General features: G+C 42.8%; 1 protein-coding gene across 1 annotated transcript; it reads left to right on the top strand.

Moving 5' to 3' along the window:
* The first annotated feature begins 27755 nt into the window (after positions 1 to 27755).
* Positions 27756 to 58321, top strand: LOC136947298 (steroid hormone receptor ERR2-like). The gene is made up of 7 exons (XM_067241283.1): positions 27756 to 27805; positions 36859 to 37274; positions 40570 to 40686; positions 47944 to 48054; positions 48335 to 48496; positions 54026 to 54295; positions 57247 to 58321. Exons 1-7 carry the CDS (start codon positions 27756 to 27758, stop codon positions 57489 to 57491), a joined length of 1371 nt encoding a protein of 456 aa, XP_067097384.1. The 3' UTR covers positions 57492 to 58321.
* The last annotated feature ends 13768 nt before the right edge of the window (positions 58322 to 72089 follow it).

The raw sequence follows: 72089 nt of genomic DNA, 5'->3' as shown, positions 1-72089 counted from the left end.
TGTCTGTTTACTGTTCAGCGAATGTAAGAGATGGATTTGGGTGGTTCAAGCTTGCTTTGAGAATGGCGGGGAGATGTTTTTGAGCCCCCCCCCTCTCTCTCTCTGTCATTTCCTTGTATCCTTCACATGCTTCATCATAGCTCATCAGAGTCTTTGATCACTGAGGAGGAGAGCTATTTCACTTGACACTACCTTTTAGGAGGGTAATGGTATACAGTGTGTTGAAAGGGCTAGGGAGCTAAAGTACCATGTTGGGTGAACATGAGTATTATATATCAAATGGAAAATCTTTGTAAGATATTTTCAGTGCCAAAAGGAGACAATTGAAATGATGACCCATAGGTTGTAATCAAGAGAACTCGAATGCGTAACAGTTAAAGTGGGGCTTTGGGCAAAATGTGTTTTGGCTCTCCTGTAAAATATGATACAACACACTAACACCCCTCTGGCTTGAGCCCTCCACTTGTTTTTATCTTGAACTCTCTTTCTTCTTGTCATGGTTTCTGTTCTTGCGTTTTTCTTACCTTTCTTTGTCTGTCTCTTTCTCCGTCTCCTTTTGATGCCTGGCTGGACTGAGGCCCCATGACCTTTCTGCCCCATGTCCAGCAGAACGGCCTGTACCTCTCACTCTCCACGTATATGAATATTTATGGCCTCCTGGCTACCGCAACATGGCAACTTAGAGAGGGATGACGAGGAGAGAAAGGGAGGGGGCAAGGGCAGTAGAGGGAAAGAAAAACCATAAGAGAATATAATTTTTTTACATGGGTTGCTGTAGTATCACTTTGATAGATGAGGAAACGTATTCGGTCTGTGGCCTTTTGTTTTGTGTGTGGACTGTAAATCTGTCGTTCTGTTACTGACCCACCAATTGGATTCAACTTTTGACAGTATAGAAATATATGAGTGTATTTACACCTTGTCCCAAAGAATGCATGACATATGTGCATTAGCCATTCTTGAATTAACAATATATTTCACCCTCTGTTCTATCCGTCTGGGAAAATGGTTCCTTTCATTTCTCACATGAGTGGTTTTCTTATCACAGAGGCCCTCTCTCGCCTGCCCCCGAGACTTGAGTTAAGGCGATAAAACACCCAAATATTCAGTTAAACATGGGCGCCCTCTGCCATGTTGGCCTTCCTGCAATGCCTCCTGGGTAATTATGGTAATAACTCAGCCGTCAGCAGCGAGGCCAGAGGCCCCCGGGATGGCGAGGTCAGGGCGGGGGGGGGGGGGGGGGGGGGGATTGGCGGAGGGGGGGGGGATTGGCGGAGGGGGGGGGGGGGGTCAAGGTGGGCCTGGCAGGGAGGGTGCCGTGGTTCACTACCCCATCAACCCCCTCTGTCACGTCTGAGGCCCGGGGAGATGTATGGTGGACGCAGGCGATCCATTCGTCCTCAGTGATCAAGATGCTGATGAGCAATGATGACATGTGCAAAGCAGGAAGACGGGTCAGTTGTGTGGCCTTGATGGGCAGAATAGGAAGGTCAGAGTGTAAGATTCTGTTGCTTGGTTTGGGCTAGTTTGGCTATTATAATATTGATGTTTTTCACGAACACTTTTCTTTCGTAGGATAATGCTTTACAGTGTATTGTAACGTGGCACACATTTTGTATTTGAAATTAATAATACATATTTATCTAGTTTTCAACTTGGTAGCCTTCATTGACAATGTTGCCATTAAAAAAGGCTAGATGTTGTTGCATGATTTAGAATGCTACAGTGTTTGCATCGTTCATAACGTCGGTATTTCCTTATTATTTATGATACAAAGGCTGAAAATTCTATAGACAAATATTTCACAGTATGTGAATAATATCAGCAAAAAAAAACTCATTTATTCATGTTCACTACTATAAATACCCCTCAAATCTGGGAAATGTTCAAAAAGGTCAAGGAAAGGCATCTCTGAATAGGATGAAACTCGAATCTGCAATCCATAAGAGCATGAAGTGATGCATTTGTTTTCAGCAATACCATTAGTGAAACCTTCCAAAACCCTTGTTTGTGCAGGCCCGTAGATAGGGGAAGAAAACTGCAAAAAGGGCCACTTTTGGGAAGAAATCGCCCCCCCCTTCCACTAGGCTACGGGCCTGTATTGTCTTGTCATGCTTCTCTAGGGCCTATCTTTCCCCTCTGCTATATTTAGATTCAATGTTGTAATAGGAATGGAAGAACAAAGACAAATATTTGATTGGCCTGGAATGCTGTCCAAATACCACAGATATTTAAGTAAACGGTGCTACTCAATCAGTTTTTTGGCTATCTTAAGTATTAGTGACCTTACTTGAAAAGTTTCCGATGGCAGTTATACAATCACCGACTGTATAACCATACAAAACTTTAATCATGAATCTCAATCAGCATTTTAGGGCAAAAAACAACAGCATATTCTACTTTAAATCGTCTCCTTCTAGAATATCAATTTGTCGCTATGCTATCGGAATCCCTAGCTTCGTAATTGTAAAACAATTGACCCATCCCTGCAGGTCCCACAAGTTAGCTCAGGTGACACTGCCATTGTGTCATAGCTCAAAAGGTCTGATCAATGAATACACTGAATTTGCAGTATCAGATATGACCAAGAGGTCATCTTAATTGTAGCTACATCAACGGCCACAGTTCTATATTTAGCTAGCTTCGCTAAGCTATATTATGCACCTATGCTCTATATCTATCTCATTTATGCTAATCCATTCTGAAGCCCTTAGCATGAACAACACAGAGGTCAAACCCTACAAGCCCAGAGAATGAACGCACGGTCTATTCCCGCACCAGATCCTGTGTAAAGCCTCTATTCATGCTTACGTTGTTTTATTCAGAGCCATCCACCGAGTGCTTCATTGAGACCCCTGACCTGCAAACAACTATAAATATTTATTTGTGTGCACAGCGTGGCTAAAAATATACTTGTATTACAATACAGAGTGTCTTGGGGTTGAGAGAGAGATGTGCACTAAGCAGGAGTCAGCAATCCGAGTCAGGGTTCAGTGTCCACGAGAGAAGGAGGGTGTCAGTGTCAGGAGGTAGACATATTGATAGCCCTGTGGTCAACGGAAAAAGGACACTTAGTGTCCACAGAGTCTCAGGTGGTATTTGTGGTACAGTGTCGAAAAGCAATTGTTTTGGCGTCCGTTCCCATGTGACGTCATTGTATCTGTGACACCGAGAATTCCCTGTGCTCGTGTTTTCTGTGTCTTTCTTTGGAAAGTTGGGAATACATACTTTGGGGTTAGCATTGTGTGTGTGTGTGTGTGTGGGGGGGGGGGGGGTGGTACTTGTCATGAGGGATTGTCACTATTTACGGACAAGCCATGCTGTCGTCTGTTTTAGTGGGAAACATGCATCACCGGTGCTTTTTTTGAGGGCAGCTTTGCAGACTCAGAACTGGATCCAAACTAAGGATTCCTTTCCATGGTCACACTGTAGATACTGAGTGTAGCCTTACACTAGAAAGTATGTGTCTGCAAATCTGGCTTTGTGAACGATGGTCAAACTAGCATCTTTGCTGAAACCTGTAGACTTGAATTAGGTCCTAGAGGAAAGACTTAGTTACTCAGTAGCCAATTTAGTCATACAATCCATCTGGATTTTGATCCCAGTCAGTTGCACATCCATATAATTCCCTTGGCAAGCCGAATGGTTTGCCTAGTGTTTGCCAACGTTCTGTTGCCAGCGGGCATCCTCTCCTCACCCGGGCCCAACTCAACCCTGGTGTGCCAGTCACCATCCACAACTTCTCGATCCTCCTCCTCTCCAATCCCTCCTTCACCCCCAGAATGCAATAAATGTCTGGCCATCATTTATTTTAATTCACTCCTCTCCTGCACAGATGAAATGGATTCGTAACCTTGTAGGACAAGGACGTGCATGCCGGCTGCCGTCAGTTGCTGAGTTATTCTCTATTCTTCCGGCATAGGGCGAGAGAGAGAGCGAGAGAGACAGAGAGAGAGTGAGAGAGAGAGAGAAAGAGAGAGAGAGAGAATGAGAGGGCCAATGATAAAGAGAAATAGTCTGGCATGCAAATTGCCGGCTGCCACGTCCAATGAAGAGGCCTGGCAGAGAGTGTGAAACTCAGGACGGGGGTTAACGAGGCTGAGGGAAAGAGAGAGGGAGCACACTGGAGGATAAAGAGGAAGGGAGAGAGAAAGAAAAAAAAAAAACGAGTATGAGGAAAAAGTGTGATTTATTTGCCAAATCAGGACACGATGAGTGGATTATGGGGAGTCTAATGAGAAAGAGTGTTTAGGGGATAGCTAATTGGACGTGACTGAGTTGAATACGGAACGTGGGGGAGAGACAGATGGGAGTTGGGTGGCGTCCGTCATTCAGTTGACAGTTACTCTGAAGCCAGGAAATACACCAGGATAGGATGGTTAGTACAGTGGCGTCCGAGTATGGAACAAAGACAGGAAGTGAAGACCCGGTGCTCTATAAGAGTGTGTCATCCCGCTTGTAATGTAACAGTGCCCAGGGTTAGGTCCTGGATGTAATCTATTACAGATTCCCCTGAAATCCAAGTGATGAAGACATAAAGCAGGCCACCTGTTTTCCTGTTCATCAAATTGTAAACAAGGACAGTATGCTCTTGTATAGTATCTGAATGATAAAATTTTTTTCACTTGACTGTTCAATTGTTGTTTGGTCAGTCCACAAAACTGGTGTCATTGATCTCCCTTCTGGTAAAAGGGCGAGGGATAAAAATGAACAATAAATGCCAGTAATGTAACTGGATATTTAAAAAAATAACTTTTTACATGAACACTAAGACAATCCCTCAGTTCTTAATCCCCACTGATGAAAAAATGATACAATTGCTGCACACTGGCTCTAGAATAGTCTTCCCACTCAGTCACCGTTAACCTGTGACCTGAGGCTTGATGTTTATTGGATTGACCTCACAGCTTCCACTAGAGGGTAGTATTTGTCCATAATCTGTGAAAATAGATTATCCTTTTGCTCCAGCCAGTCCATACTTTCTTCTGTTTATGTATGTTTTTGTTTGCAGTTTTGTTACTTTTTTCTTCAAAACATAATTTCTGTTTTTTAGAATTTTTCTTTTTTGATCTCTATGTAGTAGTATGATGTAGTGGGATGTTGTAGGTTTTTTAATTAGTGGCTTGGAACAGTTAAATTTACCTCAATCATTTTAAAATACAATTTTGTTTATTATAACATATAATAATGTTTCAGATATGGTCACCAAATGGTCTTCATAAGGAGTCCCCAAATCAAAATGTATACTAAGTTACATTTATCAAATAAATCCCCAAATTACATTTAAACAGCACAAACATCTAACATCTAGGCTATGTATCTGTCAAATCTTTTCATTGTGTTCTGTCAGTGGTTTCTTCAATATCTCATAAAGCCACTGCCTTTACCGCAACACTGATCCTCCAGTGATGACATTGCCTTTGTTTGAACATGGAAGTCCTTGGGAATGTTCGCGTTGCATCCACCCAGAGCTTCCCTCCTTTTAATTCATTGCCCAATGCTTCTTTTTCATTTCATGAGTGCTGGGGAATGCACATTTGAAATGGGTCTGGACACAAATGGGATTAATGCCCTCAAGACATCCCGTAAAGCAGCTCCACCTGTAATGTTGTTTGCAGATTCTCCAAACAAGAGTCTCAAGGTAGACGGCGAAGCCGAGCTCGGAACCGGAGGCCGAGCGAGCCTCCATCCCGACCTCCCATCCCGACCCCCAAGACACAACTTCTACATTCTGCTGTCGAGTTTCAGCAGAGCAGGCCATGGCAGCAGGAGGAGAGCAGTGGGAAATACAATTACATTCTCTCCTAATGTAGGGGAATCTTGTTTACCTCGTAGGCCATTTCATTGAACTTTGCTGCTGTGGCGCAATTCAAATTTGCTTAGAAGTTTCTGTGTGGAGCGGTCCCCCCAAAAAAACCTGACTTGTAATAATGGTATAACTATTTATCCATGTCATTTGCCATGCAAGCAAACATGCCCACACATTTCATTCTGAAATGTAACTATTCTTTAGATTCTCACAGTACCCTAAACCATTTTGTGATGTCATCCATCACACATTAGTTTGGCTATGCTTGACTAAATACAGCCTGTTATTAAAGCGGTATTATGTCCTGAGATGACATTTTAAGGGAATTCTTGCATTACACTAATAAATTAGCAATATTGAGCTTCGGTGAGACAAACCACGGCTGTGGTGTTGTCAAGTGTTTTATGACGGTCGATTGTGTCCCCAATAACCCTTGACCTCATGACCTCTCTATCTACAAAGGTGATGACAATGGGCTGTTTTACTGTCGTCATAATAAACGCGTCTGATGACACCAGAAATTGGACCGCTTATGCATCAAGGTCTTCTAAATTTACACCGTAAGAAAGATAGATGTTTTGTTGACTTATTTTCAGCACAATATGTAAATTAAGAAGGACATTTAAACAGAATCATTTTCACTGTGCCTTGCTGTTCCATATTTTTCACGCTAACTGAAAATGTATTAAGTAACCTGACAACTAAATACTTTTAGCATGTCTTTTTGAAAATGTACAAATTAGCTGTTGACTCTGAGGAACATGTTTATCTCTTTGCAGTGAAGGTTCAACTAGCAGAAAATTTACTATTTAAAATATTCCAAAGATAGATTCCACTGAACCTTTGTCTTTTTTTTTTTTTTTCTTTTTTTTTACAAATACACAAGCTTCCAAAATGTCGAAAGCTGTAGATAAAATTTCACAGGCATTTTTTTTGTCCACTGGGAAAGTTGGTGCTGAAAAACACAAGGTCTCATGCTGTTTTGGCAGGTCGGTAGTGTGTGATGAGCAGTGTTCTCCATCACAGCTCATCTGCTACACCTGTCATGTTCCTCGGTGTGACACTTGACTGTGTGAGACGAGAATTTCTCACTCAGGTCTGACACTGGCTCACAACGACACCGACCTTTAACCCCCCAGGGCTCGTTGCACAATTCATCAACAGTGCGCTCATCAGAGCCCTGAGCTGTGGGGAACTCTCCTTTAAACACAATGCAAGTGTGGCGTGTCAGGGTGCGTGTGTGTGTGTTTTCACAATTCACCAGAAGGATGCAGTGGGAGTTCCTCAGCACATGCATGTTGGAGGGGCGTCTGTGTGTGTGACTGCTCATGTCGGTGAAACCACTACTGATGTCCACGGGTTTACCGTAACGCCGCGGTTTGAGATTAGTGCAGGGTCCCCGGGGTCCCGCTCGTCACTCCATTTCCTAAATTGACAGCTGGAAAAACTCTATTTCCCCAGACGTGATTAACGATGCGGGGCGGCAGAGGAGTGCATCGGACGAGAAATCGGAGTGATATATGGAGGAGGTTGGGAGGAATCAGGGCAGATGAAAGTTGTTGGGGGCTGAAAAATGACTGACAGCTCATCCCGCAGGCCAGGGAGGGAGTCTGCTTCTGGTTGTGCACGCTTCTCTTTTCCCGTTTCATTTTGAAACGCGCCCCAAAATGGACGCCTTCTAGTCTGCGGATGATCTTCTGGCCCTCTCTGTCGGCCATAATCTGTAGGTGACTCAACAAAATGTGGATGGGCCAGAGGCAATCTCTCTCCTTGTCACATTGTGCTTTTTTTTTCATTTCAATGAATGGTCTGCAGACAAGGTGATGATACTCTGTGACTCATGCTCACATCTATAGAGTAATTGGACCATGTGACCTCTAAAAAAACACTAACATGGGATAGGTGTGCAACCTGTTTTGGATTAACTGGTTGATTGTGACTTTGATGCTTGTCAGGATTTTTTGGAGTACCATTTATTTGGCATGCCATGTCAGTGCATTTTAGTTCCATACTAAATTGGCTCTGGGCTTTGAAATTCAAAATGGATATAGGATACAATAGAATAAACTGAATGTAAATACGTCATGTTTCTTTCTATGATACATATGACAGACAGCACACCATGGACCACTGTAGCTTTATAGTTTTTTGGGGGGGTTGATCAGTTCTTACTTAGAGCTGGCCTTCCATCTGATCCTTTCACTGTAGCTAATGACACACAGAATCCTGTTAACCACAAGAATCCTCCATTTCTCAATGCATTGGATCACACCCCATTTGCCTTCCTTGTCCAGAGTAAGGTTTAGCGCTGGCTTTCAGTCAACACCCGCAGTAATGACCCTTCAGACAGTCGTTTGGATAGGAGCAAGCATCTGTCTGTGCAGTAATTGTCACCAGGATTGTAGGGAAGGAGCCCAGTCTTGTTTTCAGTCTTCGGTATCTCTTGTCTAATGCTGCGAGTGACAGGGAGACAATTTGAGCGGAAATAGTTTCCCATCAGAGCCAATTATTTGCTCTGGAGTGCTTCAGCACCACTTGATGACTGGACAGTTCCCTGAGAAGGAAAGGCGTTCTGTGGGTCTCTACTTGTTTCTATGGAAGCTTTGGGGGATCATTTACGTGCTGTATGTACGCTTTATATGTAAATTCCAGTGGTAAATGGTGTATATAGATGCCTGATGCACACTATACAGTATTACTGCTATATTATTACTAAACAACTAACCAGTACCCTGAGAAGTTGTTTATCTTTTTCATTCAGCAATATCTCTATAGTTTCCTAAATATTTGAACATAAGAGAGGCTGCATGGGACTTTCCAATTCATCCTTTTGTTCCTGATTGTCTCACCGTGCATGCAGAGTTGTAATTGTGCGACTGACAAGAGGCAGGGCTCGTAAGACGGTGAAAGCATGGTAGGGCGAAACAATGACATTATTAACAGGCAGGCCGGTCTTGCTGTCCTGGCCTCTGCAGGGCTGTGTGAACATGCATCGTAGGTGGTGACAACTTGTCACAAGGACTGCGTTTTCCCTCTGCATCATGTCAACAGCTGCCACACCCGATCTCTCCGTGCCTCCTCCTCCCTGGGTCGCTTTCCTCTCGGATCCTCTGGATGTTCGAAAGCGGACGTTTTTTGAATGTTAATAGACTAAGTATGTGTTTAAGGGTGTAACTGTACCTGATATGGCTTATGCGTCATGAAAGGATGTTTGTGTGTACAGAACTTTTCCAGCTTTTTGACCTCCCACGTTTTGTAATTAGTAGCGTTTATGCAGTCTTGCTCAACTGAGTTGTTTCAGCCTCGTGGCTGTTGCTGATTTTGAATAAGTGCTCAGGACACTTGGGGTCAGTTGCAATTTCAGCCCAGTTAACTGCTCTATTCTAATGTGAGATCTGAGGTGACTTTGACTTTTGATTAATGACAGCTCTCAAAAGTCCTCTGGGCCACCATACACAAGAGCGTGCCAAGAGAGAACTTTCCACTAAAATAAAATCAGTGCCCGTCAAATGCTGTCAAATCTTTGTCCGTCCAGTATTCAGTGACAACTTAACTTTTGGTGGAAGGTGCATAGGTTACGAGAGGCCAACACCAGAAGTGTTTGTTATTAAGCTATTTGTTCCATGAAGTCCTTAAAGGCTGACTGCCTTTTTCACTTATGCATATTTATATTCCAGTGACATCAAGCATACATGGAACAGCAGCTGCCTTCCTCCTCGACCTCCTCTCTTCTCCTGAGTGGTTCCACCGTGGCAGCCCATGAGAGTATCAGTTTCCCATGAGCCCCTGGGGCAGGCGGCCTGGGGACATGCTACAGGCATATTCGGGTGGGGCTGAGAGGAAAAACGAAGACTAGGGCCTGTGCATCTTGATGACACACAATATGAATAAGAGAGATAGGAGTAGGAAAGATAAGGGATGGGTAGAAGGAAGGCATCTGGTCAAGAGAGGAAACTGGATGTTGATTAATAGAGGAAGGTCATTATATGGTCGCTGCAAAAGCTTGGTATATTCCCTTCAGGCTGTGGAAGACAGTCAATGTTTTGGTCTTGCTTGCCTTGTCTTATGTAACCGTATTTACCCAAATTGACCTGTGATAAGTGTGCTCTGAAAATGTCCCCCAGATTAATTTGTATCCTTAACATCTAAAATACGCAAGTGAATTCAAGTGTGTTAATCAGAAAAAAATAAGAAAAAAATTCCTGACTCAATCATTTCTGTTGTTTGGAACCATAAATAGATCATTTGGACTTAACGCACCTCAGCAGGGTTTAATCTGGCACCTTCCACTAAATCATCTGTGGAGCTGGCCCTGTGTCTGATGAACAAAAGGCATATGAAATATACTGTATTATAAAAGCCCATTGAGTGGATCAAATTTGACAGCAAACAATGACAGTAATTTCTATACATAAATGAACATAAATAGAAGCCTATGGCCCAGTTGGTAATTTTAAATGCAGCAGTGCACGTAAACATGCATTTCTCTTGTGCACTGATCTTTCTAGAAGTTCATCACCTTTAAGAAAAATCTTAGCAGTAATACTTTGTCACAGACAGTCACAAAATCTACTTTCGGGATGTTCAAAGTCTTACAGTACAAATTGAAAATGTCTAACAAGAGGTCATTATCTAAGAATGTGGCACAAATTTCATTATAAAAAAGGTTGGAACTGTATATCCTTACTCAACCTTGTTTTTATCCTCAATTGTCATAGTATGATTTATTTACAGTATAGCAAATGCACGTTGTGATATTGTGTGCCACACAAGGGCAAGTGGGGTAGTCAGGACATATGAGAAGGTATAATAGTACAATATCTGCTGCCTGTAAATCAACGGCTCACACGATAGGCAAAGATTTTCAAGAAGTACCATAGGTGGACAGTTCCTCTCTTTCAATTCATCCAGTGGTATTTGCTACTACTCTTATCACAGCAAATAAAAAGCACAGTTAGTTTTTCTGAAGCTTAATCTGGATCCCTAGATATGTTGAGGCTGTTTCAGTAAATTGTAACACACTGATAATGGCAATGCAGTTGACCAAAGACCCGGACCCTCAGGTACAGTTGCATTGTGTGACAGAGGCTAAGACTCTCGGTCTGTACTCTCCGGTATGATCTTATTATCTGTCAGCCAATTTAACAGAGAGGTCTTTGGGGAGTAACAGTGGGGGAGGTGGAGGGGGCCTGTATGCACACACACACACACACACACTTACACACACCTCTGCTCTAATTCACACTGACCTCTGTGGCCTCTCTACGACGGCTGTTTTTGTATTTGATAGAAAAATCAATAGCCACACTGCCAGAAAACAGCCTCCGTGAAGAATTAAAACAAGGAAAGTGTTGCTAGCGGTCAATCATTTTTTTCTGTCGGGGAACACTAAGATTTCGATGCTTGGACATGTCTGGTTCTCAGCCACTGTTCACTGGCCACTGCATGTACTCTACTCAGTGTACTTGGAGCTATTTAGTCACATGGCCCAGCATAATTTACAATAGAACATGGAGGTAAATGGAGTTAGATGCTCATCTGCAATGTGAAACACTGTCATGCATTTCACAATGACACGATACCAACAAGGAGTTAGGTACGAATCGAAAATGACGTACACGGACGGGGATTGGAAAATGTGGAACCTGATTAGCACGCGCGACGCTGACCTTTCTAAATTGTGTGTAGATGGCCAAGGTCGATTGAAGCGAACGCGTCTCCCTCCTGCCAATCTTGGGGCCGTTTTGAGCAGATGTTGGCACTGCCAGCTGGACATGGCGACCTTGAGTAAAGCCTCACAGGGGTCCTCGCTGGCAGAGTGGGCGCCCGGCTCCCCCTCTGGCTATCGAGAAGTCGTCAACCACGGCAGGAACATACTGAGCCGATTGTCCGTGTGTGTGTGCTTGCATGTGGTGCATGTGTATCTACTAACCAGTTTTGTGTGTCATTCAAGCTTCAGTGAAAAGGCACCGGTGAATCAATCACTTGCCCTGTGTAACACCACACTAAATGAAATTCAATGGACTGATTGAGTGAGTGATGGATGATTCACATACATAGAGCCAGAATTAAGTGATGGGGGAACTCTGAGGAGGAGAGTGAGACAGGGGAGGGGAGTGTGGATCTCTTGGAGAGAAGAGAATGTGAGTGTGTGTGTGTGTGTGTACAGTGTGTGATGTAGACAGGGTGGGTGTAGGCTGAATGGTTAAATGCCCAGGGGAACTTCTGAGCTCATAGACCCACATCTGCCCAGCCAAGAAGCAGGAGGTATGTGTGTGTGTGTGTGTATTGGTGTGTCTGAGTACAGTATGGTACGGTGTGTGGACGCTGCTACCATCTGGGCAGCACATCAGGGGCACGCCTGGACTGCACGGTGAGCCAGTCCACTTTTAATCTGCCCGGCGCCCGCTCCCCACCAAGGAAGGTCGACGCCTCAGCAAGGACATCACTGTCACCCCTAGAAACCCGACGGGGGCGGGGTGGGGAGAGAGAGGGGCTGGGGAGGAGGTCAGCACGGACTATCCATAATGGATGGCAGCTGGTATTTAGTGTACTTCTTCACTTTGCCTCGGGGCACCAGTGGAGCCCATCTTTCATTCGCTTTGCTCGAGTTAATGTGGTGCGCTAATGCAGGTGCACTCGATCGAGTGTTTGCGTGGCAAGTGCACGCGTGAAACGGTCTCACCGAAACAAGTCGTCTCTGACAAGACGCCTAACTCCTGATGGTTCTGGTTGTGGTTGTTAGCCAACTGTGTTATCGTTCTGAAAGGGCCCTTACACATTTAAATCAAGGAGGTTTTCATAAGATATTGTTTAATATCTTCTTAGAGTGGAACAAGTATGGTTATGATGGTTATTAGGTTGAGTAGACGACTCAAGACACTTGTTCGGTAGCTGATGAGACAAGTTTCATGCAGGCAAGTGCAGTTTCAACAATCTGAAGGGAGATAGCCTACTGGAGGTGTTGCTACGTCTGAGCAGTGGATACTGTAGGCTACGCATGTTGTCTCTAAGATATGAATTGACTACTATGAAATCTACTCTTGTCCAAACGATCCAAGCCTACATATATTTTAAATCAAAAGGAGAATTATCCACAATGATGAGGTTATGGCCACACAACTTAACCATGACTCAAGTATAACGCATGATTTGTAAGGTTTTCAATTTGCCAAAGAGCAAAACCGTTTTAAATGCAAATGACCTAAATAAGATTAGCGAGGTAGGTAGTCCGCTCCCTGTTAATTATCACACGCTGTAGTCAATTAAGAATGCTAACGATGGGACACTTAGCGAACGCTAACCCAATTTACTACAGCTAGGGGAAAGGCAGACTCGGTAGCGAAGGGAATATGGAGGGCTGTGTCCTTATTGGACCCCCCGTCACAGAGGCAAAATACAACTCGGGGGTGGGCACCTCCCGGGTGCTATCGATTCTGAAGTTGGGTTAGCAATTTGCTACGGCGGCTACAAAACTAGAGGGACCCATCCGGTTGTAATGAGAGGTATTTAACTTGCGTTAGTGGCCGCTAATTCTACGGCTAACAGGATTAGCTGTGGCAGGGATGAAGGCATGCTCTGATTTAACAGTTGTCACTACACCTTGGCAGTGAGAGGCATGGGTGACTGACAGGTCGAAAAGGGGGCCTCATCTGCAAGGAAGGACCTCAGGGGTGTGTGTATGTGTGTATTGGGTGACGGAAGTGTGTGTATTGTAAGCGTTGAATATAAGTGTGCTGTGCATGTGTGCTGTATGGACAGTGATTGTAAAATTAAACAATTTACAGATTGGATCAGATCATATTTTCCTTTTTTATGATCTAAACTAATAGGAATAATAATAATTAGCAGCACTGTCATTGTTTGGTGTCTATGGAAAGTACATTTTAGTGTATTTCCGTTTCTTCATGGGAGATGCTGTACGACGTGAAACTACTTCCTCTAAGAAAAGCACCCTGAATGTCACATATCTTGGCCACAAGCTGTGGCCAAGATATATCTATATCAATAATGATAATATATCATCCATGATACTGCAGAAAAATGATCTATTGCCCTGTTCTTTGTTGGTTGTCCAGCCTATCTGATATTGATTTTGATATCTTTTGCCATCATCCTCTTTTAGATAGAGGGTGCCATTGTCATTAACTGGATAGGGTACCAATGGCACATCGTTTTTTTGGTTTTGGTTATTCTTTCATAGATAGCCCATCACCCCAGATATTAGATTTGATTCAATATATCAAGACTTCTGATACCTGACTACTCATTGGAACACCCTCATAAATACTGTCCGAGTTTTCTTAACCCTCCCACAGTACCAGTTATTTGCACTTTGACCAACTGTACTCTTAAAAAGGATTAATCAAAGTGACCACTGTATCACCTGCATCGCTCCATCAATGTGGTGTGCACCAGGGCTGCATACTGGTCCCAGTGACATTCAGATGCCTCGATCACTTCACTCTCTCCAAAATGGAGTCAGGTGGCTGAGCGGTGAGGGAATCGGGCTAGTAATCCGAAGGTTGCCAGTTCGATTCCCGGTCAAGCAAACTGACGTTGTGTCCTTGGGCAAGGCACTTCACCCTACTTGCCTCGGGGGAATGTCCCTGTACTTACTGTAAGTCGCTCTGGATAAGAGCGTCTGCTAAATGACTAAATGTAAATGTAAAATGTAAAATGACATCTACTCCTCCACACATAAATCATCATCATGCATAAGCCCCGCCCTCCCCCCCGTTTTCATCTGTGTAACCGGAGCCTCAAGCGTCAGCAGGAAGTATATCGGTGTGAGCGGCCTATTGATCATCGATCCGGCACCATTGATCCATACCCTCCTCCCAGGCAGGAGTGTAATCCTTTTGAATTCATATGGACACTCCTGTTCATCTTTTGGCTCCGATCCCACAAGCAATACACCTTAGGTCATAATGAGAATAGATGGCAGTTTGGACACCCATAGTACCTTTCTTCTCTCGTTGATTTACTGCCCCTAATCAATATTTCTGACTTTGGGTGTAGGTGCCGGAATTATCCGCAACCCTGCGTGGGTCTCCTTTGTTGTGTCCCCACAGGATGTCCAGTACGTCAAACTTGGGAAAGCTGTACGGGATCAAATCTATTTCCAGGCCAAGCTATTCCATGGCAGGGCATCATATAAACTTGTGTCTGTTAACAGTAAACTGTTTACATGTATCTACTTTCATGGATAATATAGCCTTAAAACTACAATTGTATAATGCAAGTTAATATAGACTAACTAATGATAAGTTTGTTGTTAAAATTGATTCAGTTGGGATATTGCACTCTGGTTTGGTTATAGGTGAAGAGTGGCTATCTGTTTTACTGTAAACTACTAAACAAGTTTGGTCTTGGATTTATAGTGCATAGTTTAACACTGATCTCTTTATCAGTGGCACAAATGGCAGAGTAGAGTCGTTTTACAGAAGTATGATCAGCAGATCAATACTCATGATTTACCAACTACATCACATGTAATCAATGAGTATAAAAGTGTATGAAATATGCATTACTGGGGGTTTTCTTATAGCGATAGCGAGCCGACACTGATAAATGGTCAACCCATTTATTTTCGTCAGTATTGATTATACAATCCGTAGAGTTCACTAAGATCGTCTGTCTTGTCCTCTCCTTTCGCTGCCTCCGTTCCTGATATCTGATTTATGGTCTCAAAGGTCAGGCTGAAAGCCACCGGTTAAAGCACTAACAGGCCATAAACCTTGTTTTTTCAAAACCTTCATTTTGTGACATTACATTGTGAATGTTACCACATATTTCAGCAGTACAAAATTAATTTAAAAAAACATGTCGGTTCTCTCAGGGTTTCAAAATGTGACACTTTTTGTTTGTGAACAACTGGTCGAAGCCTGGCGGCAGCTACCTTTCCTACGCTCTTATATCTGTCCTGTTTAATCACATCATCCCTTCTTAAAAAAACAAACAAACACAAAATCATTTTTACACATGAATTAAAATCCCCCAGATTTGCTTTTGACACACTGTCCTACGCCATTAACCTGTGCTGCTTCAACAGAGCATAGAGATTTGTGTTTTAATCACACTTTGACACCCAAGTTATGGGCCCCATTTTCTTTGTACTCCTGGACCTCTCCTCCAAATTCCTGGACCTCATGACGGAAAATCTCCCTCGCCTGTATGGCCACTGTGGCCGTTGCTTGTCATTAGAATAACAAATGCTCTGGGGCTCTTGATTTAGTGTGGTGCTCTGCCCCCTGATGTATATTAATACCGCAGCACAGTGCCTCTTACCCAGGGTTCATCATTCATCCGGGTAAAAGAGGTGGAATTGAAAAGCAGCCCTTGTTTTTGCTGGAACTCGGATCACAGTCATTTATTGTGCTGTGAGACAGGGCGGCCCCTCACTATGTCCTTCACCTCTAAATGCAATGCCAGTTCCTGTTAAACTGGAGGGGATATTTGTATGTTGGCGTATTCTTGACATTAGGCAGCAGAGGATAGGACACTTTTTCAATGGGGTCGAAAATGCATATTGTTATTCGGGAGTTGTTTAGGATTCTGTGAATACAGTGTTGAATAATCAATGATTTCAGTGCATGATGGATAGTGGAGTATGGACCACACGGGTAGTAGGGCTGACTAAGGATGTCTTGTTTACTTTGAATAAGCTGTGACGTTGCAGCTGGTTTCGCTTGTGATGTTGTGGTTTCGTCACGGCGGTTGTTTTATTCGGAAGTCGTCAGTGCCTCATTGTCCCTGAAATACCAACATCTGACTAGACATGAAATAAATCTACATTTGACAAGAACTGTAAGGGGGAAGGCTTTAATCAAGTTCATCTCCGACTCGGCACGGCAATCCCATTTGTGTCCGGAGCTTCTAGCTGAGTGAGTGTGGGTTCTGAGCTTGGTTAAGTGATGATTGCCGGTGACATATCATCCTCCGGCGAGACAGCTAGCATTTCTCTCAGAGGGCCTTTTCCATCTCCCTCTCCGATGACATGGGGGCTCACCCTGCAGTGTGCCTGTCCATCCCTCTTACCAGAAACCAGGCACCTTACCACAACGCACTGTGGCTCTGCCACACTCTGTCGTTGCCTTCATGCACTTCCTCACTCCTTTGTTCTCTCTATCGAAAATCTCCTCTTTCAAACGCGGCTGTGAAGTTCCGGCTTCGAAGCAGGAATGCACACGACACGCGCACAGATATGTCTTTCTAGACGTCAGCTGTTTGAACATCTCACGAAAATGGCATTTGATTTGACTCGAGAAGTAAATTGAAGTTCTCTTTTATCGTTTTTCATTGGATGTTGTGATCCAGACAGAATGAGAATGGGTTGTGATAACTGTTGCCAGGGGTGGAGGCCACAAATGTTATATACTGAGGGAGCAATTGTACTTTTCCTAATTTTCTTTGTCTGTCTCCCTCTGTTGCTGTGCAGCACTCAGGAGAATGTCAATGTGCTTGCGCGGAAAAGGAGTTGAGTCTAGACTCATGATTTGTAACTTCATAGACACTCTCAGGGAATCCTTAGGCCACATTCTCCCTAGCCACCGCCCAGGGCAATTACCCACTTTTGAAATGCAAAACGTTAGATTTTGCGTGGATTATGGGTGTGTATGGGTGTGCGTATGTGTGTAGCTTAACTTGAAAGCCCTGTGCATCTAAACCCACTGGCATCCCAGTGTGGCAGCAGTCAAATTCAATAACATCAGAAAGCTTTGCTACCTTGCGTCGCTAGGTCCATGGAAGGGACCCTCTAAAACGAATTGCAGACAAAGAACACACCTTCAATTAGCTTCTGATTAGCATTTTGGAGGGAGAGCGCGTCTGGGTCCCTTGGGCTCCCACACTCTCGTCAACTCTCCTTTCATATTCAAATCTGCCCCATTAAAGTTACCACGCCTTATATTTAAAAGAGGACTTCAATTATTTTGAAAGAAATGTTGTCTCACATCCTGTATAGGCTATATATAATTTCTAGATTTTAAAGATATTAGACACACAGTCAATATACTCTCAGCATGTTTGTGCTCTAAAGAGCCAGGAGTTCATCAAGATTCTGGCTGCATCCATTGGGAGTTTTTGGGTGGGACAGAAAAAAAACTGAACAGACCGTAAGCAAGTCGAACTAATCTCAACCCAAAGCTCTCCAGAGCTCTCCACTCTGCGCAAAAACATTATGTCCTATTAGAGCACTTGCTCTCACAAAAAAACACACACAGTGGATCCTCAGTAACTGCCTGCTCCAATTGACTGGGTGATTAGTCAATCATGCAGCTATACTCAGTCAAACCACGTACCCTTGGGGCCTGGCACAGCGGTTGAGTGGATTTGTGGTCATGGTGGAATTATCATGTAGTGTTGCGGTTCGCTGTTCTCGGTAGGAGACGCCACTATTGATTTGTGCTGTTTTTGTCTGGCTGCCGTCACCTGACTGTGGCATCAAGGTGGCAGGGAGGCAAGGGTGGCACAGTGTCTGTTTGTCACACAGTAGGCAGCGGGTCAGGGCACAAAATGGCGTCACAGTGTAGATGTAAACTTTGTGTGAACTTCGATCACACATTGACTGCTTTTGAAGTCAGGGTTACAGTATGTGAATTCTCACCTAAACAGTTAACCTCAAAGTTAGAGAAAGTGAATGCCCCTAAAACACTGTCATGTGTCAGTTGTAGATTTGTAATCCTTCCATCTTGTGAATGTTCATGGCAATGGGATCACTGCAATTAGGCTCATGGATAATATTAATCTCAAACTTTACATGTAAACCAAACCACATGAATTTTACATGGGCACACATGGTCATATTCAATTCACGTGATCACTGGATTAAGCTAAATGGGATTCAGGTGGCTGAGCGGTTAGCGAATCGGGCTAGTAATCAGAAGGTCGCTGGTTCGATTCCCGGCCGTGTCAAATGACGTTGTGTCCTTGGGCAAGGCACTTCACCCTACTTGCCTCGGGGGAATGTACTTACTGTAAGTCGCTCTGGATAAGAGCGTCTGCTAAATGACTGAATGTGAACACGTGTTCACTAACCTTACTTTATATATATTCTAAAATAGTTCAGAACGTGTGGTGTGTACTGTATCTCAACAAATAAGAAATATGTTGTTTCCAAGATGCAGTAGGATGTGAAAAATGGTACATTCACTTCTATTAAGGTATTCTAAATATACATACCTTTTTTTCTTGGTGAATTTTGCATTGTTAACAGATGGATACAAATGGACGTGTGGTTGATTGTGCATGGACAGACATATCAATATTAAATGGCGGTAAGCCAAAAAAAATTCTTTTCAGAAAAACATGCTTTGATGGGGTGCTTAAGATGCAATATTACTGAAATAGATGATAAGGAAGAAAAACTCACACAAATAAATTGAGACATTCCCTCAATTGAAGGAAATACCCTCTGAAATGGTGAAATTATTTATTGATTTTCCTCCTGTCTTTCGGTCCAATGCCTTTGGGTAATTGCCTTGCTGCTGATGCTGTTGCATCCACCTCACAGTGTCCCAGTGCAGACCACGGGTACTGGTCCAGTACCAAGACCTCCTTGGTCCAGTTCTAACATCAGCAGAACCTAGTCAAAGCAAACCAGTCCCTATGCTCATGATGTTCACCTAAGGCTGTTCCCACCAGTGAAATCCTATTAGTATTCAAAAAATAAAAAACGTGCTGCTTTTAAAAGGCAGTCCTAATTAGATTTTGGCTTTTAAAAAGCTGTCCTATCTAGATTTGGGCTTTTAAAAAGGAGTCCCATCTAGATTTGGGCTTTTAAAAAGGAGTCATATCTAGATTTATTTAGTTCTCGGTAAGAATGCTGTCTAACAGTCTATACGGTATAAGAATAAAGCTTACATTTACCAGGTGGCCCTTGTTTTTTTTTAAATAACCTTTTTATTTTTTTTACATCCTTCAGCACCTGAATTCTTTTTTCATGACTCTGGTCTCTCGTTTCCACAACGATGACCTCAAATTATAGGGTGAGGGGCAGAATGAGTGTATTGGAAAGCAGGAAGGTTAGCCCCACTGCTACTGTTGGACAACTGTCAACCTTCCATTCTCCATGGTATATTTAAACTAACACAACCTTTGACCACAAGGTCTCATTCCAAAGTGCTAAGTGGGTCACTAAATACCTCCATTGCTGGGCCGTTGAAATAGTTGACAGTTGTTTACAAATGGTCATAGAATACTGTATGTAGTACCTAATGTAGCACACATATCTTTTTAGGACAATGATCCTTTGGGCTTTTGGAGAAAGAGAGAGACAAACGGTGGTTGGCAGTCTTTTATTCCCAAGCCCTCATTAATGTTATTTTCTTTATTTAGTCCAGAAAAAGAATCCTATATCCATCACAAAGTGTACCTTCAACACAGTCAGTAATTGTTTCTGGGTCTACTGGTGGGCTACATATCTGAGGATTTTAAGATAGTAAACATGCTTGTTGAAATAAGCCTAGAATTACTTCCTAATCATATTCATTCCGAAGAACTCTAAAAGCTCAAATTTCCACAGACAACACAATTACCCAGCATCTCTGACACGAAACTGCAAGGGTTGAAATCGATTTACATTTTCAGCACCCTAGTGTTGTCTCACTCGCATGCATCATTGAAAAAACGAAATCATAAAAAACGAAGGTAAATTGCTCTGTGATTGTGGCCAGTGAAACCAATACTGTTTTCTTTGCTTTGCTAATTATTAATTACCCATCCTCCTGCATATGTGTTTATTCTCGGTGAGTCCTAATTGTATTTGATGGATGACTGGCAGCTTTGACACCTCATTAGGCCAGATTAATTGAACAACACAATATTTATGTCTCAGCAATGACCAGTTATCCTACCATCTATCATTGAGATGATCTCTCTGATTGAAAATCACTGAACCGTGTAATCCTAATTATTTGGTATCCCAAAAAAACGTATAGCTTCTTGTGGCTTTTTTTCTGTCATGATGGTAAATTGGAAACGTTAAATGCATAACGAGGGGGAAAATGAGCAGAAGACACAATCAGTAAATTAATGTGGGTGAATGTTGGGCTGGGCGGGGCAGGAGAGGGGGGGGGGGGGGGGGCGGGAGGTGGGTGCTGGGTGCTGGGGTATAGAAGGACATATTGAACAACTGTGGTGCCAAACATGTACACATTTCTGCCACTGAAGGTTGTTATGGTCTAAGACCAACAGAATGGTGGCTGGAAGACCATATTGTACCATGTTCATGCACCCAGAAAATGTTGAAAGGACGAAGATGGTAGGTAGTAAGAAATGCTTTATCTTTGTAAATAGGAAGCCTTCAAGAAGCATCCAGTTGTAGTGTGACAGGATCCAAAATAATGTTTCCGCTTTTGCTCTGCTTCTCTATGCTTCAGCCCCTCCCCTACACTTCTCTGCTACATTCCACCATCTACAATCATTCTTTTCACTCAAAGAAAGTTAGTTTAGTGCTCCTGAATGTTACTGAACCCGATATAACCCTCCACTAACTTCTGCAAAGCTTCACCCCTCATGGGAAGAGCACAAACTGAAACTAACAGTACACCTACCTTACAAAAGCAGCAAGAGCAAAGCTTTCGCTACTGTACCATATGGAAAGCCTCCAGGAAGATACCTTTTTTTCCAGGGAATGAAACTTTAAGTTACAGTACCCTAACACCAACACTATGCCTGACTCCCTTGTGGTCTTAGTGGTGCATATAGTAAAAACGAAAGAGAAAGTTTTTCTACCCTGAATAGATTTGGTAAAAAATGTAACTCATTTTCAAATATATACTGTTTTTTCCATTTACACACACAGAGATCACATACAAAGCGTTTGAACAACACACACACAGACACACACAAAGCATTTGGAAACAACCTCTTTGAAACTGCTGACCATATTAAAACAATGGGAGGTGGACCATTCTTAGAAGCCATTCTATTATGCTATTTACACCACAGAATTTAATCAGTTTAACTGGCTTTTTTGGATTGTCTTGACACTTGTTTTAAAAATAGTCTTTTGGAATCCAACCCGGAGAAGTTTAATCCCATTGAACGTGGCCGAGCCTGACGTACAGTAGAATACAAGATTATGCCATCCTAATATAGTCCTTCCACCACCCGGTTATTTTTATCTTCTATTAAGGCAGTGATATCCTTAAAGGCTGCCAAAATTATCCCGTAAAAATGCTGACTGGGAAATATGAAAGGTTCCAGGCGGTTCTAGTAAGCAATCTGCGCGCATGGTGGAGCAATGTGACTGCTGTGCTTGCTATACCAACAGGGGTGACCCCCGTTGGATGGGAGGTGAGACTAAATGAAAGTCATCCGGTGGATCTTAGGAGCCAAGTCTGGACTACCGGGCACCATAAATGAGATTTAGCCACCTTCCCATTAATGATTCATAGAAGAATGCCGTTTTGAACGTTAACCACACATTTGAATCATAATACACTCTTCAAGACATTTAAAAACGACATTTTTGTGAGACGGTTTTATTTTGCCTATAGATATGCACCGTAGATGCAAATGTACTTCAATCTTATTTAAAAAAATCCATGGTCAAACTTTGCCCAATTCTGTGTAAATTATGTTCACCCCCCCCCCTGCTGTCATTTTACTTTAGCAGTTGTGTGGTGATTAGGTGCTTTCTGGCAGATGAGCATCGCCCATATGGGTGAGGTGGCTACCTCACCCCCTTTCTATTATCTGCTTTCCTGGACACAGAATGTTGTGTTATCAACAGTATATCAACTTATAAACACAGAATATATACATATATTTGGTTTCAATGAAAGCTGCTATTTGTTATCTTAGAAAACAATTTAGCATATTGTTAAATGCTTTTGGAGAAAACATTGCTTTTAAAGGAAAAACAAGCTAAATGGATTCTAATCGAAAATGCATATTATTGAGACTAATTGTGAATCTGCTAATAGTTGAATATTATACCTACTTCATCATAGAAGTTTGTTGATCCTATTGAAGCATTTAACCTTTCAAGAGAACTGCAGTGCTGGGAAAAGTTGCATCCAATAAAATTATACAATCATTGACTGTTAAGAAACTATTTTTCCACAAACAATTTCAGTGTGACTACTGGATGTGCAGTAGGAGTATTTTTCTGGCCCTGCCTAGAGATTATAAAGATATTATCCTTTACAGCCTGGGGAATAGCACAAGCTAAAAGGCTAATTTCCTTATCAAACACGCAGTGAATCATTTGAAATATTTATGAGGCTGCAAATTCAAGTTAAACATTTCTCAAAGAGAAGGTGATAATTGAAGTTTATATTGCCCAGTGGGCTTTATGAAGAAAATGTTCGCGAAGGACCCCTTATTCCACAATGAATGCAGTAAAAAAAGGTTTGAGTTTAAAATATTAAGTTATTAGTAAGTTCAGTTCCTAGCCGTTTTTGTAGTAAATAATTTAACCTGACTTACAATATAAATGTGTAGTCTCTGTAGACAGGTAATGAATATGAAACTCTTGACATTATAGCTGTATAAGAATTAGCTCACACATACTGTAGTTTAGCATGTTTAGTTTTCAATGGCCACATTACATTCTTTTTTTCTGATTCTCTTTTCAGCGTTCTCTTTTCTTTTGATGTTACACAAATTCATTCTCTTTTAATGATGCAGCATGGATAATAAAATGAAGGTTGTAAGTTAATATGAAAATGCTGTCCTCGAGTCCTAAACCTTCCTATGGTTTCATATACTCTCCATTGAAGCTTCCTGTGTACACTGTATACTTCATATAAAGGACCACGTTGCTTGCAGCTTCAGAGCTTCACACTTACGAGTTTAGACCTAGCAAGCTTGCTGTGTATGCAAGAGCTTCCCAGCTCTAAAAAGCTGACACCATGGGGGCTGTTTTTGCTAGCTATTCCATTGGAATGAACTTGAGATGAATATATTGATCCACCCTTGCATGACAATGACACAACCTAGCTTGATTTTAGAGGTGAATCCAGGATGGCGCTCCTTGTGTTATGCTGCCGACTTAAAGTGGCCTCAGATTTAACTAGACGAGCTGTTTATAAAAGAGATCAACCTTGTGTATTGAGTGTTTCCATGTGTGATGAGATTTGTAGCTATACAACATATTCTACGGTAGCAGTCAAGATATATTAACAGAAAACGATACCAAAAAGATATACAGAGTCATCTTAGAAGAGGAGAATATACAGGAAATACAAAAGATTGAAGACTTCCTTTTGATGTTATCTCCAAAGAATTTCTCGTGAAAAAATATTGAACTGCTTTTTTTACACATGGAGATAAAGTATATGTTACAAATGTAGCTATCATAGTTACAGCTGTAATACAGGTAAATGTTCCAGCGACTTCGTATCAAACAGTTCTGACTCACATATTAGCTTACACACAGCATTACTCTCTTAGCCTCCACTCAGCCATAAAGAGTAGAGGCACAAAGTTACTTTAGGGCACGGGGCAAATTAAATGTTCAGGTGAAAGACGGGAAGCAGAAGCAACACGGTTTGAACTCGTATCAAGTGAATATACATGTAACTCATGGCTTATGACTGACATCAGACAGGCAAGGTAGATTTTGGACTCCATCATTCGAGTTTGAACATTAAATCAAGAACGTATGACTACATTCTGATTCACAGAGGTGCTTGAGTGGTTTTGTTGGAATTGGTCTTCGTTAAATGAGAAATGAAAGAGCTGGAGATAGAGGCTAATAGCGTTTATTAACCCAGCGTGAACAGACAAGCGTGGTAGCACGGCCTACTGTTGGTCTGCTCCTAGTCGCACAGTTGCCGTTGCCCAAGGAGGAGAGGACATAATAGAAATGACCAATTGCCCCGGCCGATTAATGCAGCCCCGCGGCTGAGGCAATTATCTTACTCTCCACTCCTCCAGTAGGGAGGGGCGTATTGAGGGAGTGGCACTGTGTGCTCTTCACTAACGTTTGTGTCTAGCAGCACTGGAGCAATGGAGACCTGCTTTATCCAAACAGAGGACTTCTGGATTGGAGAAGAGAGGGGGGGAGAGTGTTGTATGTCTTGTTTTGATTAGGAGGTGGTCCTGGGTGTGACATGGGGTAGTGGAATGAATCAAGGGAGGATTAAGTGAAAGTCTCTAGATTTGCATTCACAAACCTTTTTTCATGATTTATTCCGACATGGTGCAAGCAATGCTTGTTTGGGTTCGAGACTTCCTTTGTCAATTTCTGGGTACAACTCTGGATGTTGTTGTTTGGTACAGAGGTCAGTGTGGATGTCAGAAGGTCCGAGACAAAGGGCCACTTACACTCATCAATCAGGATTTTAATTACAGACACTCTAGGTGACGGACAGATTGCGTCTCACTGCCCGCCACAAAATCTAATTACAGCTTATTGACAGATAATGATGGGCCTTTTCATGTGTCAAAAACAAGGTGCTGATTGTGGTCCCTCCAAACAATGCCTAATATCAGTAAACGGCCTTATAGATGCTATTAGGTGGCTTTTGCCAGATGTATGTATCCCATGTCAAAAATAGTGTTGATCAGTCAATCATTTTAGGATTAATTTCCTTTTGTAAAAGAGGGATATTGGTTGTTGTATAGCATAGTTGTTATCTCTAAGCCCCATTTCTGAGCAATAATTATTTCCATCTAAACTCTTATTACCTATTAGGTACTATGTAGTCTGTTTTGGGTCTTGAGCTGAAAATCAGTTTTGGGTAAATACAGACTAAATGATTGGATTACTGGTCCTTCGTTCGGTGGTAGCGTGATGGCGGGATTAGGGACTGCGCGGCACATGGATTTCCTGTCAGTTACCATGAATCACATCCTCTCTCTCTTTTCTCTGTCAGAGTGAGCCAGGCTGAGAGGGGTGGAGGGTGGAACACACCCAAACACTCCAAATCCTGTTCAAAGACTTAAACCATGCTCCTGCTTTAAGTGTCCAGGGCATGAATACAGACTAAAATAGAAAGGTTGACAGAAAAGGATAAAGTCCAAAGAGATGAGTAGAAGGTGATGGGAGAAGGGACCATTTTAAGCTTCCAATTATAACGTCAGGTAGTTTAGTGAATCTTATTTACTCATAACGCAACCACACAATACCTCAAAACAAATATGTAGGTCTTCACAGTCAAACTGTGGATATTAGGTCAATGTCATTTTAAATGACTGGTGTTATACTTTGAGTGGCCTTTGGTTGTCATAATGTTTGTCTTTGTGAGACAAGAGAAGGAAAAAACGCTTCATGTCATCTTAGCTCTTGGTCGACTTGGTGGAGCTCTCATGCACTAAAACAAAAACAAATCTCTTATATTGATTACGTCTGGATGCTTTCATCCGACCACAAGAATATCCTGATTTCCACGGACTCTGCCCAATGTAGACAGAACATTAAATCCCTGTTATTGATAGGTTGACTTGCTTATATTAAACCAATCAACTTAAGCTCGAGTTGATTCTGATGGAGACTGACATGAAAAGAAATGTATAATTGTGTACCTTTTATGTAAAAAGACAGTTTGAAAATCTTTCCCTGAGGCCCTTGGCTGCGATGCCATGATCAATAGTAGCGTGTGATGGGTTTTGTATTGATCAGGAAAATGTGGGTTGATAAAGTATGGGAGTACACTATCTGTGTGTTTGTACTGTACGTTGAGACTGTGCCCGTTTTATTCAAAGTCACAATATAAATTCAAATCTTACTGTACCGACTACATGACTTTGTCTCAATCCTTGAGCGGAGATTGCACAGACATGGAAGAGGATATTCCTACAATATAAAACTGTGAAATGCAGTCTGAGATTGCTGGCATTCTTTAGTAGTTAGAGGGTCTGTAAAATGCTAGCTGCATGGAAGGGAAGATAAAAGTGAACATGAAGGATTTTGCCCTGCTAAGCTGCAGCTGAGCCCGTTAAGCACCGTACATAAAGTCATGGCCAAACTCTAGGCTGTAGTAGGAAATGTGCAGTTCGAGAATTGACCGATATGACTTCTAGTCAGAAGATGAGGTTATTGATTCCATTCACTTCATGCGCATTGTTTAAATTGAAAAGGCAACAACAACAAAAATACGGACAAAATAAATGTTTGTGTTCATGTTTTGTGAATGTTGTCTTATAATTCAGCTCTCTGTGAAAAGGCCTTCTTTGGATGTTTGGATTTTTGGATTTATGTTGTGTCCTAATTGGATATTATTTAGTTGCTCTTATACCGGTTGTAACATTGTGTCATGATACAAAGACAAGGGAACTTTACTGAATGTGTTTATACAGTAGAGGATTATCTGTGTTGTGTGTTTATGTCTGTGAGTGTGTGTACTTCACAGGATTCCCTTGTGAATGGCTGTATCCTGACTGGACGTCTGCTGGCCCCACCTTCTATTGCCGCCTGCCAACCCCCTTGGCTGCTGTAAGTCCGCCCCCCTCAGAGCCAGCCAACTACAGCTGCTCCATATTCATCAACCCCCCCCCCTCCCCTCCCCTCCCCCAGTCTTAAAGAGCCCCTGTCTGTGGAATGGAGACAGTCAATCCTCTCACTGACTCGGTCAGTCTCAGTGCGCTCTCACCATTGCTACACTCTGTCCATTTCTCTCTCTCTCTCTCTCTCTCTCTCTCTCTCTCTCTCTCTGTTTCTCCCCTTTGCCTTGTTCTCCCCCTTTTACTCTTTCGGCAGCCTCCTTACTTTTGTCATTTCTGTCTCCGCTTTCTCTCTTTGTCTTTGTCTTTCTCTCTAAGAGCCCACACGTCATCGCACAACCTGAGGTACCTGTGCATGTTGGAGTGTGCTGGGTCGAGCAAGAGGTGTTCTTTTTGCTGGGGAGGGAACAGGGAGGGAGGGTGACTGCTCCTAGGAAGGTGCACACCTGAAACAACCTTTTTTGCGAGTGTGATGGGGAGACTTTGGGACTGACTCTTTCTTCCGGCACTTTTCCTTGTTTCCCACACCTGGAATGCTTAACCTGGACTGATGGATGTTTCCGAACTGTGTATCCCAGACCCTCTCTGCTATCATAACCAGTAGGTGCATCTCTTTTCTATCTGCTTTTCCTCTTTCCTCTTTTTGTCTGTGCTCAAACGCCAAATGACTTCAAATGACTCGGCATGGTAGTATTTTCTTTTTCCTTTCTTTTCAAAGTTGTGTCTATGTACATGTTTCCTATGCTTGCGTATGGTGTAACTTTGTCAGTGGTCTACGGGTCAAAGATGAAAAGGTTTTTCTAAAAAGTGCAGAAAACTCGCATTCCCATCATCAAGGTTGCCCAATTCAGCCACACGGTTTAAAATGTTCCTCGTCCAAATAAGCACAGGTAATTCATTCACACTCAAGGAATTTATTCAGGATTTTAAAAAGTCCCTTACTTTAATGATAACTGTTCCACAATCTTTTTTGTTGTTGTTGCCTGAGTAAAAAAAAATGCATATAGATGTAAAGTTGTAAATGTTGGTATTTCTCTAATGATATACCAAGTATTTACAGTCAGTTGTGAGTTTCTGTGAAGCCTTTCGGTTCAGTCGCACCAGTGGGATGGCAGTCAGAGCTCAGTGTTTTGGGGAACCTCACCGAGCGCTGGCAGAGACAAGGGGACCTCCTGGGGCTCCTGTAGGCTATCGCCCCCGCAGCACTGGGTCAGGATCCAGGGCTTACCCTGAGCCGAAGGGAATATCAAGCACCAGATTAATCAGAATGATCGCCAGGCAGCCATCACTAGCAGCTGTGTTTTATCAGGAGGCGAGCCAGACAAACCCGTGTCGGGTCTCGAGCGTGTGTGTGTGCGTGCGAGCGAGCGAGGCTGCTTGTGAGGGAGAGGGAGAAACCACAAGGGTGTGTATGGTGAACATGCATTCGTGTACCAGGCTTGTTCATACACCCCAGGGGTACAAGTTAAATAAAAAGGACTTACTTGGGTGTTTAGGATACATTATTCTGGCAAACTGAAGACTATTTTTTGTGGTACGAAATGTCACTAAAAGAAAGTAGCTTTTAAAAGGATGTCAAATTGTAACATAAAAAAAGACCTCATGCTAACTTAAAGCTTTTTTATGATCACTCTGATCCCTTCAGTAAATGTCTTGAATTAACAGAAAAATAAAGTGGCTGCATTACATTTAACATTTCATTGATTTAGCAGACGCTTTTATTTAAAGTGACATAACAATTCTGCATAAATAAATGAGACACGATCATCATGAAATTATTTGTTTCATGGTTCCATTGAAAATGGGAAATGGACAACCAGTTCAGCCTACGTCAGCAGAGTTTTATAAAGCGTCCAGCTTTAGACTAAGATTGAGGAACGCTCAATGCTTACACTACTTACACTAATGTTCCCTACCTGTTGCATGTCTAGAAGAAAGTCCGGTCATCTAACGCATGAGTGGAGAGGAAGACGCCTGGGTAAGCCTCTCTAAACTCCAGATGGGATTGGGGAGATTTAAACTTCTTGACACTTTTCATGGGGACTTTGTTTACGAGGGTCTTCATTTCACTTACAAGAAATACAAACACATAAAGACGTGCACAGACAAACACACTTTAAAATTCGATTTTTAGACCTTATCAAACATTTCAAACTGAATGGAAGATTTAATATGAACATTAATAAACATTTGGTGGTAATTTAACATAACCTAATGCATAATGTATTTAAAAAATGGCCAGGAGGGTTGCTAAAATGTTTTGTTATATTAATAATCTCTAGTAATTTTTTATAAACTCATTATTAGCCGTTTGTCATCAATGTTTTTTTATTTGAAGAAAATCCTAGAATGCAATTTTTAAAGTAAATGACGGTTAATATGCAAAGCATTCAGACTAGTTTGAGTAATGATCCAGTTGACAAGTGGAGCCCTGTTGATCACTGATCATTTTGTTTGTAAAACCCACAAAAATCACCTTTTTGTTGGTACTGTGTAAGGATTATTAAGTCTTGGTGTATCTAATATTTAAATGAAGCCGAATACTGTATTGATATTGATATTTAAATTGCAATATTTGTATTTATGTGGTCTTAAAACTGTATGACCATGGTCTGGGATTATAAAACCCTCTGGTGCGTTAAAAGCTTGACACAAGATTTGTTCACAAGTTGAACAAACACTGATGAACCAACAAAGGCAAATTTATTTTGTCATGTGAAAGGGTAATTTGTTTGTTTTTTACTTGAATGCATGATCATCTACAATTTGTTTAAGCACTAAATGTAATTTGGTTCAATTCTCTCAGTGCAAATACCACTACAGAACACTCTATTTAAAAGGTCTCAGTCACTTTGATTGTGTGTTAGGCCGGCCACATGACATGTCTAGCCATGCAATATTCCTTTTTATGGTTTCACACTGTGTTCAAAACAGCATATGATGTTATACTCTTAAATACTCTTAAATAGGACAACAATCTAACACCTTTTGGATTTTTATTATGATGTATCATGACTAATGAAATAACTACATTTATAAAAATGCATTCATAATAAACATATTTCGTTTTGTACATAGTCAGTAATGAAAGTGTAATATATGAGTACCTGTACAGTACCTGTACGGTACATATCTGTTCATAATATATGTTCAGTATGTGATATACACTATATATGTTCAATTGTATTATAATGACTACAGATATGAACAGATATGACAGAAATGTAGCTGTAACCACTGAAGCTTTCATTTACGTGAGAGATCTACCACTTGTGCTACACTGGGATGACCCGGTGCTGAGGTGTATGTGGGATATGTGTTTGGACACGGTTTCTATCTGGCAAATGAGGGAGTGAGGTATAAGCAAGCAAGTGTGTGTGGTGTGTCTGTGTGTGTGTGTGTGTGTGTAGGGGGAGGGGGGGGGTGGAGGAATGATTGATGAAAGGAGCATGGTGTTGAGTTTGTCCCAGCTCTTCATGTCCTAGTCTATTCCCCCTATCCCTCAGTGTTACGCTTTAGGTGTGTCCGTACAGCCATGTGTCATGTCTCAGTCGAGGAAGTACTGCCACAAAAAACGGATTTGACTTCTTTAAGTGTGCTTATTGACCAATCAACGTGAATGTGTACCCACAATGTGGTTACCAAACTGTATTGCTATGTAGTTACATGATAGTTCATGGAACCTTTCATTTTATGTTGCCCGAATTGACTTATGCGCTGAACATTTTCACACTCCAGGGTGGGTAAAGAGCTAAATAAACCAACACACACACACAACAGTAGAGCTCAGTAGGAGTTTTCTCTTATCTCTCTTAGTATCGCTTATTGTTTGACTTGAGCCTCCCAGAGTTGAAGCTCCTACACCAGTTGTCCCTGACCATGTGACCACGCAAACCCTGGACTTAAGTGAAGCTGGGTCTTTGAGGGTGCGCGTCTGACCTCTTCTGCAGATGGATGAAGTCATCTTACGAGGTGGCCCATGCCCCAGAATATACTTAATCCTAACTTGGGGGATTTTTGCCCACCTTATTAGCCTGAGGATAGAGGTTCAATGTCTGTAATGCCCACCTCTCACGCTACGCACTCTGACAGGGGATAATAGAGCTAATAGGTGTCCTCTCTCACACGTTCACACATACTGTACCTGAGAGGTCCATTCATGGGTGAAATATGATTTTAGAAGCTTGTCAATTGACTTTGATATTTCTGCGGTGTCATTAGGGCATTACAGAAATGTAACGTAGGCTATTTGGAATCTACGTAGAGATTTCACTATTTCTGCATGGTATTGTTGATGTAGCACGAATCCCTTAAATGGCTCTCCCATGAATGTTATTTCCATCTCCACAAATCAGTTTGATCATGTTCGTGAAGATGAATCAGGTTTCAAACCACCTCATAATTCCTCTGTGGTGATCTGGCATGTGCTTGTCATGTTTATCACTTGAGTTCAGGGACAGTCTAACGGCCAAAATTTAGGACGTTGCGTTGTATTCTACCCTTCTGTGACTGAGCTGGGGAGTCGAGGGTTTTATGTTACAGTCACCAGTGTTGTTTGTCATACTGTCCCTGAAATTTCCAAACAGACCCATGCAGCATTTTTTCTGGTTCCACTCAGTGTTCCTATACAGGTGCCCTTACCCAGCAGACAGTCTTGGAATACAGCTGCAGTAAACGCATGCACACACACACGCGCACACACACACACACACACAGAGAGAGACAAGACTGGGAATCACATTCCAACCTGGGACCTAATTTTAGAGACAGCATATCATCAAACAGCCCTATGATATTATGGAACACCTGACTGTGTCTGTTAAAAGTATCTGATCGTATTTCAATTTAGAAAACTGTGCTTTATTCAGAAATGATAGGTAGATATGTATACTGATGACTATAATAATATAATGGATAGCATATTTAGCGGTTTGTGGATCTGTGGCCTTCTGGCGGACACACTGCGAATAGCAAACTGGGCAGAAATAAATACATTTTTTTTATAAATCTGTCTCCATGAATCCTGAGCTGTTTTGAATACTGTCAAACCAAATATAGTACATTATTAATTTTTTAAAGTCAATAGATCTACACTAAGTAAGGCAGTATTACCTATCTGTAATATGAGTTTGCCCAACATCACACATACCTGAAATGGATCTTGCTCAGATTGTGTTGTGCTTAACTTTAGGATTAGGACTGAAAACAGCAGTAACATTAGAGCAGAAATCCAATATGACAATCGATAATATACAATATGGTAGTTGTATGTGTGTTGCAGTTTTCCAGTTTTAATGCCATTTGGAATCAGATGAAGATGGAGATGTTGCAGGGATATGCTATACTGGTATAGGCCTACTGAATTTAAAAACATGATATATTTTTGTTGTCACCCAACAGCCTGTTTACAGTCTTTGTTGAATGACAAAATGGTACCATCTGTGCCATGTTGGTAAGTCTATCTGACTTTGTCAATGAAACTCCTGTCTCGCCCTTGGCAAATGTGGCACAAAATTGGCCTAAGGAGTCACTGGCAGTGTACATAGATCACATTGCTAGGATCCATCTTGGTTTCTCCCAGCTCTGTTCAACTCCCTATCCCTTTTATAGTGGGCAACATCCATATTGAAGTATCTCCAACACTATATGAGAGCCAAAAAGGAAGTAAAAATGCGATCCCCTATTCAAGAGGGAGTGATCCATTCATTCATTAAGCTCATTGGTTGATACAGGAACCTAAACGGAAGCTGTGTGAGACTGCTATAAGTAACAGTAACCCGTGCGAAGGGAAACCAAATTTTAGAGTTTACTGATGGACAGAGAGAGCAGGTGGTGGAAAAGTGCCGTTTTTTTGTTGTGGCGCCCCGTTCTCCTGTCTTTCCCAGTCACCGAGTGACATGTTTATTAATGACACTGGCTGCTACCGCGCTGGTACTGTACCGCTATGTGAGAGAGCGTTGTGTGTGCGCGCGACGGCATTGGCGGAGAAATAACTTCATTACATGTCGTGACCCCCCTTCTTGATGTAGATATATCCTTTAGGCATGCTGTCAAGGACTTTGAATTCATCAGAGTGTGAGCTCTCCCCTGTCTGTGGGTCGTATTCAGTTAGATCCGTTTTCTGTATGGCTGGATAACGACGTAGCCTACCTCAGAGAGCAGGCTCGAAATGGAGAATTGAAATGGAGTTGAGTTTGTTTTATTGATCTTGTGAACACACACATACACGCACACACACACAGGCGCATTACATCAGAGCACTGAAAGTGGGTTATCGTCCTTGATTTAATGGGCCTACTACCGCCTGTTACGACGCAACACATTGAGAAGTTAATCCCTCTTTATCATATTCATTTGCATAGCGTCAATTGACCGGAGTGCTTACTGTATCTGCTTGATCCTCACTTGAAATTCAGTCCATGCCCTAATGTCATTAGGTAAATGCAAAGTTGTGTCGTTTACACATTTGGAAAAAAAGAAGAAGAAAGAAAAGCCAATTTGCACCAGACTGGGGCTAGCTTGTGATCATCAGGGTTTGTTATTACTATGGAGAGCGCACCCGTTTGAAGGTAATGTTTCTAGGCAGTAATTGAAATGCTAAATAACGTTAGGATCGATGGGCCATCTCTGTTTATTTATGAAATCAATATCGTAACTGTCCCTCACGAGTACCTCTCTGATTCCCAATGACGGACTAAGTCATTACTCGTTTAATTCTTTGCCCCCTCCCCCCCCTTTCCTCGTTTTTGAAGGCGGTTAGGGGTGTGTTTGACTTTGCTGCAAGTGCAGCTCGACAGAGGTGGTGGATGTGTATGTAGATGGGGGTTGATGTTCCAGGTAAGGAGACATCATCCATGTGGGAAATCTATGCAATCTCTCCTTGTGGCAATGACATTGGAAGGACCAGATGCTGAAAGTGCTGTGTGCTTGCATGTGTGTGGTGTGGTTGTGTATGTGTAATTAAATTACAGGTAGCTATAGCTACATATATAACATTATTGTATATATTGTTTTGCATGTGTAGTTTTTATTAATGCTTTGAGATAAAATATTGTGTATAATGTGTGTTGGCTTAGATGTCAGTTTAGTCAGCAGACTTAAAAGACAAAAAGGTTTGACTTCTTTTTCTACCTCAAACAATAAACACAATACAATTTTTGTTGGCTTAGATACCATTTGGTTTAAGGAATCAGTCTCACAAATTCAAGTTATTGCTAGGAGCTTGTACAATTATCTCTGCATAGTGTGCAGCTTCAGATACAGGATGTCATTGTCTTTGTCATATCACTGTGTTGCTACCTCTACCCAGTGCCATCCAAAGAGAAACATAGCCTTATTCCCTCCCCTTCCACAGTTCTATCCTGTTCCAGTCAGCCATGCGCCTGATGAACATTACAATCTCTTGTGTCAGAACGAAAAGGGTCGCCAGTTTTAAAGCTGATAGAGTTTGCCCCAAACAAGGACAGCCTATCATAGAAAGATTAATGAACTAATTTCATGCATGGTTCCTTGCCTCTGTCCCCCTGTACTTCATGTTCAAGCGTGTGTTTGCCGTCCTGATTTACGCCTTGTTCCGCACTACAAGCTTAACCCTTAACAATAACATTTCCCCTCCGTGGATAAATATATTGGGGAACCAAGATGGGGGCTATGGGGCTGATTTTAACCCTTCATGTGTCATGGCGCTCCATGTTCAAATCTGCGTTCACGTTTTTTTCGAGATTATAAGTCATTTTTAGACTTTTGCTGTGCTCACTCTTAAATACTCAGTCTGGAAAGTACATTTCATGGTTTAGAGAGAGAGAGATTCTGAATTTATGCAAGGGGGATATTCAACGCTGCCAGGGTGAGCCTGCACGCAAGCACACACTCACACACATACCAACACAGACACACACCCTCTGTCTCTCAAATACTGTATACACACACACATCTGGTTCGCAAACTAAACTAAAGACTGAAACAGTTTCATTGTAAACATTGTGGCCTGTTTTTTACACACCGGCACAGTTCACCTGCATTGTAGCGCAGTCACTGATACCGTGGGCTTTGACATTTTCGTCCGTGTCCCTGTTATTTTATTTTTTTTAATTGTCATTCTGGTGGGTTTTTCTGTTGGAAAGGGTAGTGTGACACGTTTCACCCCCCCCCCCCGTCCTTCACAGTGGCGGACAAAGCCCCGCTCGGCCACGCGGTGCTCCGCCCAGGTACGCTCGGAACCGGACCTCAATGGAAGGGCGTAAACGGCAAAAGCCAGGTGACCTTCACGTCTCCTGCCCGCTTCGCTTGCCTGTTTTCTGCGCGGAGGAGCAAACACGCTTCCATTGAATACCGGGATAAAGGGGGAGTGGGGGGAGAAGGGGGGCGGTAAAAACCGAGCATCACAAAAACCTGCGCCCAGGACACACTGTACCACTTGGTGGGAGGAGGACGTAGTTGGGGTGGGAGGGTGGGGGTGGTGGTGGACCAAATTATGAAAGTAAAGCAGAAGCTATTTCTGTCTGGAAAGAATTGGTTGTGCCATTATTTCATTCCAACAGATTTAAAGGGGACCATTAGAAATTTCCATTAAATGTAACAAAAAAACATCTCCCAAGTGTTACTTTGCGCTAAGTGAGGAATGAACTACTTTTTACATATGCCACAATGTACAATTCTATAGGGAATCCCTCCATTGGGCTGCAGAGGAATCCAGAATGATGTATTAACCATTAGATTGCCCGCACTCTCCTGACTCCCTCCAGTAGACAAAACATGCCTTCACAATTTGCTCGGTGTGAGTGGATTACCAACTGGATTCACCTGGAGCCTTTTGAGTCTTTCATTAAACACGGTCTTTGAATCAAGCCCACCAAAATGTAGTGTATCTTTGTCTAAAACTGTGTTAACAGTCCGATCTGATTAAAAATGCATAAGATATGTCTGGACTGTAGGAGGGGGGGGGGCAGGATAGGGGGGTATTTATTCATGCCCCATCTGAAACAGGAAGGAAGGAGAGCTTGGGTCGATAGATCTGATCTGTGCCCTGGGGGGGGGGGGGGGGGGTTGGCTATCTACCCCAGCAGATATCGTCTGGACCTGATGACCTCACATCGTATATCTATATATACACACACGCGCGCACAGATAGTGGGTGACGTCTTTAAGCTATATTTAAGCCTTTTGCTGGAGTCTTAGGTGCATCATTGATAAGACCACAGTGTTCATTAGTCAGGTTGGGACATGCTCCCCCCCCCCCCCCCATCCAGTCCCTGAACTTCTCACTCTTCTCTGTGGTAACCCAGCACCAACCACTGGTGAACCATGACCATCGATCTGCTCACGTAGAACCCATGATCTTACTGAAAGAGACACTTCTTTATCCATTAACAGGTTTCTTTCATTTGTCGCTCTCTCATTCTTGGGTCAAATCTTGTGTCGCGGCCCGTTTAGTTCACCATCTAAACCAACACATGTCTTCTGTTTCGAACGTTTGTCTGATATTCACATGCGCCAACGAAGGCGCTCTTCCTTCATCCGATGAGAAATATGATGTATTTTTGTTCCGGAAGTGTCCAAAAAGGGTCATAAATGGACATGCTCGCTCACAGGACTTTTTTTTCATAACGATACAGAGAGTGACGCTGTCTGTGTCTTTGTCCTGTGTTCGACAGGTTGCTGACCAGAATGCCCTCAGAGGACCGCCACCTGTCCTCCAGCTGTGGCTCCTACATCAAAACCGAACCGTCCAGTCCCTCCTCCTCTCTCGTCGACACCGTCAGCCACCACAGCCCCAGCGGCAACTCCGACGCCAGCGGCGGCTACATCAACGGCCCCAACGGACGCTCGCACGCCCTCGACTCGCCGCCCATGTTCAACCCGGGAATGCTGGGAGGGGGCGGAGCCTGCCTCAGGCGCTACGACGAGTGCTCGGGCGGCGTCGCCGACGACTCGCCCATCAAGTGCGAGTACATGCTCAACGCCATCCCCAAGAGGCTCTGTCTCGTATGCGGCGACATCGCCTCAGGGTACCACTACGGGGTGGCTTCCTGCGAGGCCTGCAAAGCGTTTTTCAAGAGGACGATACAAGGTAGTTGTCACCTCCCTTTCTTTGTTTGACCTTTCAATAGTTCACCAGCTTGCCCGACACTCAATATTTATATCTAGTCAGCAGTTCTTTTGTGTGTTTTCAAGTCTAGGGTGACATGAGTCAACATTTAGTCAAGCCACTTCAGATAGTTGAAGAAAAAGTAGGCAATTTTCATTCAAATCCTCCTATTAGCAAGCTGACACAAACAACATTTCTATTAATTAATTTCAAGTATTAAATTCCAACTCAAAACTCAATTTACCCAAACACTGGTTTGGAGGGATATGATCAGCAGGATATGATTGTGAATGTGATCAGGACACAACTCTTTGTGTGACCATGTGTTGATACCTGTCCATACATTTACATTTAGTCATTTAGCAGACGCTCTTATCCAGAGCGACTTACATTAAGTACAGGGACATTCCCCCCAAGGCAAGTAGGGTGAAGTGCCTTGCCCAAGGACACAACGTCATTTTTCACGGCCTGAAATCGAACCGGCAACCTTCTGATTAATAGCCCGATTCCTTAACCACTCAGCCATCTGACCCCCATAACCTGGGCACTAATACCATGGTGATTATTATTGTCTACTGAGGGCATTAAGGCAGGGACTCGAAATCTGATTGGGTAGCATGTTTGTTTGCTGTGTTTGCGTGTGAGTTGCCCCGTTGGCATCCCTTTTGCCATGTGTGTAATGTTCCAAACTAATCTGTCACACCGACATAATATCCAGAATAAATTTGCTTATCTGCAGCATTTTTGACAAAAACTGGAGCATCAGACCTTTCTACAGATTTGTACTGTACCTTATTTGGAGTTTAAGAATGACCTGATGTGAATGGCATCATCAGATACTTGACATTGTACATCTTTATTGAAATTAAGGATAATGAAGTTGAGGTATCCATAGTCTTTTCAACGCTCCAGACACTACAAATGCAATCTAGATGTTTGGCGTGTGTACATTGCATACATCTTCCCCGAGCCCTACACACACAGTATCGCAAAGGCAAAAAAAACGGGAACTAAAAAAAGAAGTCGATAGGGGCCGCCCTAGCGATAGGCCGCGAGCGCCCCTCGTCCGAGGCTTTGCGTTATCCGTCCACAAATCCCCCCCCCCCCTTCCATTCTTCTTCTCCTGCCTGGAGGACGGACCACCCCTAATGGACCTAATCTGTCCGTCATTCGTCCCGAGCGCCGGGACTTTTCAGTCAATAACGATCAGCGTTGAAGGGGCGACTGTAATTAAGAACCAGGCTTTTCATTGGGAGAAAGTCAGCGGCGGTGGCGGGGGTGGGGGGCTGGGGGGTTGGGGGGTTGGTGGAGGTGGAAAGGGGGGGGTGGCTCGCCCCTCTGGGAAAGGAGACCGAGGCCAATTAGGAGCTCAGGCACGTGGCGTTGGTGTGGAGTGGAGTGGGGAGGTGGGGGCAATAACAAGGAAGGGGATAGGAATGAGACACAGAGAACTCCTCTAAATCAGAGGAGAGGGGGAACGAGGGGGCACTCATCGGAGGGAAAAGGCCCTTTAATGGAATGGTAATCAGGAACCGCGGGTCCCGACCTCGCAATGGAGGGGGACAAGGAGAGGTCCAGCTAGAGACGAGATGGGGGGGGGTGCTTTGGGTAGGGTGGTGACGGGAGGGGTAATGGATAATAGCATAGCATAATAATATATCAACATTTCCAGGGAAAATAAAAGAGGTTGACAAAAGGTAGGAGGTTGGGTGGGGGGGGGGGGGGGGGGGGGCGAGACGTCCTATGAGGGAAGAAGAGGAGGTAATCAAGGATTGATTAAGGATGCTGCGAGCGTAAACCTTTTAAGAAATACATTTGACAATACAGAACTGGTTTGAAATTCTTATCAGGTGTGTGTATTTCTGTTTTCTTAGTGTTTGGCAGACCATCTCTAATTGTGTAATTGTTTCTTGTCTTATGTCTTTCATATGAAATGACTGATTAACAAAATGGTGAAACTAGTTCACACACACTTATATACATTTATACACATATATATATATTTTTAATTATTATTAATGTATTTGCATTCATTTTTTTCAGAATATATTTGTTGCCAACCATGTGAGAGAGAAAAAGAGGTTTAGAAAAACCCTTTTGTTCTCTAGATGCCCTGATTAACTCCAACAGTGTTTTTGACTCATGTAAAACTCCCTTGGCTTAGACCTCTCTAAATGACTTTACCCACCCCAAACTCTGTCAGCAATCTCTGCCAACCAGCTGGCGTGAAGCCACAGCCCTCATGCTGTGCATGTGACCTCAATGCCACCCTTGATGCCAGGGATCCTGACAAATGTTGGCACCTTCTCCTTGACCAACTGGGAGGCACTGGCAGATATACAGTAAACGGCACCTGGTTAGCTTTTTTTAGGAACCTTTAATATATACTTGGTGTTTGGGGAAATCACTTACATGCTCAATCAAAGGATGTGGACTTTGCAGATTTGTCATTGATTCTCGGAGGTCATGTCAACTTTTTCAGAAGCACAGTTAGTATCCAAAACAAGCCCTTTTTGCTGGGAAGTCGAAGGGAGTGCAATAAAAAACTCATCCTTTTGTTACAGCGAAGCGGATATGTCTGCGTTTCTGCCTGTTTTTTGGACAGTATGATTATGTTGCAACGGAATGTTTTTTTTGTTTTGTTCTTCCATTGTGAGCCAAGATGTGCCGAGACAGAGTTGAATAATGCATCGAGTCTTTCGCTACATGATACAGGGCATAAAGATTGGCACCATTACAACAGGGCCTGGTTTAGTTGGAGAACATTATGCAGAGTGCTCAGTTGTGTGTCCGTCTTCTAACTGTCTTCCGCTGATGGGAGGGGGGTGGGGGGGGCTTACCCGTCGTCCTTTAGGATGCGAAGGAGGGGTTGGGAGAGGTTGTGGGGAAGCTAGCTGAGAGGACGCTCTGCATTAATGAAGCTAATTTATCGGAGGATTGGAGTGGGAGTGGGATGCAGGGGGCAGGGACGTGCTTTCAACGTGTCCCATCAAAATGCCGCTATACCCTCCTTCAGGAATGTCACCCGAGATCACCTTGGGACAGTGTGCGTGTGTGTGTTTGTACGTGCGCGCGCGCCTCTGTGTTTATGCGCACTCGGCCGAGTGAATATGTGCATGCGGACATCCACGCTCGCAGGGATGCGCGTGTGTTCCTTTTTCCCGCACACACACCAAAAAAAGAACTTTTGTTGTCCCTTATAACATCGATTGAGTACGAATGATTGCCTCCACGACATTTGAACTTTTTTCATCTGGCCTTTGCTCGTCCTCTGCAGGAAATATCGAGTACAGCTGTCCGGCCACCAACGAGTGTGAGATCACCAAGAGGAGACGCAAGTCGTGCCAGGCCTGTCGCTTCATGAAGTGCCTCAAAGTGGGCATGCTGAAAGAGGGTGAGTCTCCAACACCGTCATCTCTCCGTCCATAATCCCTTTTTTCTCCTCCAGTGTCCGTAGATCTGTGCAGCGTGGCTGGGAGGACATGGACAGACCGCGACGATAGATTGCGCCAATTAGACCATGGTGTTATCACTCCAACAATCTTTTGAGAAGCAGCAGGTCGAGGAAGTCGATCTGCCTTTCGAAGCCCGTAGACTTTTTGGTGCCTTGGCTGTGACGTCGTCACGGGACAATATACACCTAATTGTGGGGAGGCTAGACGATGGGCAGCGAGGAGGTGGGACAGTTGTCAGCAGCCGGAGAGAGGGAAACACTGTAGTGACATCATCCACAGTGTTTACCTCCTCCCTGGGTTCGTCTGCAGGCTCTCAGAGACAGAACGCGGCCCGGCCAGGGGCAGGAAATGTGCTGAGTGGGTCGATCCTACCGGCCCGTCTGGCTGAGATAGAAGAAGTGTAACAGTACTCTTGAAAAGCACAGTGCCGCTCCCCCGAGACTTCACTCCTCTGGGTTCTGTGTCTCTCTCTCTCTCTCCCTCTATCGCTCGCGCTGTTCCCTCCGTCCCTCCCTCCCGTTCTCCCTCCCAGCGTATTGATCCGCTAAATGCTTTCCGAACATCCCAACTCACTTCCTGTGTGTGTTATGTTTCTCCCTTGGTGAGGGGGGGGGGGGATGTGGGGGGGGGGGGGTCATTCATTGGGGAAATCTAGTTTGGTGGATCAGGTAGATTCCTTTCTCTGGTTCGCTGAAACGGTTTGCCTTTGATGTATATAAACCCTTATACATTTATATATATACAACTCAACAATCTATGGGTACAGGTGCTGTCATTTCGACATCCGTACACATTTAAAAATATTTAAATAGCTATTTTATAATTTGACAAGGAATAATTTATGTTAACTGGGCCTTGGGAAGGGTCATTATTTTAAGGGTCATTGAAGGAAAAAAAAAGAAGCTGAAATCTCTTAACAGACACGTGTAGACATTTCTACATGTTTGAAACTGTGAACACTTTCCACACAAATTATCTAATTGACTCGGACATTTAACCGCAGGGCCAGTTTGTGGGGTAGGATTGTGTGTCAAGTTCTTGATAGACCTCCACAAATATAACTCATCTTTAACAGCATTGCCGTGTGTGTGTGTGTGTGTCAACAGAAAATAGGACCAACGTCTGCTATTGTCCTGTCGTAACCATCCTATTTATAAAACCAACTTCTCCGATATCCACTCTCTCGCCTCATCCCCAGTCTGATGTCTCCATCCTACACCCAACATCTCATCCCGCAGCTTTGTCCCCCAGCCAAAATAAACAAGGTTGCCTCAGAAATAAAGCTCAAACTATTAGCGCATGCTTAGGAGAAGAATTGCCGTATATTGTCCATGGCAGGCGACGCTAAGCCGTTGATGCGTACAATTGGAGTGCAAAGAGAATTTGACTCCGTGTCCCCCCCCCCATCCCCTCCCTTCCGCTGCTGAGCACCGTACGGTGGCAGGCGATTCTCTGAAAATGACGGCATTCAATTAAAAGGAAAGATGACATTTAATCGCGAAGCGTGTTGTGGCCCCCTCGCAGACATGGGGGCCCGGGGAGATGGGGGGGGGTTGATCACAGTGGCTGTATGGGATCTGGATTTGCCCTAGTTCCTGTAACGAGATCACTGTCGAGCAGGATGCGTGGTGCGGTCATGGAAAAAAGGAATAATGGGGTTGTGGACGATATCTGCAGGTGGCATGTATGGAGAAATGTAAGACTTGAGATGAATGGCAAGTTGTAATGGCAACAGAATATGGTTAAGAAAGCGTAGTTAGAAGTTGTAACCTATATTGGTCTCTGAATATATCCACATTCTAGATGTTATATTATATTTCAAGAGAAAAAAAAAAAAAAAAATCAAACCCTGAAAATACCATGAATTTTCCCAAAGAATTGCGCCATGCTCAGTGAGGTTTCCTCCACCCCCTATACCCAACACAAGTCCCCGCTCCTGTATGTCTGACATAGTATCGCGTGAAATACCATGCGCCCTTGCGAGGTGCTGAGAGAACTTATGAGAGCAGATATCAATGTTTCTAAATGTATTTAATATTTCCACCAGGAGCTTATATAAGCCCCTCTAAGCATGGGGTCCTGATTTATAAAGCACCAGCTGCTGGGGTCTGTCTAGTGTTGGTGGCACCACCCCCTTGAGCTAACCGCTAGCCACTGACCACCCTTGTCGACCCTCAAAGGTGGCGCCAGCAAAGCATTCTGGGAACCCTCCTGGCAGGTTTGAATGTCGAGAGAAGTGGAGGCAAGTAGAGCATGGAAGGGGGTGGTGGTGACCTCCATTTGGGGCCCTCCGACATACACACATATCCCCCCCCACCCCCATTCTCACCCCTCGCACCGATCCTCCAGGATTGTGATCAAATGTAATCAAAATCGGTAAATAAGCAATTGACGGCGGCGGTGAGAACGGCGTCTCCGGTCTCCTTAATGCAAGGTCAGGAAGTATGTGTGTGTGTGTGCGTGCGTGCGGCTTGGGTCGTATTTTTGTGCTAGTGTGTGTGCCTTTGTGTGTGTGTTGTTGCGTGAGGGGAAAATCAATGAGGCTGGCGGTAGACATTGCGGATTACAAATTTATTTTTCAAAATCAGGTTTCTCCTGTGTGGCTCTGAGAGGACTTGGTAAGGGCAGGCCATGCTCACTGGCCCCTCACACTAAGGCTCACTCTGGTAAAAGGTCACCAGGCCAGTGGAAACATCATGCCATAATAATAACTTGAAGGAGGTATGGTGCTGCTCACCCCTGCCAGCTCTCTGTGCCAGTAGCTGGAACTCCTATCAGAAAGGCCTGCTGGAAGGTTCCGCTGTCATTCACTGTCTAATCACAATTCGTTGTAGAGTCTTTCAATTAAAAGAAAAAAAATGGTACTGTATTAATTTTACAACTTTGAATGTCACTTCAAGTGTTGCATCAAATTAGCTAAACTGATCCATTAGCATAACATTATAATAGCTTGATAACTGTAATCCACTTGTTTTAGTTTTTCTTTTCAGTTCTAGAGATGATAATAATTAAGCTGTTAAATATGCACAGCAGTCTCTGCAGATTGGGTCATTTATTCCTTCCACATTTTTCCTAAGGAAGTTAGCTGTCGCTAATTAGCTTGCTAACATTGTAGATAGTGCTTGAAGGCCACTGGTGCAGATTTTCCAACACTGTTGTAATGTTATGGATGAGCGTACACCGCCAGACTATTTTGGCACCATGGATTACTTCCATTCCACTCTCGCCAACCACAGAAACGCCTCAGCAGCGGTCTTTCCTGAGAGGACGTTGTTAGCTGATTAGCATCGCAGGTCTGATTTTCTCCTGCCACATAGCCAAAGATTAGTAAGGCAATACCCAAATGTCAGGGGCGTGCGGGCTGCCTCTCGATCAATACACTTGGTTCAGAACGGAATCAATATGACGAGATTACATCATCAAAATAAAAATAACACGTAGCATGCATTTCTTTATGACCTGAGACATAGTGCCAATAGTGGGCTACTATATTATTTGACATGTTTTTATGTGATATACACATGGTGCTCGTCTAGGATTAGCATGCATTCAGTTCATCTCGTTCACAGTGGCACACCCCAAGATGCCAAGCTGTGTTGTGGACATACAAACTGTTGGCACTTGGGTCGTCTTGTCTCTCACAGTTTCTGCCTATCAGTCAACACATGCATACAACCTTGTGTGCCTTTAGAGGCGTTGACCAACCACATGGCCCCCAGGCCCACCCGGAGAGCCCGGTTTGGCCTGTCCTCACTGTCTGACAGGTGATAGATCAGACACGGACGCCAACACGTGTTCCTCAGAAGGGGGGGAGGGGGGGATTATATGAGGTGTTGACCCCTTACACTCCCTTCACCCCCCCCCCTCCCCACACACACACACACACGGATACATGTTCACACACACACCCATGTGTATATCACATCTGAAGAGTGACAAGGAACAAGCTTTCAGCTCACACCCACAAGCACACACACCACACATCTAGCGCTCGCCGCACGAATACACCAGGGAGCCCGAATCGACCCAGTCATCTCCTGCTATGCAGATGCTTCCGCTTACCAACGCGGTTGTGGTTCAACAACCCTTGTAATACACAAGACACAGAGGCTCAAAATTGCGAGGGGAAAATACAACAACCTGTAAAACATTTGAAGATGGGGTGTCGCTGACCAGCGGGAGAAACAGCTCGGTCTTTGTCTCTTGCCGGTCCTTCAGGGGGGAAGCAGGTGGGCGGCCATCTTGCTACAGTACCTTGCAGTCCTCCTTTCCACTCTTCACACCCCTAGCCCCCCGCGATTAAACACACGCTGTCACATGCTTACAGTGATCTGTAGTCTGGCAGGGCAGGCACTTAGAAGTGCTGGGGGGGAGGCGGGGACCTGTTTGCCTTGAAAGGGGAGGAGGGGGGGGGGTGCGTCCCTGATTTTTTCCCAGCTAAAATAGGGTCCTCCTAATCTCCCTTTGGCACTGTTAGCCATCCCGCCCATTCTGACACATTCTCTAGAAAGAAGCACCCCTGACAGGTGAGGGTCTGAAAATAGTGTCCTTCCAAACGCACACACACACATACACACACACAGAGGACACACACACATCCTGGTGGTGATACAAAGCAAAACAGGCGCTTTGCAAGGAAGGCACTTCAAGGTAGTCCGGGGTCGATATTGTTATTGAATGAAAGGGAAGCCAGGGGTGAGGTGACCCTAAAGATTGTACTGAGTCCAGTGCAAACATCCCTGCTTTCATCCCCTGTCCTGCAACCCCCGCCCACACACACGCACACACACAGACACGCACACACTCACACACCAATGATGGGACCGTCACCCAAGTACGCCACGTCCCAGACTGCCTCTCATAGCCGGCAGTAAAACACAGTCATGTGTATAATGTGCATAGATCTAGCTGAGCTCATCCCTATGTCTGCCCCCCATCCCTCTCTTTCATACTCCCCCCCCCCACCTCCCCCCCCCCCCCCCCACTCACCCCCCACCCTGGAGTGAACCGAGGACATCAGTTCCCTCCGACCACAATACACGGTCGGAGGCATGAGGCAACTGTCCGAGGTGTGGAATGTGCCGGGATGTCAGCGTCCCGTAGACCCCCTCGGCGAGGCCTCGTCCAGCTGTCTTGTTGTGGTCGGATTCCCAGTATATCGGATCGGATCACATGCGGCAGAGCGAAGCCGCCAGTGGTTGGACCCGGACACCCTGAGGACGAATGGGGAAAGGCGGCCCTTTGCCACCCTTCACGGGATGACGGGAAAGCAGACGGGGATGAGGAGGAGGGGGGAGGGAGGAGGGCGGAAGGGAAGGCAAGGGAGAGTGGGAGAGAAGGATGAGGGCAGAACGAGCAGCTTCAGGCAAAAGGATTCCCTTCCGTTGTTCTTGCCGTCTCTCTCTCTCTGTCTGTCTCGTTTTTCCTCCTCATCCTTCCTTCTCTCTTACTTTGGTTTCTGTCTCGCCCGGCTCCTCTCCGGTTTTTTTTCTGCCTCCCTCGCCTCTTGTGTCACTGGTGCTGCAGGCCTGTAAAATGAAACTGGTTAGCACCAAGCTCTTAATTCCTGTCAGCATCTATTAATTATGGGCCAGTTGGATGTTCCAGTTCAAACAGGCCCCCGCAGATCTTGGAATTCCGATTCCGGCTGTTCGGTTGCTTGTTGTTCCACGCAGTCACATGACCCTGGGCCCACAAAGGGTCAGCTGTGTGCATGCGTGTTTGTGCGCATGCATGTGTGTGTTGTCAGCGTCGCAGTAACAATTGACATTGCAACATTACAAGTATCTTAGGTTGGGGAAATATGGGCTCACGGTTTACTATATCTTTCCAATGAAATGTATTAATTTGACGCCTTTGGTGTCTGGATGCCGTCTTTTGACATTAAGGTCTCAGGTAAATACCTACACAGTCATTTAACAAAGTAAATGTCTCAAGATACTATTCTACTATAGGCTTTCTAAATTAAACGGATTTCCCACAAAGACTAATGGGGCAAACAGTGTGGAAAGTTCCCGTTTGCTTAAAACTCAGGCATCACAGTCAGATTAATTAAAAAACACATCCTTCCTTCAAACAGAAGGATAAGTCTATTTACAATCCTTATTGATTACTTAAGTCGTACAAATGGAAAGGCTCTGTTAGGCGAGGGCTCTCGATTTAGCTCCAATCTGCCAGGCATAAAATGATCTCACTGTGTTTGCTGGGAAGAACATGCTCCCTTTGGGCATTGTGGGTAATTAGGTTAGTGGATAGTCGGTGTCAGGAAATTGAAAGACCATCCTAATCGGATTCCTTTGTTTCCAGGGGAATCAAAGGAATTTGTACGAGTCACTGGAAATCTCACAATGCTATTCCACATGGCGGTGGTAAAAAAAGAAAAGGAGTTTGTTTGCTCTCCCTGGCTGTGAATACGATACAAGCTCCCTTTGGAGAGTAAAGGACTATGAGTCCTCAGAAATGATGGAACACATTAAATTCATTCTTCTTATTGTAATACCTACAGCAGAACAAAAATCATCCAAGTTGTAAACCTATTAAATTGAAAAAAAGAAACTGTTTGAACCCGCATTACGATGTATTTTAATGTATTTTATTATGTTATACTCTCTATTTTTATATTCTTATGTTACATTAAATTAATCTGAACTATCCATGCCAGTCAGTTGTCGAGCTTCTAAATTATAATGTCCAATCTAGTTGATGGAAGAGAAGCAGCCAATGAGCAGTTAAATGAATGGGATTATCATGCACTGTCAGTCAATCGCTGATGCAACTCAATGGAAGCTCTTTGCTTACTGCATCAAAGGCTCTCTCCCTTGGCTTAGTGAAGTCAGTTAGGGATAGATAGAGCATTATAAGGTGTTTCTTTGAAGGCCTCGAACAAGTCTAACTTTACCTCGACACAAGACATCTCAATGTGTCAGTCAAGTGTGGATATGATGTCTAGTTAGCATACCTGCTTTTTTATGTTGAAGACGTGTGTAACCTACACAGCTGCTATTGTGTGTCTCAGTGGTACTACACGGTTTGGCGACGACTGTCCTGTGTTTCTTATCGCAAACCGGAAGATCACATGAAAATACAGTTCATCTATATTGCACTAAATTGTGAAATAAAATGTACAACACGAAATGAAACTCCCTTACACCTAAGCTTTGGTGTTTTAAGTGTTGATTTGATGTGTTTGTTCACAGGTGTGCGTCTGGACCGGGTAAGGGGGGGGCGTCAGAAGTACAAGAGGAGATTGGATGCAGAGAATGGAGGTTATCTCGGCCTCACAGTCCCCCCTCCAGCCAAGAAGCCACGTGAGTACCACACACTGGGTTAGCCTCTGCAGCCTTGTAATAGTAGATGTAGTTACTCAACTGCATGGGTTCATTAGTCTTGCCTCTTGAACTGGGTCATTTTATTGAGGATACACACCATTACCAGAGTTTGAATATAATTATGATTATGCTGTTTATTAGCCATATTAATGACTCTAAAGGTAGTGCACACCCTTAGCTCATTCATGATGTTTCAGGTTAGTTCATGCTGAATAGAGAAATAACTCTCTCTCTCTCTCTCTTTCTCTCTCTCTCTCAGTAACAAAGATTGTGTCCCACCTCTTGGTGGTGGAGCCAGAGAAGATATATGCCATGCCAGACCCCACTGTGCCTGACGGTGACATCAAGGCCTTGACCACTCTTTGTGACCTGGCTGACCGCGAACTGGTGGTCATAATAGGCTGGGCCAAACATATCCCAGGTAGGACCGTGACCGTAGGGTTCATTCACACCACTCTAAATTCAGCCAGCCGTGAAGGATGTCTCCTCTCTCTCTCTCTCTCTCTCTCTCTCTCTCTCTCTCTCTCTCTCTCTCTCTCTCTCTCTCTCTCTCTCTCTCTCAGTCTCTCTCTCTCTGTCTCTCTCTCACACACACACACTTTTGTCTGTAAAATACACACGAATCGCTCTACACTCCATATGCAAACACGCTCACTCACACATGCACGTACACGCACTTACACACACGCACACTCTCACACAGGATAATTAACATCTGCTACTCATCTGCACCTAGGGGAGCACCAGTCCCATATTCAAAAAATCGAATCAATCGAGAGCAGCTGAAACCTTTGATTTGACTGTGTGGGATGGGGGGTTGGGGTTGAGGTGGAGGAGGGGGTGCCACCCCTATGTCAATGTATTCCATTTCAATCCAGAGTTTAAAAAAAGGCAATCCTCTTACATACTTAAGAAGACTACACAGGGCTTGTGCAGTAAAATTGATTTATTTAGGGAAATACTCATGGACTTGTCTCCTCCCGTTGACTCCTGCTTAAATAGGACTTGTTATGCAAGTTGCTTAGATCTCTTACACTCTCATCTCTTTGAAAGAAGAACCCCTTGATTTGAAAGACATTTTACTAGGGTGTTTTTATTCAACACCAAAAGCACACTCAACACAAGTGGTGGTAGATGAAGAATGACAGAATAGAATAGAATTGCATTTAATGTACATTGCCCGTAAATATGACCATTTCGTTTATTTCTCCCTTTATCCCAGCTGTGGAATACCCACCAGCATGCATTTCATTCCCTATCCGTGGCTGGCTCTCTTGCTCTCCGGTCTACCTTGAGCACAGGGTTACCCCTAAGGGTTGAACCTGGGTCAGATTATCCATGACGCCCTAATTAATACAGTTCAGAGTGGGTGAGGGTGAGCTGACCCCAGACCTGTGCTTAACTCCAGTGGGTTCATGATGCAGGGACGCAGGGGAGGTGTGGAGTCTGATTAGGAGATTAGTCCGTCGAGGGCCCTGGGAGCGTGTGAGGCAGGGTTGCTGCATCAGCACCAAGGGAGTTTACAGCAGGGACAGACTTACTCTCAGAGAAAGAGAGAGAGAGACAGAGAAAGCGAGAGAGAGAGAAATAAAGGGAGAACCACTGACCCAAATGCCCATTTCCCACACTGACCTGCTTCTTGTCATGGATCTTGAGGATAAAGGACATGTGACTTAGCTAATGCTTCCTGGTCTCTTTAGGGTAAAGGTCCTGAGAGAACGTTGTGTTTCTAGATATCACAGCAATACATCTCACTGTCTGTATAGTTTCCCTCTTCTGAGTAAAAAAACGAAAAATACCCAAAGTAACATGGACCTGCTGTAAAGTTTATGACGATGTGACTATGAAGCAAAGGTACCACAATCCGCTGTAGTCTGATAGTCCACATCACACACAGGAAGTTGGATGGATAGAGATTTCTATTTTGAATAATCTACTTGAAGTATACCCAACAATCCATCCGCTTCACCACAAGCGATTCCAACAAGACCTGACGAGCGGAGAACAGAACCATTAAAAGTGGGATGTGACACTCTGGGGACGTTTTAACCGGGGACACGGGGGCAAAGTGTCACAATGTGACGATTAAGACAAAAGGGGGTCCCTGCACTTAAACAGTCCTCTCCCCCCATTACACTCAATAGCCCACAGCACAAAATGACTTTAACGATGAGCTAATAAGTGTCATTAAAGCAGATCGGTCCATTATGAGAAGGGACAGCAGTACTCTCAGCATTGCTCTTCCTCGTCACTCCCAAACTATTGGATGAAGACGGGAGGAAAATATGCAGTGTGTGATGTGCTGGTCAATCTATACTTTCTGTTGCCATTTTTAGACGCCTTGCCAGCCCTTTTCTGTTGCTAAAAACATTGAAGTCATTCCAAGCACCCACTGCAATGTCTGACCATTGTAATAAATTAAAACTTTACTGCAAAATATTGTATTTTCCATTACTTTTGTTGGTCCTAGATTGTAGAAAATCTCACCGTCTTATCTTACATTGCCTCATAACTGTAGTCGTTTTTTTCTACATGGAATTAATGGATACACGATACTGGTCTGGTTCTCAGTATCTGACTGTTGAGAGGCTGGCATGACTGCATGTGACTAACAAAAGCCTCGGGTCAGCTTGTTCATGTGGAGTGCTGTAACTCACTGCCACCCCACCATTGATTTGGTGCTACACATACACACGCTGTCATGAAAATGAGAGAGGAATCATTGCAGGCCTGCCACAGGGTCAGAGGTGGACACTCATTTGTGCAGCTGCATGCGTGCCTCCTGCTTTTACACACAGACACGGACGCCCGTACACGCATACACAAATCTTGTTGGCCCGTGTGCAAGTGGAAAGGGCAACATGTGCACCCGCCTTGTACATGCACCTACCCGAACCCCCTCGCCGCAAATACATACACACACACACACACGTTCAGACGTGTATTTAAACATGAACCTGCAGCGCAACTTTGAAATTATCTAACAAGATATCAAATAATCGGTTTGAATTATCTATCCCTTCAGCCTTCCCTACCCCCCCCCCCCCCCTCCTCTTTCTCTTTCTCCTGTCTGTCTGTTCTCTCTCTTCAGTCATGTGGGCCCTCTAGTCTCATTATTACCTCTGTCGTTTTATTAGACCCATTAGGGCCCTTAGGAGGCCTGTAATGATACTAAATGAATAGAGTGAACTACTGCTGTCTGCTTTAGACCCAGAGCTATGACAGCTTCAAGCTTCACTGCCGGCCAGTCTGTCACAGACTGTGATACTGAGTGTATCACACAGGCCAATTCTCATGATATGCTTTTCGGCCATTTTTTCCTGCCATTTAAATACAATGCACTCATACTTTTAAATAATTTAGTTTTTTATATATATCGTGTTTGCTACTACAAATCAAACCAGCAGAAACGTGTTTGTATTTCATATGCTGCAAGTAAATGTATTGTAATGTCTGGGGCAAACAATATATTACCATAATGTGGTGCTTTGCTTTTACTTGAATAGAATATTGTATCTGCCAATATTGCTATGCAGTATATCTGGTGTGCTGACTTACTTACAGTAGGCTGCAGGTCCTCCATGATGCTCTTTGTCAGGGAGAGAAAATGTCAGGGGTAGATATAGACATTCTGCTGCCACTTGCTCGATATTGTGTCATGTTTGGTCAAACGGCAGTAAATCAGTGGGGTGAAATATTGATATTTCATCAGGGTGAGTCCCCCTTCGGAGCTTCACTTAACTCAGCCACCTCCGAGCGCCGCACCTGGAGCAGCGAGCGACCCCGGGGAGCCAGGAAGTCACTCCATCACTTCAGTAAATTGAGTGGAAAAAGGGGGGTAGACTCGGCAAAGACAGAGAGATAAGAAGGAGAGAGTGGAGGCTGTGGAGCTAGTTTTTTCTCGGCCCCCCCCAAAATTAAGTGTTGGATCAACTTGGATTAGAAGCTACTTTGTTCATTTGTTTGTTTTTTTCAATACTAAACGTTCTGGAGGTATCAATGAATATCTCGAATTCAACTTAAAACATTGTCGGTTATTATTACAGAATAAAATGATAAAAACAATATATATATAGCACACTTTGTTTTACACCACTGAGAATTCCAGCACTCTTAATATGAAAAAGAATCAAACATAATTTTAGCAGTAATTCATGTTTGGTCATTATTTGTACATTCAATGATCTATCTTATGTGTGAGCCACCTCTTCAATCAAATCCTCCAGTTTATGTAGAGGGAATAGAGGGAATTCCTCTATTTTACTGAAGATCGTAGCCAGGAGAGAAAGATAAATATTTGATCAGAATGACGAAAAAACTTTTTGAAACATTTAGAAAAAGTAGGTATTTGTTTATATTACAGCTTTGACACCACAACAGTAAATGCATTTCATGCAGTTCAATTGAATTCACTTCACGTATCCGGAAGTTAATTCAAGTGTTCAGGTGTATAGTAAAAGTAGAGTAGCTAAATAATAGCGAGATACCTTGTCACTGTAAATATGAAATACATAAATACACATATATATAAAATACACATATTAAAACTAGTTTCAGCAACAGAAAAATGTGTTTTCCTATCAAACTCTCATTAAGTAAGGATCAATCTGTCTGATACAGTATATTCATCCCCCTCTCTAAACCTCTCAACTCTGCCACCTCCTCCTGAATGTGTTCCGGACGTCCTCCATCAGCGTACCGTGTGTCAGACCAGGCGCCTTCATCGATTCGCCCCTCACATTCGGCGTGCTGATTACAATCTACCAATCAATGGAACCCCCGCACTCTCTTTCTTTCCCTCTCTCTCTCTCCCCCCCCCCAACTTGCTTGATAAGAACCTTTGAGGTGGAGCTTTTCCTAGCCACACTGCCCCCAGGTCCCGATCTCACCTCTTTAGGTTTGTATAGTGCAAGAGGTGGGTTCAAGGACCTGGTCAATAGTGCAATCAACCCCTATTCAACATAAGGAAGTGCACGGTATTGTGGGGGCCAGGATTCTTTCAGTGGCCTGTCTGTTTGATGTGGTGGAAATGTTGAGGATGGAGATAGTCTCTGCTTGTGCTTCCAATCAAGGTTGTTAATGGGTTTCACTCTCAATGAGATGGAAGGCTATTGTTATTTGGAGCAGTTTGCTTTTAGGTATACGTTGTATTGCTTGGTTACAAAAACAGCATGCTATGGAGTTGAGACTGTTTTTGTTTGTTATTTGTGGTGTGTTAGCTTTCCGTTTTAATCAAGTGACTTTTGTTTAGTTGCCGGGAAATGTCACTATTGCAATCAAAAGCATGATGTAGGTTGCTTAATTTTAATGTTCAAGACATGAATGTTCAAGTCAGCTTTGGGTGTTGCACTGCCTTTCTGTTTTTGACACAGGCTTTGAAATTTGGTAAAAAGATGCCACTTGACTTCAGTTTTATTGTAGCTGGAGTGCAGCCTCGGTCAGTACTCATGTAGTTGTTTCTGGGCCGCGAGGCAAAGAAAGCCAACAGGACTGAGTGGGGCCCCTCGGTGACGATTGAGGGTTAAAGCGGCATGGAGTCGCGTTTCAAAGGCCTTAACCCTCTGCTGATTTATGTCCTTCCCATAAGCCGCCTTGCGGAGGGGACGGCCTTTGTTTCAAGTGGGCTCTTCTGGGGGCATTCATAAATACACACACACGTACACACGAACGGCCCTAAAACACATATGGGCCAGTGAGACCACAGACCTGACTGGGTAGTGGGGTCACTGTGTTGAAGTTTGAGTGCAGGAAGGAGCCCTCCATTGAGAGAGAGTTAGAATGATGACAAATAGATGAATTGTGTATTCAGAATTGGCGATACACAAGATTCCACCAATAAAAAATGGTGTATAAACCAATAACATGCTTATTCTAACACAAACCATGACCAAAACCACCCCAAAAAATCTAAACAACCAGTAACAAACCATCCATTTTCTCGCCCCTGTAGGCTTCTCCACGCTTTCACTGGGAGACCAGATGAGTCTACTCCAGAGCGCCTGGATGGAGATCCTGGTGCTGAGCATCGTGTTCCGCTCGCTGCCCTACGAGGACGAGCTGGTGTACGCGGAGGACTACGTGGTGGACGAGGAGCACGCGCGCCTCACCGCCCTGCTGGACCTGCACGTGGCCATCCTACCGCTGGTGCGCCGCTACAAGAAGCTCCGCGTGGAGAAGGAGGAGTTCGTCACCCTCAAGGCCATCGCCCTCGCCAACTCGGGTATGCTTTGCTTTTTAGGAACTTGGTAAAGGCTCGCTGTTTCTTGATTGAAGTCTAACAATCAAAATACATGTACGTCTTGAGATCGTTTTCTATTTTTGGTTTACATTTTCTTTTTTTTAAGCATTTTGACAATATTATGACAGGAGATGACGACCTTATAATAGTCAAAAGTATATCCATCCTGTTCATGAAGTATTAACGGATATAAATACATGTATATTATTTGTTATTAGTTCATTAATGAGGCATACATGGCGGGAACAGTAACCCTGAGCTTGACAGTAAAGTACATCTGTATGGAAAATCTCAAGTAAATCTAGATACTTGACACGTAATTAAAACAAACAAAGAAATAAAACAAAAAAAATGTCAGCTGCTTTTCTATCTCGGACGGCGATCACCTCCACAATGAAGGGTGTGTGATAAGAGAGGACAAAGGGGTCAGGAACATGGCTATTTAATTAAATACCCCAATAGTGTGTGTGTGTGTTGTATGTGTAAACGCCGTGTGTGTACCTGTGTACAAACACCCAAGCCTTGTGTGTACTGTGTGTGTGTGTGCGTGTGTGTGTGTGTACATGTGCGCGTGTATGTTTATGTGTGCATGCGTGTGTCTGTGCAATTGTCACTTTGCTCCCGCTCTCTCTCCATCTCCATGACAGTAGCTGCCAGGGCTCCACAGCCAAGGGAGATATATTTAGCATTTCATTAGGAAAACAGGGGCTGTCAATAAAATGTGTTAAGTGGAGTGGAATGAGTGTCGGGGAGCGACGGGCCTCGTTTGTTCTGATGTGAAGATGCGGCACTCGTATCGACAGTTTGCTTTTCACGAGGCAGGCCCTGTCCCCCCTACTAATCAATGCCTGTTTGGAGTCCTTTTTTCCCCTTTCCGTTGCCTGACTGAGAAATGAAAAATGCTGAGCAGAGAGCTTTGGGTCAACAGATGACAAACCCTCAACGGGAGCAGGAGGGGGTGGAGGGGTGGGTGGACAGAGAGGACGCTGAAAGAAGGCTGGGGGGGGCAAAAGAAGAGAGGGGCAGGTTTTCGGGAGGGCAAGGGGGTCGACCTTATTGCATTTGAACCGTCTCAGGGAGATTGGACTCTTGGGGTTCTGTGGGTGTGACAGCTGTGGAAATTCATGGCTTCATTGATTTAGTAATTAGCGGTGTATCGACAGGATTGACGCCAGGCTGCTGACGGATTACATAGAAATTGTTTCTTCAAAGTTAGTTTCGCATTCCGCCCCCTAACCCACTGTCATGCGAGCGCACACACACACACACCTAACAAGCACACACCACTGTGCGTACTCATGAGAGCACCCGAGAACACCGAGATGCACACACACGTGCACACACACACACTCTGAAGAGTAGGATCAGATCGGCATTACCATGAAGGCTTCAAATGAAGACTCCTGAAACACATGTGCGGTCCACATAGCCTACTTAATTTCCCAAGATAGAAACGCAATTTACACAGAAGGCAACTGGTAAAAGAGACTTAATCAGTCAGTTAGGAACATAATTAGCCTTGTACTTTCCTTTTTACTGCCTCATTTACTCGCTCTTACACGGTGCCTCACTGGAACTATTTCTTAACAAATGGTAGAGCCATTCTTCTTTATACAGCGGCCTCCTTCTTCTGTCACTGGTCACATATATTTAACTCATAATGATCTATGAGTAAGATTCAATGAATGTATCTGAAAAAAAACATGTGTATCACTGCTACTTATTCATGTGTGTAAAACAGGTGTGGTACACTTTGGTGTGTGTTCTATTTTCACTTCGATTTTCTTCCTGGCTCAAATTTCCACAAGTGGTATACAAAAAACACACGCATGTTATTGCTTCCAAGTCAGGAAAATGTAACTGACTTTTGAGAGAATTGCAAGACCATTGATAGCAGATTCGATTCATCGAACATGCATGTCTGTAAGTTAAAACAGTCAGGTACATGTCATTCAAATTGGTTTTGTTTTATATACTCACTACTAGTGTACAACCTTGTCCATAACCGGACATCAAAGCTCACAATGTAAAGCCCGTTCATCTTTACAACTAAAGCTGACGTTACCAAATAAAATACTGTGCATTGACAGAAGATGATAAGTTTGTCCATTTTGATATCTCCTTTGGTGGACAATTACATATTTTATTTTAGGTTTAAACTACTTACAGTGTAGAGCTTCTTTTCCTGGTTTTATAGAGCGTGTTACTGGTTTTATTTTCAGAGCCTATACATAAGGGGACCGACTGCTCTTTCTTATGGAAATTAAGGCCATCTGCCACTATCATTCAGTTGAACGATATGCTAGTAATGCAGCCATCTGAATTCATTAACGGGAAAATACATACACTATATGGTCCAGGATACCAAAAGAAATAATTATTTTCCCTATCCACATTTTTTATACGATCTTACCTCTCTCTCTCTCTCTCTCTCTCTCTCTCTCTCTCTCTCTCTCTCTCTCTCTCTCTCTCTCTCTCTCTCTCTCTCTCTCTCTCTCTCTCTCTCTAGAGAGCCCAAGTCATGTGCAGGCATTTATTTAAGGCTAGTGATTAAGCACTAACAAGAAAAAGGCTCTCTCCAAAATTGGATGTTTGCTAAAAGTGAGCTGTTGAATTTTAAGTAGGCAGAAATGATAGCCAAACGGTGAGCTCCAGTTTCAGGTTACTTTTGTTTTTAAATCCATTGAACTGTAAACAGTTTGACTTTTTTGACCCCCATAAGAATACCCTTTGGCGGTGTGTTGCATGAAAAAAAAATCGAACAAACGTCACTTACTTAGAACTGTTTATGATACAAAATTATAAATACATATGTAAAACGCCTATTTCCAAATTGCAACAACTGCACTACTAAATGGATTGCAAATGTGAAATGGTTATTTTGCTTTCCGTCCTTCATTCTCTTGCCCCCTCTGTTCCTCCCTCTTCTCCAGACTCCATGCATATAGAGGATGTGGAGGCCGTTCAGAGGCTCCAGGACTCTCTCCATGAGGCCCTGCAGGACCTGGAGGGTTCCCAACATGCAGAGGACCCACGACGGGCCGGCAAGCTGCTCATGACCCTGCCCCTGCTCCGGCAAACCGCCGCCAAAGCTGTGCAGCACTTCTACAGCATCAAGGTGCAGGGAAAAGTGCCTATGCACAAACTCTTCTTGGAAATGCTCGAGGCCAAGGCTTGATGCTCGGACATGTATCTGACGGACAGCCGCGTCGTCCAATGAGTGAAGAGACAGCCCCCATGAAGACGTGAGAGCAATAGCATGAAGTTGTTTTTGTCGAGGCAAAAGTGAAGAGATTACCAGAAAAGAAAATTAAACAGAAAATTCAAACCGATTTTAAGGGTGAACATATATATAAATAAATATTGCTCGGATTGATATAGGACATCAACATGTATATAAAGATGCTGTGTACAGAAATTGGCACTCTGGGTCTTGTCATAGGCTATAGAGACCCTTTACTCTATATCACCCGAAGCTTCTGTGACTTTTTCTTTTCTTCTTGAAACTGAAGTGTGAATACTCGTTCTGATAAACTGTATGGCTATATGGCCAGTCATGTGTTTTTTTTTCTTTATTATCTTACTTTCTAATTGCAGTTGTGATGCATTAGAGGCACCCTCTGGTATTATATATAAACTGTATATGTGTACTGTATTGTGTCAAATTGCACTGTATGGGTGTGGGAATGATTTGGTAGACATATTCTTATATTTGTCGTCAACATCAAACACCGAGTCATCTGTAATAGGGATGTTATATTCTGAACACAAACACATTTACCTCCTTGTAGCTTCATTAACTCAACAGTTTTAAGTCAAGCCTGGTGCTTCATGGTGGTACACAAGTGTAGAGAATTGAACAAAGACTTTGCACTGAGCATCTGGTTTCTGGTTAACATTGTGGCAATAATGGGTACAGTATAGAACTGTAGTGTGTTTTATCTAGTTGTGTCTTTTACTGCTTGTAGAGACTAACACCTAAGCTCTCTGTGTGTGTGTGTGTGTGTGTGTGTGTGTGTGTGTGTGTTTGTGTGTGTGCAGGGGGTCGTTTGTGTGCGTGTGTGTGTACGGGGGTGTTTTTTGTGCATGTGTGTGTGTGTGTGTGTATGTGTGTGTGTTTGCTTGTGTGTGCGTGCATGCGTGCGTGCATGCGTGCGTGCATGTGTACATCTCTGTGAACACTGAAATTTTCAACACTGACTGTGGTGCAAAGAATAACTTAATAAACTGCATAATCTATTCCTTATTTTAAAGTACAGATGTAGAAGATTTCGGCACATTTCTGAGAATATACAGTATGTCTCTAAAATACTAAAGATGGACTAAAAATATATATTCAAAAAATATTCAAAGATGCAGCCAAAATACCGTGGTAATAATTATTCCCATATTTACCCAAAAAGGTGTATATTTAAATGGTGTAATCCTAAATTAGTAAAGGTATGCAGAACATAGTGTCATTCAAACAAGACTCGATAACGTAACATTAATGTAACGCAACACACATTTGACCAAAATGCCCAGATATAAGTAAATAATGCAGATGTAACTTTTTTGATATTTTAGAACACTGCATACATAGACACATTCAATGTTCAGGAATATTACAATTAAACTTACCAAATAGCCTAAGATGGTGCATAACCTCAATACACTTTTTTCCACCAATAATTTTTTCAGTAATTTTATATGTGATATGTAGCATTACAAAATTATTCAAAACTTTGACTTATATCAAAAAGTAATGGGTGGATAGTACAAAGTTTGGTAATGTTAGTTTACATGAATATCCTATATATTTCTGTAACTACACAGTAATGTGTTTGTATCTACACAGAAATACTAGTAAAACATATTGTAAAACCCAAAGATGTTCACCCTGTTGTCGTGTGAAATGACCTTTGTTCATTGTCATTAAAATTCTTAGATAAAGACAGTTCAATAAATTTACTTACCTGAAAAGAAAAACATGAGAATGCAGAGCTAATTTGCGAACACCATATAAAATCAATAACTCTGAAGCTCAAATGTGCCATTTTGTTTTTACCATTGTACAACCAAAGGAGATTGTAGGTAAGCTAATATAAGGGCTGGCAGCTAAGCTACCCTAAAGCAAAGCATATACCTCAACTCAGAGACTACTCTCTGGAGTAGACCAAAACCACCACTGACTTGCAGTAATGTAATGCGTAGCTAATTAAAGCTCAATACAATAGAGACTTACATTCCCAAGATGCACTCCAGCTTCCCTCCTTGAAGGTGCAATGATCAAATTCATCTTTGCATAGACTAAAATATTGGCTCTCCTCTACACCGAACCGCAACTTGGCCTACGATTGTAATTACAACTCCCATTCAGTGTTTTACAGCATGTTGTTAGTGATGAACCCTTCCACAGTATTATGATAGCAGCCACATTGTGCCACTTGTTCATGTTTATTCATAGTTGGGAGGATTTGTCAGTTATTTTCTGCTTTCACAGATTATTATCATAATCACACGATATCTGTCGGTAATATTTTTTTTCCAATCAGCATTAGGGTTGATTGGATGCCCACATCTAATCAGTAGTATCGTTGTCTATCCAGTCCCAAAAAAGGACATCAATGATTTACCATGAATCCTGCTTTCGGATCACTTCCCAAACCCTAATAACTTACAATTAATGAAAGAATTCAATAGAATGTGTTCAATGCGCATGCTTAGCTTGTGTCCTTCTGGCTCCAAAAAGTCCAATGTGCTTGATAGACTGAGGTCTGTACTGTTTGAAATGACAGCCACAAAAAGGGATTTTCCTAGTTTTAGCACTATTCCCACCTCTTCATACTACGAAGGGCAATTCAAGATAATTATTGACCCCTTGTTTCAAACTAACGTAGAAAAATAAAAGAGAAAATGCTTAATTTATTTTAAGAGGCTAAAGTGGTATATATCCAATTAATTCTAATTGTCTTGTAAGATCAAATTCTCAACAGAAATGGAGCAATTAAATTTCTGCATTGGCTCCACCTTGGGGACAGCAGTCAGTTAAGTTGATTTTGGCACAAAGAGTTTAGCTAAACTGCTAATACAATTTCATGGGTGTCTGTAACAGTTTTTGAACAAAGTGATCACTGGGCTATGCAAGGCAAATATGGCCGATTGTCTGTTTGACAAATAATTGGTAGCACTTTCTTTACAGTGTTGTTTGATGAAGCATCAGTAAATGTCAGTTCAAATACATCATCATTTCACTGTATGTTTTGCTATGTACTAGAGTTCCTTTGCATTGCTGTTACTATATTTAGAACTGTAAGAGAGTTTGGTTTGGCCCATGTTTTGCCCTTTGATGTGATTCTTCATTCTGTATTCTACAACCTGAAAGAAGTTAAGAATGGCAGTATTTGCAGGGCCCTGTGAGCACTGATTATGCTAAATGTATGTTACTAACACTTTATTACTTTATGAAAAACTGTACGATAATTACACAAAAGAGCAAGAACAAGAGTCAATATTTATTTAATTTTGTGTAAGAGATTCTCATTATGTGTTTTGAAGACACATCTCCGAGTCTCAGAATGATGGAACGACATCTTGCTCGAGCCTAGAACTTGGCTGAAACAGAACACATAGTGTGCGTTTGTGCGTCTATACCTCAATTCAGATTTTGAAATTACTCGTGGGTGTGGAAGCGGGCTGTGGGGTTCCCCAGAGAGTTGGTGGCACAGAAATGAAGTGACATCACTGACTGCGTATTAAAAAAATGTAGATGAACCGCAATTGGGGGAACACATTCCTCCGGAGAAAGCTGCTTATTCGCTGTTCCATTTGTGGAGTATCTTATCTCCATGCACACTGAGATGACGAGATTTACATAAAACATGGACAAACCACCTAGGCCATTGTGGTCCGCAGTGTATAAGGAAACAGTGAAGGTATACGCACCATAGACATTTGATTACCCTAGAGGTTTGGTCCCCTTAAAAGCAATATGCTAGCAGTTATGATGTATGAATCAAGTTAGAAGGAAAAAGGTTTGGTCAATTTTAATTATCCTACCTGTGAAGAGAATGTAGCACAACTATAAACAAACTGTAGACTACATTCATCTAATGTTTCATATGTTGGCATGAGAAGCTAGAACCAACAGTACCCTATGTGGTTGGCACACATATTGGAAAGTATTCTAGGGCATTTCATGTGTTGAGTTCTGTTGTGTTCATGCATATGGTATTCATGTGTAAATACATGCTGTTTGGAGTGAGTCAGTTCTCCCAATGCACTAAATGTACAGTGACAATAAACTCACATGGTTTATGTAATTTGCATTTTTGTGTGCCCATTTTCAAAATGGAACAACACATCTGTACATTTTATTACTTAAATAGGAAGTTAATAAGAGTTCATTTGATATTGACACACATCACCCTACTTTTACTTCAGCCAAAATGTTTTAGCAGTATAAATATAATTAACAAAGTTTTTGTGCCAATATGATACCAATTAATGAATATTCAATTCAATATCTATTCAATCTTACATGACATGATTTTAACGACTAAAGTGAAGAACATACTACACCTTTAATGCAACTCCATTGTGATAGTTCTGTATGTTATCCTTACAAAACAGAGTTTAAATACACGTCATACACAGTGTTAAAATGCACACAAAAATACCAAACAAACTGTAATATCACTATTTATCGAAGTCATGCATTCACAGATGAAAACGTGTGATGGTTAAAAACCTTGACAACCAAGATTTGGAGGTGTTACAATTTAAATAGCCTATAACAGATTCCATGTTCGTATTATCACCTTGTTAAGAAAGCCTTGACCACAATGATAAAGAAAGTCATTTCCCAGGTCATTTAACCCTGTAGGGAATAGACTGTTGACATGGCTTGGCCTCCACCTCTTACTGAGAATGTAACGTGAAATGAACAATGAAAGGAGTGCACGCGGTCAATTCTGTGTGTGTGTGTGTGTGTGTGTGTGTGTGTGTATGTGTGTCTAGAAGAACAGTGCCTTAGGGGTGTAACGGCATCCTGTGTCCCAACTGTCAGCTGGTTGGCTGTCTACACAGTGTCCTGTTTGACCTTCTGCCAGCAAGAACATGGGTGGAACGCACATCTGACACATTCACTTCCTTTGTGGTGCAGTCCTGTGGAAGTCATTTCATTTAGTAGGCGTTCAGGCTTGGTCAAGACGGTGGGGGGGGGGGGGGGGGGGGGGGGGGGATGGGTGACCAGGCTAAGTTTAATCAACTTGCTTCCAAGCGTTGCCTATCCCTCTTCACAAAATCATCGTTGACATTCTACCAAAAAACGGGGGTTTGTGTGAAGCATGAGTTTAAGGTAAAGATATTAATTCAGCATCAGTGTACCTTGTTGTTGGTTCCGTGGATGAATTGTCCCAACTGCTACCGAATCATGGTTATGTTGTCTGGGGGGCTTAAATCAAGATAGAGAACACCTCCAAAAAGAATGATATGGAAAACAAAAGCATACATATGGCATACAAAAGGAACCCGCTTATTCCAACCAACAGTCTGGATTCTTTCATTGCCACAAATCCAAAGATACACCACCTGTATCTACTGTAGGGAGGGGGCTAAACCAAGAATCAGACCCCCTGACAATCGAAAACCCCACCCCCCACCTCTGTCCAATAAAATTCAGTCTCTGGCCATTTTCTGTTTTGTAAATTGATATACAATACATGCAACAACAGAAAGTCTGGAATATTCATCATGTTTCACCTAAAATTTTAGCTGTACTTCAAATAAAGAAAAGGCTAGATCATAAGTTAAAAGTGCCCAATGGAGGGTAGTTATGCTCGGAGTCTTCTTCTCCTAGACAATGCAACTGGGTGAAAGTGAGTGAAGCACAGAGAAAACCATCAATATGCTCCTTGTGTAAATTGAAGGTCATGATTTATGGCTCCGGGCTAGGGCGTACACATACATGCTGAATCCACGCTTTTCCTCCGCTGGCTCAAGGACAGGTAACGGTGCCTTTCCCTCCTCCCTGTCGCCGAGTCAGTGGCACGCGGTGATGGACAGCCTCAGAGGAAGTCATGTCTGATCGCAATGAGGTGAGCGCCATCTATGGGCTGCTGGAGATACTGTGAGAAAGTATGGCAGGGCAGCTGTGGGTTTTGTCATGGAAAGAAAGTTAGTAAGAAACAAAGAAAGAAATATTCGGCAACATATGCCCAATTTGAGAAATGGACCTCTTTAATTAACAGTGTACAGCATTTGTCTTGACCTCATTTATCAAACGGATCTTGAAGTTACAAGTATTTCTAAACCACAGGACCAAGTCTCAGAACAGCTGTAGGCCTGTTCACAACAGCTGCAAACAGCCCATGACATTGCATGCTTTACTCCTGTAATGCATTGGTAAGTAGCGAGGGAAATAGCCAGAATGGCATCGTCTCCGTTTTCACTCCACCACCCAGTGAGCAGGTGAGAAGTTTATGACAGAGGTCTGGGCAAGGACTTGTAGTCGCTGGTAGTCAACAGGAAATAGGACACATGAAAGAAGGCCACATGAGAGAGACATTGATACAGTTATGCACATTTCTAATAGGTCGCAAATGGAGCAGTAATGGAGCATTCTTCTTGGGTAAAATGTATTTCTTCGGATGATTTATTATGTCTGGGTTCTTATGTTATTATTTAGCTTTTGAAGGTGCCAGACCAAAGAAATTGAGTTTCTAATTAGTATCTTACCTCAGCATCATGCTTTGTTTACCTACTGCTTCTCACCTCTACATCTCTTCAGACAAAATGAGGACTGCGGGGAAGCTTTCAGCGATGTGACACAGTTTTGTTACCAAGCTGTAAAGGTAAGTATCATATTTGCATTTTGGTATGTACATTTGCATGTCTCTCTTCAGACTGCAAAGGCCTGAAGGAGAAGATGCTCCTGTCCCCTGGGGAGGGCTTACTTCTGGACTAAGCCATCTTGGCTCCAGAGTCATTCTGACAGCTGCTAAAATCTCCAGAGATAATGAAAAGGAATGGTGCAAAGATACCGTTAAGGCTCGCTGGTACATTTTAGAGACAAACTGAACATCAACCACTGCTGTGTACAGCTTCTATTTCCCATTGACAGGACTGCTAAGTGCAGCTCAAAACATGACCATTTCACATGACGGGACTAGTGAACTGGACTTCTGTCCTGTACCGGACAACCGCCGAACACTGGACTTCCTGAAGATCACTGAATGTAGGATAACTGATTACATTTACATTTAGTCATTTAGCAGACGCTCTTATCCAGAGCGACTTACAGTAAGTACAGGGACATTCCCCCGAGGCAAGTAGGGTGAAGTGCCTTGCCCAAGGACACAACGTCAGTTGGCATGACCGGGAATCGAACTGGCAACCTTCGGATTACTAGCCCGATTCCCTCACCACTCAGCCACCTGACTCCCTGATGCCGTGCACCATATCTCTTTGCACCCAATCGTTCTTATCTTTATTATGAACTATTTTGTTGGGTAAGACAAGAAAAAGTCAAGCCTTACCCTTTGACAGTTCCATGTCCATCCACCTTCCTCCCCCGGAACAGAGAGTGCCATTGACATAAACTTCACCCCCTCCAACCTCTTGTATTGACAGCCATCTCCAGATATCTGATCTGAAGTGATCCTGCCACACAAGTCAGAGAGCATCAATGATCAAGGCATCCTCATAGGCAGGACCTATTGTCTCTATTTACACGGTCCATCCTCTTTAAACTATGGTATTGATCTTAAGTCTGGGAAGTGGGGGATGGCTGAAGATAGCGGTGGTAGTGGTGGGGGTGGGGTTGGTAAAGAGGGTTTTTCTGAGTGAGTGAACAGGGCGGGGGAAGAGGTTTCCCAAATGTCCATACTGCCAGTGTTCTTGTTTTGCATTTGATCCCTGTCTATGTTTAACATCTCATCTCAAAATAGCACGTGATGAGTTGTTAGTAGCTGCAAACCCTTAGGAGTTTCCTATACCTTGAGAGTGTGCGGTTCCTTTGAGTTTATTGAAGATTCAATCTGCGAAATGTAGCCTACTTGTGGTTAGGCCTTAACGAATATACAGCTATGTAGTGTAGGCCTACTGACATTGATCTTTTGCTCCGCAGAAATCAGATGATTGGATGACTTCGTCAACGGACATTTCCTCCATGTCTACATGCACAACAACAGGTTAGTCTGTCAAGCCAGTTGTCCTTGTGCGCGAAGAAACATTGCTTTCACGTTGAGACAGGTGCTCGGTACCTCCGCAATTACTTTTCAATTAGCACGATGAGCGTTTGTCGTCGCCGTTGCCGTTGTTTTTTTTTACAGCTCGGTGTCTTGGGCCATTAGTGACGGCACTGCCGGAGCGAGGCCGATAAACCATCTGGCCGGTCTCCCGAAAGAGATAGCGCCCATTTAATGGAGTGAAAAAGTAAAAGCAATTAACGTCACATTAACACTGCGCTAATAAGGCCTGCCCACAAGTATGCTGTAGCTACTAGCCTATATGAGCACTGGATGGGACAGATAGTTGCCCAATACAATACACACTTGGCATAGAAATGTCTAAACCCACAGTTAGCATTGACACTCCAGGACTGTTCTAGGACAGTAAATTCAAGACTAAGAAGTTTAAAAGTTAAAGTGGAAACGGAAGGTAAAAATAATAAATACATACTTAATACAGGCTTGAATGTAATACACACACACAACACATATATAAGTAATTAATTAGACCTTAAGTAAAATTATTGTTGTTGTCACATGGTTGTTCATCATTCCCAAACTTGACTTGTATTGCTAATATGTTCATGACCTTTTTCACTTTGAGCTGCATTGAGACTAGTTCACTCCAGAATTAACTTGTGTATCTGTGAACATAGGTCTCCAGAGCTTACTCCAGGTTTTAGTTGCAAGTACACACAATACATGCCCTTTCTGCCTTGAATGGAGCCGGGCTTTATTTAAGCTGGCAGATGTGGCTTAATTGTTGTCTTTGCCACTGCTTAATTATAAAGGCATCAAAGTACTGGCATTGCTGCTCTCTAATTCCACTACGTTCCGCTAATTATGTTGTGTTAATTGGGGTTTTTCTATTATGGCGTCACACTCGTTAACACAGCGGTGACACTGGCCTTGATTGGATAAGAGGTCACAGAGTCACTTATCTTTGATAAAGTTATTGGTTTCTGATGAACATTGCCTCCAATTGGTTAAAGATATATGGGAGACAGACATGGAGACATGCAAAGTGTTATTCAATGGCATCGATGGGTATTATGACAAAGTGATCTGTTATGTGCTGTGAAGTAATTCCCAGGATAACGAGATGTTGCCCTGGATATGACATACTGCCTCCCAGCTAATCTGACTTTGGAGCACGAGAGACCTGCGTTTGGTCACAAACGTTAGCCTGAACACACAACCATGTGCAACAATGCCAGCTGCTCTAAAATGGTCCAGCGTACCTGTGTGTCAAGACATTAAAAGCAATGATTTTATTTCGTCAGATAGACTTACTGTTTTAACATAGTCGTACTTAGATTCAGACAAACCTGGTGACGGAGGGGAGGGGTGCGAGGGGGGGGGGAGGGGGTAGGGGGGGGGTGCGTAGTGGAAGTGTATTTCATTATATCCCAAACTTTTTTTATCAGGGGAGGAATGGTTGTCACTGGTTGGACCAGTGAGTCTAGATTTAATAAGCATCAAGGTCTGAGGAGAGAAGGCTCCACATGCCTCCAAAATGTCAGCTGCTGCAGTATCATCACTCATTATAAATGTGCCTCTTCTTCCACTGACCTCCCCTTTTTTGACGGGCCCTCTTGGGTCTATCTGGTCTATGCAGTGGCGATGCCTTGAGCCAATATGCAATTATTCAAAGTAGGATCAGGCAGCTTGTAAAATACAGTGGGGACTAGGTTTGTCTTTTCAGGTTTTTAATCAAGTACTGTTGTACCTTGAGCACTTGTATAGTGGGTAACCGATATAGCTATAACTGATTATGATGAAACCCAATAACCCCAACCTTATCTCTAGATTGTTCACTGTAGCGACAAAGATGTCTCAGACATTGCTTGAGCATGGATATAGATGTTGGTCCCCAAAAAAGTCTGAAAAACATACCTAAAACATACTTGGATGTGGCTTTCAAACATTCTTTATATAATGTGTTGTTCCTTCCAGCATCTAATTTGACTAATGTTGGTGTGGCAAAGTACTGCCACAATGCGATGTGTTCATTATAAAGGATCTAAAAGCAATACATTATTTCTAAATGTACATTGTATCTGTGTTTCTTGAGTTGGCATTTGGCCCTTTCTTAAAGTTTAAATCCCAAATACTCACGCACAATCCAACCCCCCCAGGCTTCTACCCAAACATGCCCTCAATTACCCTGTGAGCCCCTCACGCAACATCATTAATAAGATCCAATAATAATTGTGGTGAGCTTCATTGGTTGTGAGGTAGATTTGACTAATTACTATAATTGTATTGGAGTCATGCTCATTAAATATGAAAATTGTGTTCGGTGGAATGGCTTGGTTTCCATGATCCATCTTGTCGTTGGACAGACGGGAAATGAATTAGGGAACAGTTTTTCATTGTGCAATTAACGTTCACACACACGTGTACACACACACCTCCCACCGGTCTGGTTATGTTGTGTGGTCGCTGGGGGTGGAGCTTGTGACAAAAGCAAATGTATAACAAAACAATATTTTACTGTGTTTAGTTTGAGGGTAGTGAATCAAATGGTTACAAAGTCATACATTGTCATGTTAAGTTCATTCACAACGCTAAACCATGAGCAATGTTGAGCTGATGTTGGATATGAGTACTGTAACTCCTGCTAAAATATTATTGTGGATTTAGGCTCTCTGATACCATAATTTCCATTCCTATGCTTTTTGCATTTAAAACATCATACTTTTAAATGTTGAATGTGTTATTCATAACTTTGTTTATCAAGAATATCTGTCTCTAGTCACATTTTTACATACAATGCACACCCATTACTGTTTACAATAACACACTGTGCTCAGTTCACGGCCAGACACCCCTATTAATCATAGACACTTGTTTTTATGACAGAAAGCAAATAATCATAAATGCTCTTATCTGTTTTTCTAATAGTGTGGCTGTTACAATCAGATTTATGATGGCATAAACTATTACATTTCATCTTTATCATATCAAACAATCACCCCTCTTCACAGGGATCATTTGTAACTAGTGGACAGCTTGTTGCGTAATGAAATTCAAAGCAGTCTGTATCATCTGGGGGATCTCCCTCTCTGTTTTCCCACATTTACATATATTTATGTGTGTTTGCTTTTCAGATTCAACCAAGCAAGCATGATAAATTCATAGCTGTGGTTCTTCTTAGACAGCTAGGCACCACGCACAAAATACATTTGAGGTCAAGTAAGTTCCAGTTTGCAGCAAAGTTTGGCTTTCAAGGATTCATTCTCTTTCCATTTCACAGAGGTTTGCATTTGATTCATAACCCAAATAGTAGTAGGATACATTGTTTAGTGATTCCCAAACAAAATAATATAATTATGCTATAATTACCAAACCTAAACATAATATTATTTACTATGAACCTACCACAAACCCAAATGCTAAGAATTTAAGTTCAGGGAACCATCTGCACTGTGCACTCCTTCAATTTGAAAGGTTTTGATCTATTAATTAATATTCTCTTCTCAAGGACTTTTTTATAAACCTCATCATTAATAAAAGCAGACATTCAATTAGTACCCAAATCTTGATTGCCAATTTTGTCATAACAGTCCCTCTCACTATGTTTTTTGGGGGAGGGGGGGGATTGAATATGAGCTGGTGCTATGGTGTAGTGGAGGAAAATTAACTAATTTCATTAATCTAATTGTCATCGCTTTCAACCATCCCCCTAATAAGTACAAATTAATATGATTAATCAATTTGACGACATAAACTCATTCAATTACAGTTTTTCAAAGGCGAGTGGGTGTGCTGGGGTGATAGGGAGGGACCGTCTATGAAAAGAGGTGGACAGTAAAGCAGGTTGTTCTGTGAAGAATCCATCCCACCAAATTGAACCAAAGTCAGGTAATCAGTCATTGTTGAATTATAAATAAATGAGGATAAAATATGGAAGACGGGTATCTACTCCATTTTTGTCTTTTGTGTCTTTGAATGACACTTTCTAATCAAAGTTTTTTTTATTTGCAGTATACGGGGCATTGTGCAGGGATTTGTCTTTTATTGTGTTGCCTCTGTGTTTGAGGCTTAGTTTTCAACATTTAACATGATATGGACAAGAATCATTCCTCTACTGACTGTACATTCATTCTTTGATCAATGAAGTTTGGGATAAAAAAATTGTACATTAAGACTGAACATGTTTTAAAACATATTTCACAGACGTACTGCACAGCATATGTTGTGTGAGTTAATCACGTATTCATGACAGGACATGAGAAGAGGCCTTCCAGCTGGACTTACATGTGGAATTGTCTGCTTACCACAGTACACAGGCATGCTAGTAGAGTGTCAGTGGTCATTTCCATTGTATATGTTCTACCTACATGCCATGATCACAGACAAAATGTTGACTTTAGAGAGGGTTCACCAGACGTTTCATAACCTTGTAGATCCTCTTGATTCTCTTCCTGGAAACTCACTACGCTTTCTCAGTAAGAGTCCATGGTTACGCAGTAATATCTGATTTGAGAACTGTTTCCATATACTCTACCATGTACTTCTGCTACAGCTACACACTACTAATACTGACCTTCATTCACTTTGTGTTGCTCAAATCATAAGGTTGTAGTCCAAGTTAATGGAGCAGATAATGGGAAATAGATTGATGTGACTGAAGCCCAGTTTCTTTGGAGAGGTTTCATGGTATTGTATGTGTACATACATTTCGGTAAAGCTCAGTAAATATTGTGACAACAATAAAGATGCATAGAAAGTGCTAGAACAGCATTATAGGGACTTTTATGCTATTAGCACTGTAACACTACATTCCAACTCTAATGTTTGATTGAGCGGCACATATTGCTGTTTGTTACATATTAGGAATACCTTTCACAGGCACCCCGTCTCTAATTTGTGATGTAGAGGCATTATAGGGTAGACAATTAGACCATGGTTCGATTGGGCAAGGAGGGCTTGGATGCTGACAGTCAGGAGGAGGCTTTCAAATGTCATACCAATTAATCTATCTAGCCATCAAACAATATTCTGGAAACAAAGTCAGGGGGGGCGATCAATCCGCATCACTCTTCCCCTCACCGGGTTATGGGAAAATTGATTTGTCAAACAAAGCATTTTGGAAGCGGTGCATGGACTTGTTCGGGATCCATTAGCTTCTATTGAACATTTTGTTTAACAGATTTTCATCACCGTGAAAGTGCAGTGTCCTCAATACTGTCTAACGTTTATGTTAAGTTGTAGCTTTTCTGTCTTGTTTGTTTGATAGCTTGGGAAAGCGGCTGTAAAAATTAGGTCGCTTAAATAAACTGAATTCTATTCAAACCATAAACCATGAAGTAAGGGGTACTTTTTACAGTTTCATTCGATGATATGATCAGCTCACATTGCTCTATATGCAGCCCCGTCACCTTCCAGTGTAGAAGAAAACAATACATAGTGCTATAGAGTATACTGTCTTATCATTTGTCAATGTGGGCCTATCCTGCTATTCTATACACTGCTGCACACTAAGCTGCACTATGCAATTCCCTATACACTGTATTGTTCTAAATAGAACTGTATCACATTGTGCCCGTCATGCTGTTTTAGAGGGAGAGCTTCCTCTATGGGATTTCTCCACCCCCATCCCTTGATAATGTATCTCTCCCTAAAGGCTAGGCCTCCATGACCTTGTCTTACACAGGGAGGGCGTCTTGAGCAAAAGAGCTGTATCCTGAATGGGCCATTTCCCCTCTTTTAACACCCCTTTAATGTCATCTGTGAAATATGAAGTCATTAGGCGATATTAAAACACTGCTGACAAACTAATTAACGGGAGACATTAAACAGGATGGGCTTGATTAATCCGCTTTAACGATTCTTTTTAAGTGGTTCTGGTAAAAATTAATACAGATTTACTAGTGATCTCAATGAAAGAAAATACGGGAAAAAAACTCAGGACCTTGAGGGGTGCCAGTCCTGAAGGGCAATTTAAAGACACTGGCCTTTAACCTTCCATGTCCTTTCCTTCCTCCCACTCCTTTATCTACTAGGTGAGATGATAATCTCCCCAGGGCCATGCAGTTAGCAACTGGGCATCAACAACTGGGCATCAAAGGTGCACAGTATATGCTTACTCAAATGTGCAGACGTTTTTATTGTCAAATTTAGATTTATGTAAATATTTCTGCAATTCTGCAGTCTTACATTAAGTAAAATTGAAGAAGCCATTTATAATATATGTCAAATGGCTAGGCTATCTAGTATAATTAATAAACTATTTTATTGACAACGTTTTGAAATGTTGAGACAGACTGAATGGAGATGGAGATACTGGATCTGTGTTTCCCCCTTGTGGACAAAGAAAACAATGACAAGGTGATTTTATTGTACATTATCTGTGCATTGCTGTGTGACATGAAACTTCTAAAGACTAAAAGAAACAACATTTTCCTTGTCAGTATTTTTAAGCCAACTATTTTGGCATTTCATGCTTACTGGATAGTCAGTTCAAAGTAGACATGAAGGCAGTGAGAGGGGAAGACATGCGGCAAATGACAAGGCCAGTTTCTAACCCGTCCTCATTCCCCATCCCGAATTCCTGTTAG

Source organism: Osmerus mordax, chromosome 8, assembly GCF_038355195.1.
Source record: "Osmerus mordax isolate fOsmMor3 chromosome 8, fOsmMor3.pri, whole genome shotgun sequence".
NCBI classification, from domain to species: domain Eukaryota; kingdom Metazoa; phylum Chordata; class Actinopteri; order Osmeriformes; family Osmeridae; genus Osmerus; species Osmerus mordax.
Note: the sequence above shows the minus strand (reverse complement) of the source record. Positions and strands in the feature narration are given on the sequence as shown.

Coding starts and splice junctions, on each gene's coding strand:
- LOC136947298 (XM_067241283.1), top strand. CDS start 27,756: ATGGATGTTTCCGAACTGTGTATCCCAGACCCTCTCTGCTATCATAAC. Junction 37,275..40,569: donor TTTCAAGAGGACGATACAAG/GTAGTTGTCACC, acceptor CGTCCTCTGCAG/GAAATATCGAGTACAGCTGT. Junction 48,497..54,025: donor CTGGGCCAAACATATCCCAG/GTAGGACCGTGA, acceptor TCGCCCCTGTAG/GCTTCTCCACGCTTTCACTG.